The sequence below is a fragment of the Vipera berus genome (assembly GCF_964194415.1).
Source record: "Vipera berus genome assembly, chromosome: 4".
NCBI classification, from domain to species: Eukaryota; Metazoa; Chordata; class Lepidosauria; order Squamata; family Viperidae; genus Vipera; species Vipera berus.
In genome coordinates, this window is record NC_138206.1 from 4,798,261 (window position 1) to 4,869,863 (window position 71,603).

Consider the following 71,603-nt stretch of genomic DNA (forward strand, 5'->3'; position numbering starts at 1 on the left):
TTGGAGGTCTTCTAGTCCGACCCCTCACTCACTCAAGACAGGAGAGAGACCCTGTACCACTTCAGACAAATGGCTGTCCAATCTCTTCTGAAAAACTTCCAGTGATAAGCAGTTGTTAATTTAATTGGGTTTTAGATTTACTTTTGGGGCTTGAATTTAATTTAATTGTTTTAATTGATTTTGATTTTAATTTTTTGTATTTCATGGTTCCAACTGCCCTGTAAACCGCCCTGAGTCCTACGAGAATAGGGAGGGATACAAATTCAATAAATAAATAAATAAAAGCACACACAACTTCGGGAGCCAAGTGGTTCCACTGATCAATTGACAGAAAATTCTTCCTCAGTTCTAGGTTGCTCCTCTCCTTGATCAGTTTACAATCCATTGCTTCTTGTTCTACCTTCAGATGCTTTGAAAGATACACTGACACACACACACACACACTTTTATTGCGGCCGCTTAGATACTGGAACACTGCTATGTCACCCCTAGTCCTTCTTTTCACTTAACTAGACATACCCAATTTTGTATACTGTGCTATTTTAACAGTAACAAGAACAGTATACAGCCACCAGAAGGCTGTACACTCTTGGAGTAGTACAGTACTTTACATTTAAGTGTCCAAATAGAGCCCCTGTCTGCAAGACTTGTTAAAAAAAAAACCCGATCTTCAGACATGGCTGCTTTAAAAAGCTAGAGGCAGGCTCTGAAATATTTCTCAATCCTAACGTGCATATTCGTTTAGAGGGGTTGAGTTTTAAATAATCCAAAATGTAATTCCACAGAAGCTTGGATCTTAAATGTCATGGCTGTGTGGAAAAAAAAAATACTCAGCCCACAACTGAACAAATGCAAGAAAATAAAGAGGCTATTATGAAACTCTTCCCTTACCATTTCCTATTATTGTTGTGTGTGTTTTTTTGCACACGAAACCTCTTCTTTTCTTGTACCAGTGTACTGGGCCAGAGCAGGGCACCAACAGGCTCACGTAAGAGTGTCAGTCAACAATTGCAGCAAGCCACGTTGTGACACATCTTCCCAAACGTTTACAAAAACCAACTGGACTACTGCGGCAAGATCTACCTGGGGCCGTCCTTGAAGAGCATTTTTCAGAGGCTACAGCTGCTCTAGGAGCTCCGGTAGTTAACGAGCCATCCACAATGCACAGAATTAACACCGTGCTTTGAGAACTGCACTAGCTACCTGTTGGGTGCGATTCAAAGTTCTGGTTATCCAGTTGACAGCTCTTCATGGATCAGGGCCCGGAGATCTGCAGGACTGACTTTTTGCAGTAACATCAAATAAGGTGGGTTCCATTGGTGTCCCCGTATTCAGGGACTATATCTTCAGGGGCCAAAGACAGATGCCTTTTCAATCGCTGCTTCCTTCTTGGGCGTAATCTGGAAGTTGAGTCACGGCAACTGGACTTTGCATTTTTTGGCTTCAAATGCTTCGATGCTTATCCAAGTACCTTCTCCAGCCCTTTCGGAGTAGTGGTTTCCTGAACATCTTTCTCCTCTCTCTTAGAAAGGCAAGAGTTGGTTGTTCCAAAAGATCCTAGGTCCACGGTGGCGAACCTATGGCACGCGTGCCACCCGTCGCCCCAGTCCTAGGGCTTCAGCTGGGTTTTATAAAAACCTTTTCGCTTTAGGCCTCCGCCGCCGTGCGCAAAAAACAACAAAAATCAACAACAAAAATCAATCAATTTCAACTTCTCGTGGGGAAAAAAAAGATCTCGCAAAGTTGGAACTGATTGAACTTTTTAGTCCCACCCAGTCTGCTGTTACCACCGCAGCCATGACCACCCAATGGGCCACGCTCACCCAATGGGCCACACCCATCCGGCACCCGACGATACGTAAGTGGGTTTTGGGTTGAAGTTTGGGCACTCAGTCTCTAAAAGGCTCACCATCACTGTCCTAGGTGCTGGAATAGATGGCTGTGTGTTCCTAGTCCTATATATGCGATTTTATAAAGTGTATGAATTGTTACTTTTGAGCAGGGGTCTTCAAACCCGGCCCTTTTGTGACTCATGGACTTCAACTCCCAGAATTCCTCGGCAAGTGTGCCTGGCTGAGGAATTCTGGGAGCTGAAGCCCGTGGGTCATAAAAGGGCCGAGTTTGAAGACTCCTGCTTTTGAGGTTACAGAAGTGGAGAATATATGACAGTCGGAGCCTATTCTGATTTGAGTGGTTTATAAGCCCTGTAAACGCTTGAATAAATACATTTATATTCAGGACACCTCCAAATGCCCAAAGCACCTGAAAACCCTTCCCTAGGCTTCATACATCACTAGATTTGGTTAAGGTTCTTTTAATTTTTATATATATATGGTTTTATATACTTTTAAAGTACATTTTAATATTTTTGTATTTCTTTTCACTGTTGTAAGCCATCCAGAGTCATGCGCACATATGTCTCAAATGCACGAATCTGGGTAGTTATATAAATCAAAACGAGTATTTTTTTTAAAAAAATAAAAAAATTAAATTGTAAGCTAACGTATTATAAAGTTATATTATCACCCTCAAATATAGGATTTAGTTTCAAGAGTGTTTTCAGGCCCCTACAGGAATCTCTGTAGCCCTGTAAGAATGTAGCCTCCAGCTTTTGGGGAAATCTTTTATTTGTTCAAAACATAAGCTGCAGTTATAGAAAATTTCTGAGAGGCTCTGGCAGTTGCAGATAATTATGTGAATCAAATCTAGAGAAATGTCTATTCTGTACCTAAAACACAGGATGGCAGTTGAATTGAAATAACATCCCCGTGGGAAAAGTGTTCTTTTATTTCTAAATAGCAATGCATCTGCTGACAGAATACCAACCATTTGCCAAGGAACTTCAATCAGATCAACTGATGGCAGTGTGACTATTCTCAATGTTAAGCTTATAATATTATTGCTCAAATGCTAGTGGCTGGAATGTACTAACTAAGAATATCGGCTGGCTTTGTTCTACTAAATAGCCTATTCACCGCCAAACAGGGAAAAAAGTTCCACTGAGTATTAAGCTCAATAAGAACCTTATGAGTTTAAAAAGTTGCTACGTGTAAATTTTGAGAGGCAAGACTTGCACAGAACCGAGGTGTGAGATAAACGTTCGCTCTCAACACTTCACTGCTTTCAAACATTTTAACAGTTTGTACAATTGTTCTGGAGGGACGCGGTGGCTCAGTGGGTTAGGACGCTGAGCTTGTCGATCAGAAGGTCGGCAGTTTGACGGGTCGAATCTCGAGTGCCGCGTAGCAGAGTGAGCGCCTGTTACTCGTCCCAGCTTCTGCCAACCTAGCAGTTCGAAAGCACGTAAAAATGCAAGTAGAAAAATAGGGACCACTACGGTGGGAAGGTAACAGCGTTCCGTGAGCCTTTGGCGTGTAGTCATGCCGGCCACATGACCACGGAGATGTCCTCGGACAAGCGCTGGCTCTTTGGCTTTGAAACGGAGATGAGCCCCTAGAGTTGGAAACGACTAGCACGCATGTGCGGGGGAACCTTTGTTCTACAGGGAAGGGGGGTGGAAAAGAAAATTGGAAATATAGCACGAGACAGCAAGGCTTGAGCCACAAGAAAAAGCCTTCTTCTAGCTTGCAAATTAAATTCCTCCTGTTTATAGAGACATCTTCTGAAACAATGCTGCAATTTAGGATAGTTCAATCACCCACGTGCCCAACGAGTTTGTGTAAAGTTGCAGGCCAGGGTTGGTGGGAATGTATTCTCCTTGGTAGTTCCTTGTGTGGGAAGTCAGCCCCCCAGAGAAGGAAATGTTAAAAGGGCAGAAAAATATATTTCCTCAAAGGATCTTAAAGAGGCAGAAAAGCATCCCCAGTTTTCTTAATAGCCCCAAGTCTCCTTCCCCCGAAGCAGAAACCAGCTCTGTAGAAATGCAAATGTGATAATCCATTCAGGAAGGTTGGAGGCCTCCAGCTAGAAGCTTAGGAAGACAAAAACACCTAAAATCTACATAGCCCACCCAAACTCTAAGACAGGACATAATAGGATTAACACAAGATGCCAAAATACATGACACAGGAAATACAAAGCCTCAAACAGGAACAGGAAACAACCTCAAGAGCCCCAGAGGGTATAAAAACCCATTCCCTACATGTGCTCGCTCTCTTTTTCTTCCAAAGCCATCTTTCTGTCTGGCTCTCCTCTTCAATAAACTGCAGCCTTCTTTCTAAAGCAATCGCCATGTTGTTTATTCCCGGCTCGGACTGAACCCTGACGAAGACTTTTCCTTCAACACTTGTTTATTAAAACCATACCCACCACCCACCCTGGCAAGGCAAGCTACCGTATATGAACAGGGACTCACCAACACTGATGATGTTACCTAATCGGGTGATAAAATGCTTGCAGGCATGCACCCAAGCTCAGAGTCTACATCAGGGGTGTCAAACTCAATTTCATTGAGGGCCGCATCAGCATTGCGGTTGCCCTCAAGGGGCCGGGTGGGTATGGCCAGGGTGGGCGTGGCCTACTGGGTGGGCGTGGCTAGAGTGCGTATGGCCTACTGGGTGGGCATGGCCAGCTCTACATCGTTCGCATCAAGGGTGCCTATGGGGGCCTGGGCAGGAGTGGGACAGATCTGAGGGTCTCTGGCAGAAGGAGGGTCTCTGGGCCAGGGCCAAGGCAGTGCAGGCTGTTCCCTCACTGTTTCCAGGATGGCTTCGCGGGCCGCATGAAACCACTTCGCGGGCTGGATCTGGCCCCCGGGCCTTGTGTTTGACATGTCTGGTCTACATGGCTGCCACAGTTCAACCGTGAGCTACAGAGATTCCCTTCTATTGCTACCAGTACAAATCAGTGGGTAATTACCCAGCTAGGTTATGTGAGGCTTGTCTCCACTTCAGTAAACCTTACCCAGAAAAGATCATTTAGGCCTCCTCCACCGTGGAGCTGCAGCAGCTACACCTGAAGTATCTCACCTCTGCAAGCCTAATGCCAAATTAATAACTTATGGGCCAAAGCAGAAGCCCACCTAGGCAAACTTTACACTTTCCTGTCCTCTTGCTTATGCAGCTGTATCTGGTCAATCATCTCGATTTCGGGGCCAGAGCAAATTTATTCAGCTATTTCAACCAGTATTATCTGCCCTGGGATTAGGTAAGAGAATAAAATCTAAAAACAAGTTTACCCTTCGTGGCCCTGATTTGATTCAGAGTGCCAAGAGGTTAGGAAAGAATTGTCTGGGCACTTCAAATGTTAATGAAGAATCAGCTTCGTGTTCCATCCAAGAACTTTTATTCTGAAAAAACCCTTGCTAGAAATTAAGAAACTTAACGACTTTTCCAGGACTTCTTGAAACACTTAGAAGACTGAGTATCATCACAAGCTGTTTGGGCGCTTGATAGCCTCTTATCCAATCACTCAGTCCTTTTCACTCATTTATCTTCTACTAGAAAAAGTGTAAAGAGAATCACTTTAGAGCAGGGGCTCTTCAAACTTGGCCCTTTTATGTCTGGTGGACTTCAACTCCCAGAATTCCTCAGCCAGGCACGCTGGCTGAGGAATTCTGGGAGTTGAAGTCCACCAGTCATAAAAGGGCTAAGCTGGAAGACCCCTGGGTATTACAAGCACAAGAGGAACTACCTTAATTGGATCTAGAGCTCAAAACAAATTGCTCCCAATTCAGGCCCCCCCATTCCAAGCTGTGAGAACAGGCCTTGTCAAACAACTTAAGTCCGGTAAAGCCCAACTTCTTTTAGAAACACCGTTCTGTCTTAATTCTTCCTTTCTCTGGAACTTCTTGTACGTTTTACTTCTCTGCTAACGGCCAGCATGTAAAATAACTGCTTCTTCCCATTTGGGCCTCTACTCCAGGGGTCTTCAAACTAGGCCCTTTTATTACTCTGGGACTTCAACTCCCAGAATTCCTCAGCCAGGCACGCTGGCTGAGGAATTCTGGGAGTTGAAGTCCACGAGTCATAAAAGGGCCGAGTTTGAAGACCCCTGATCTACTCCCTTTGAAGGAAGAAACACCTTTTTCATTCGACTGCTTTATTTTTCTGGTGGCTGCCCAGCTCCCAAAACACACACGTGTCTCCTTCCCTTCCCTTGTCCACACCTGTTTCAAGAATGCAGCTTTATTAGCAACTCTGCCATGCTGATGCCGGGGAGAAGAAGGCTCAGAGGGAGGAGAGGAAGACAGCAAGCTAAGCAGCCTGCTCTTCCGTGCTTTTATACTGCCCGTCTAGAAAATGCCCAATCTAGATTTTTCTGTTAACAGACAAATCGTCCACTTCAGTATAAACTGGACAACTCTGTGACCCGGTTGGCTCATCCTTTGGGAGAAAGGTGGTGCAGTCTGATGTTGCCAGAATGGACATTAAATATTAGGCTGACCAATATTTAAACATTAAAAAAACATTTAATATTTTTACACCAATGCTGGATGGTCATGTGATGGTCTAAAATGAGTGTGTGTGTGTGTGTGTATCACAAATAGAAAAAAAAATATGGTGGCAAACGAACCTCAATCAGTTAATGTTTACTTGTGTAAACAGATAAACAGAATGAATAGAATAGAATAGAGCTGGAAGGGACCTTGGAGGTCTTCTAGTCCAGCCCCTTGCTCAAGCAGGAGAACCTACACCGTCTCAAAAAAGCAGTGAGAGTGGGAGCAATTTCCAACTTCCCGCTGGCTTTCCCAGTGACTCTGTTTGTGGGAAGCTGGCAGAATATTGGAAATCACAACCAGGTGACTGCAGGGACACAGTAATTGGCCACTATTTCCAGTTTCAATTCCATAGGAGTAAAGGATCCCGGATATTTTACACGTTCTTTACGCTAGCAAATTTAGGTATCTTGATTCAAAAACTGTTATGGTACAAATGCCCTGTATGGGTTAACTTGAAAGTACAAGCAGACAAACACAATGAGTGTTTTAGTAGCGACAGATAAGCAAGCATTGTACTGGTAGGTGAACAGACAGGTTTCTGAACTGGACACTCTGTTTTTCTGACCATACTCTTATATTGCAACTTCTGACAGAACACATTTTTTCAAGCCAAGTCTGGCATTCTAAAGTGCATTTACCGATTTCAGATCTGCATTCAAGCTCCTCGCCAGAACAAAGCTGTAATGTAACAGACGTAAGGCAAATACCAGCCGGATTAAAATGAGCTCTCTCAGCCTCTTGTTCTGAAGGAAACCCTTGAAACTATAATTATGCTAAAAGCAAGATCCTAATTTTTACTTACCTCAGCTTAATAAAATGTCTGGTGATTAAATGGTCAGACCTTGGGCAAGTTAAAATCTTTAAATACTTGGAATAGTTTTTCATAGCTCTGCCAAATGATGAAAATTATATAGATTACATGCACAAAGTTAGCAGCAGGAATGTAATCCCTCCCACTTGACATACAGCATACAAAAGCAATGAAGTTATAGCTGGCCAACATGGGTATTGAAAAACAGTGATATTCCAGAATGTCAAAAGATGTGTAGTACAAATACCAACAGCAGACAAAGCTTCAGTGTAGCTCATCTCATTATTTTGAACTTTCATTATCTGACAAAACAAGTAGTGGGGTGGCGTAAGCGGAAGCAGCATATATTTCAAAGGGGTCTGTAAACTTTTCTCTGGGGCTCAGTTAAGACCATATCAGTCCTTGCTCTTTTGCAAAGAGTTCAGTTCTTAAGGACTATACCTAAAAAGACTCCTCATGTACTTAAAATGGTACTTAGGAGGCATAAAGTGTAAACTGATTCTTACTGTTCTCAGTGCTTGGATATTTTCCTGTAAATTTTGTTACCAGGCTAGGGAACATCATCCGTTCACGAGTGGATAATGAAACTTCTGTAGGAAAACAACCAAGCTCAGAGAACACCAAGAATCCAAAAGTGTAGGTAAGCACATTAAGTTGTATTCCCCACTGGCTAAAATTACTGTTGTTGTTTTACCAATGAGCTAGGTTCTTTCTGTCAGGTAATTACAAATCAACACGGAAAAGATCGTCCTTACAAAAACTGCAACACCCTGTTTCTTCAAAGAGATAATCTTGATGATGGGTTATGTGATTATTGTGCTCAAACAATGCACTAGATTGAAGCCTGGAAAGCCATTTGGACCAATCTGGCCTACCTAGGATCCTTCTGAGTTCTCAAGCTCCTTTGTCACATATAGATCAAGTAATCAGCAAGTTTTAATCCCTCCCAATAATCATCCTTGAGGGGAAATATAAAAAAGATTTCATCTAAAATAAGACTGTGCACTTTAAGAGAAAGCCGACAGAATCAATCACATTTTATAAGAATGGGCTCATTCATTTCATAAAGACAGAATTAGGGGAATTCCACTGGTTCACAGGTGTTATACAGTGGCAAAATGTCCCAAAAATAACAACAGTGCCACTTTGATATACAACAGTAGTTAAGGTGCTGGCCTAAGGAACCTGAAGATTGTGAGTTCTAGTCCCACCTTAGGCATGAAAGCCAACTGGATGTCTTTGGTCCAATAACCAAAAGACGGTGAATTAGCCATGAAAGCCAGCTGGCTGACTTTGGGCCAATCACCAGGAGACGGTGAGTTCTAGTTCCGCCTTAGCCATGAAAGCCAGCTGGCTGACTTTGGGCCAATCACCAGGAGACGGTGAGTTCTAGTTCCGCCTAAGGCATGAAAGCCAGATGACTGACTTTGGGCCAATCACCAGGAGACGGTGAGTTCTAGTTCCGCCTTAGCCATGAAAGCCAGCTGGCTGACTTTGGGCCAATCAACAGGAGACGGTGAGTTCTAGTTCCACCTTAGCCATGAAAGCCAGACGACTGACTTTGGGCCAATCACCAGGAGACGGTGAGTTCTAGTTCCGCCTTAGCCATGAAAGCCAGCTGGCTGACTTTGGGCCAATCACCAGGAGACGGTGAGTTCCAGTTCCGCCTTAGCCATGAAAGCCAGACGACTGACTTTGGGCCAATCACCAGGAGATGGTGAGTTCTAGTCCCACCTTAAGCATGAAAGCCAGCTGGCTGACTTTGGGCCAATCACCAGGAGACGGTGAGTTCTAGTTCCGCCTTAGCCATGAAAGCCAGACGACTGACTTTGGGCCAATCACTAGGAGACGGTGAGTTCTAGTTCCGCCTTAGCCATGAAAGCCAGACGACTGACTTTGGGCCAATCACCAGGAGACGGTGAGTTCTAGTTCCGCCTTAGCCATGAAAGCCAGACGACTGACTTTGGGCCAATCACCAGGAGACGGTGAGTTCTAGTTCCGCCTTAGCCATGAAAGCCAGCCGGCTGACTTTGGGCCAATCACCAGGAGACGGTGAGTTCTAGTTCCGCCTTAGCCATGAAAGCCAGACGACTGACTTTGGGCCAATCACCAGGAGACGGTGAGTTCTAGTTCCGCCTTAGCCATGAAAGCCAGACGACTGACTTTGGGCCAATCACCAGGAGACGGTGAGTTCTAGTTCCGCCTTAGCCATGAAAGCCAGCCGGCTGACTTTGGGCCAATCACCAGGAGACGGTGAGTTCTAGTTCCGTCTTAGCCATGAAAGCCAGACGACTGACTTTGGGCCAATCACCAGGAGATGGTGAGTTCTAGTTCCGTCTTAGCCATGAAAGCCAGACGACTGACTTTGGGCCAATCACCAGGAGACGGTGAGTTCTAGTTCCGTCTTAGCCATGAAAGCCAGCCGGCTGACTTTGGGCCAATCACCAGGAGACGGTGAGTTCTAGTTCCGCCTTAGCCATGAAAGCCAGCCGGCTGACTTTGGGCCAATCACTAGGAGACGGTGAGTTCTAGTTCCGTCTTAGCCATGAAAGCCAGACGACTGACTTTGGGCCAATCACCGGGCCAATCACCAGGAGACGGTGAGTTCTAGTTCCGCCTTAGGCATGAAAACCGGCTGAGTGACTTTGGGTCAGTCTCTCTCTCTCTCTCTCAGCCCAACGCACCTCACAGGCTTGTTGTAAGGAAAATAGCAGGAGGGAGTATTGGCTACGTTCGCCGCCATAGTAAATTAATAACAGCAATAGTAATCGTAATAATAGCAATAACAATAAGAAGGCGGGACAAAAAGATCTAATAAATGTATAAAAGCTTGAGGGGCGCGCGACCCCCCCCCACACCCGGAGGACGCCAAACGGGACGGCAGCTGGAAAAGGAGCGCGCACGCATGCGCGTGAATCCAGCGAGCGAGCCCTCTTCCGCAGGCCCCGCCCCCTCTCACGTGCGCGCTTCCCGCGGCTCGTTAACCCTTTCCCTCCCCGCTGTCTCTTTTCAAGGGCCGCAGCCACAGCAGCAGCAGCAGAACCGACCTGCTGAGACGGCAGCTCCACATGCAATGAGCGGGAGGTCGGACCCGGCGGGGGCAAGACGGCAGCGGCTTGGCTCATGCTGACAGCGACCCGGCGGCGGCCCGGCGGGCTCGGAAGCAGGAGAGGCCTTGGCGCGTGCGCATTGAGACCCCTGCCGCCGCCGGCGGATTCGGAAAAGTTAAGGGTGACGACGAGGGCCCCGAAAGGTCCCGGCGGCCGCTTCAGGGGCTTCTTTTAAAGTCTCCAGCTCGCTTTTTCCGGGACCTCCGAAACGACTCCAGGCCTCCCGCGCTTCCTCGCCAAGAAGCCCTGTTATTTCCAATACGGCTGAGGCGACCAGAAGACGGAGCGACGGAGACACGCCGCCCGCTGATTGGCCCGACTGGGAGGAAGGCGGGCTGCCCCATTGCGGTCGCGCGAACCCATTGGTCCTTCCGCACGTCGCTCCAACCGAACGTCCCGTCTTCTGAGGTGCTTTCGTACGTGTGCGTGTGTATTTGGAAACACCGCCTCTATGGACAGCAAACTCGTATCTCGCCCCTCATTGGTCGGCGTGCTCCTTACAAGGGCGGGCCTAAGATTAGATAAGACGCCCTTCGCGATTGGACAGGACTTTATAGTGATAGACAGGCGGATGAAACTAGGTGAAGGGTGGGAAGCCGAGGGCAGGTGTCACGTGGTTGTGTTTTGTCACGTGACGAAAGCAACTCGGAGGGAGGGGGAGCGCATCTCCATAGCAACAGATGAAGGAGGTCGGGCCCAGCCTGACTAGAGGGATGCTATCACCCATCATGCATTTCGTTGCCTATAGGGAATTGAAATGTTTGTGGCTTTCTGCATACACCACAAAGAACTTTTGTTAATGGCATAATGCACAATGAATAAAGATGGGCTCTGTTGGCTTCTGTTTATTTTCAAAGCGGATTCATCTCATAACTCTTGGTGGTTTGGTGCAAGAAAAAAATACCCTGAAATTAAAATACAGCTTAAATCAGGGATGATGATATCACAAGAATAAATCTCAGGAAAAGAAATACTGAAGCAATCTCACTCATGAAATCCCTGGCTATTGTAAAAAGCAGAAACATTGGATCAGGCCTGTTGATTCACAAAGAGAGCTCAATGGAGGTAATAGACAGACTAAAGGGGGTAAAATTAATTACATTTGTTAAAATGTAACAAATTAAAACCCGAGGAAGTCAGTATTTCAGCCCCATTGCTAACCTTTGTGAAACAAGCTAAACAAATTTAATAACAAAAGTACACAAAGCAAGCCTCCAATTTACAAAATGCTGTAAATCTGTATAAAAATCCTTGTACTCATCAAGTCAGGTGGTCAGCTGCTCCAGAGCCACGTGCTGTGGCGAGATAGGTTTTAACGTGAGGCAAAAGTCACTTAACTGTCTTGTTTACAAACAGAAATTTGGGGGTCAATTGTGGTCTTACATCAGGGGCTATATGGCCTAATAAATAAAACAAATATTAGATATGGTCTTATTGGGGCATTAGGTTGACCAAACCACCTGAAGGCAGCATCTGCTTATATATTATATTATTAGGGAGATTTTCAATGAGTACTTCTCACAGTTCAATCCTTGCTATTCAGTCTTATGTACGTATACACATTTCTAGCTCCATCTTCTCAATTTTTAAATCACAATTCTTTCTTAAGGTGGCTGGATTAATGACCAATGCAGAAACTTGTGGTAAAAAAAAAATTAAAAGGCTGGGCTAGGAGGAAACCAAGGAGGCTGTAGCTGGATAGAACTGATAAAAGCCCCCGTAAAATTGAAATGCTTGAAGAACAATGTTTGAAGTGATATATATTGCTGAAACTGAAAACAGAGATGGATGGAAAACTCTGGTGAGATATAATAAATTCTGTTGGTGTAAACTCAATTTATAGGGATGCGGTGGCTCAATGGGTTAGGACACTGAGCTTGTCGATCAGATGGTCGGCAGTTTGGCGGGTCCAATCCCGAGTGCCGCATAACAGAGTGAGCGCCTGTTACTCGTCCCAGCTTCTGCCAACCTAGCAGTTTGAAAGCACGTAAAAATGCAAGTAGAAAAATAGGGACCACTGCGGTGGGAAGGTAACAGCGTTCCGTGCGCCTTTGGCGTCTAGTCATGCCGGCCACGTGACCACAGAGACGTCCTCGGACAAGCGCTGGCTCTTCGGCTTTGAAACGGAGATGAGCACCGGCCCCTAGAATTGGAAACGACTAGCACGCTTGTGCGGGGGAACCTTTACCTTTTTAAACTCAATTTAGGAATCTTCATTTTTCCGTTCCTTTGGTTTATGGTTTCTCACTTTTCTGCACGCTGCAGAATGTCGTTTACAGGCCAAACTTCTCAAGAATAAATCCAGGAAAAGAACAAGCAGTAAACCAGTGTATTTTTGTTTCATGTTTATTTCTATAAATTTATACAAAATCTTCCTGCCCAACCCCCATGTTCAGTCTACTCCATGAAATGTCTACAGACTGCAGGAGTCTTATTTTTATAAATGAATATATGTGTAGCATGATCAGGATCGGAGAACAGTAGAAATTAATTAAGCTCCTGGCTTTTTGCATTACACCAATGTCTTTCAAACTTGACTTTTAAGATGACTAGATTTAAACTTTCTGAATTCTCCAGCCACCATGCTGGCTGGGGAATTCTGTGAGTTGAAGTTCAGACACCTTGAAGTGGCCAAATTTGAAAAAAACCTGAATTACACAAAGGCACATCTATAGCTTCAGTCATTATTGGCAATTAAAATACTTGAAGGCTAAGGGTTAACCATATAATAGTGCAAAACATTTAAACATATGTTAACATGTCAGCGTGATTGGCTCTGAATATATTCCTCTACAAAGCTTCAGTCAACATGTAAACATTTAGAAATAGGAAATACATTATGCCAGATAACTAGCGTATATACATCTATCATAGAATAGAGAATAGAGTAGAGTAGAGTAGAGTAGAGTAGAGTAGAGTAGAGTAGAGTAGAATAGAATAGAATAGAATAGAATAGAATAGAATAGAATAGAATAGAATAGAATAGAATAGAATAGGGCTGGAAGGGAACTTGGAGGTCTTCAGGTCCAACCCCTTGCCCAGAGCAGAAAATCTTATATCAGCATTTCTGCATTCTTTTGAAAAATTACCAAAGTTACTGGTAAGCCCCAAAGTTTTCTCCCAAAGCTTCATCTGAGTTGATTGGATTAAAATTCTCTTTCTTAGATGGCCGACAAACATTGCAAGGGACGTTTCTACAATACCTGCTTTTAAATAAAGGGGTGGGCAATATTTTGTAAGGCCCTATGGAACTGTTCAAAGAAAGCAACTTCATTGCCTTATATACCATCCCGGTCAAATGGTTGTCCAGTCTGTTTTGGGAAAGCTCCAGTGATGGAGCACCCACAACTCTTGAAGGGAAGCTGTTCCACCGATGAGATCGTTCTGTCAGGAAATTTATCCTGTATTTCTAGGTTGCATCCCTGCTTAACAAGCTTCCACCCACTGCTTCTTGTCCTGCCTTCTGGTGCTTTGAAGATCAAGTCCATTGAGGGACTTGCTCTGTAATTTAGGAGAACGTTTAGGGTTTAATAAGTACCCCTCGTCAATAAAGCATGGCTTAAACCATCTACTGTTTTAGCATGCGTTAACCTCATCACATTGGGGCCTGGAGCTCAGAGGTAGAAGGGGATAACCAAACGGAGTAAAATGGGAGAGAGATGCCAAGAAGGAATTGTAGGCACCAGAAGTTTTAAGAGCAAAGGTGCAAAAAGCAGGTAAAAAAAATTTGAGATTTGTAGGATGGGCAAAGCTTTGCAGGAGGTCCAAAAAAAAACACCCAGTAAAAGCAAGGATAAATACAGAAATTTCAGGCAAAAACTCAACCTATCAAAAATCTCCAACATGTCTGTGTATCCAAAACAGAAGCATTTCCCACACACATACACAAAAAAATAGGTTTGGCACCCACACCCTTCACCCACCCACTGTCCCCTCTACAAAACTTTTCTCCCGGGCATTTATATACAGTAGAGTTTGCCCAATACTGCAAATCATCAGCGAACTCAACAAGCTGGGTTCGCACAACCCAGAAAACCTCTGTTTGTTTGTTTGTTTGTTTTTAAAAAGCTTAGCATCTTGTGTGAAGGCAACCAAGTGGTCTGGAACCGATTTGATCCAGCAGGTCTAGAACATAGCTGAGATTCAGGCCACCCTCGGAGGGATGAAGCACTGTGGTACCTTAGCTGGGTTGGACCAGCTTCCATCGTACCTATTCTGAACCCTGGAAATTCCAGATTCGCAGAGATCCCTAAGATACAAAGAGTACAGGTAGTCCTCAGCTTAACAACCATTCATTTAGTGATCGTTCCAAGTTACAATGGCACTGGAGAAAAAGCGACTTAGGACCGTTTTTCATACTTGACAACCGTTGCAGCCTCCCCAGGGTCACGTGATCAAAATTCAAAAGCTTGGCAACTGGCATGGCCTTAGGACAGTTGCAGTGTCCTTCAGACAAGCAAAGTCAGTGGGGAAGTCAGAGTCACTTTACAACCGTGGCAGGAGAGGCTGTAGTACGGGGCAAAACGCACTTTCCCACTGTCTCGCTTAGCAACAGAAATTTGGGGCTCAATCGCGGTCGTAAGTCGAGGACTCCCTGTATTAGAAAGGTCAACACAAGAGAACGTGCGATTCCAAACTAAATGTAGAAGGACCCGGGCTGTTAGTGACAATCAATGCTTCTCCTTTTCCCCCCATTTCTTATCAATTTCCCTGTTTTTTCACGCTTAGAAGAAGCTACGGCATGTCACAAGTGAAAGGTGGAGTTCCTGTTTTGTGTAGAGAGGGTCTCCATTCACCACTCTTGCAGAGATAGAATACAGAATAGAATAGAGCTCGAAGGGACCTTGGAGGTCTTCTAGTCCAGCCCCCTGCGCAGGCAGGAAATCTATACCATTTAGAATGGGATGGGATGGGATGGGATGGGATGGGATGGGATGGGATGGAATAGAATAGAATAGAATAGAATAGAATAGAATAGAATAGAATAGAATAGAATAGAATAGAATAGAATAGAATAGAATAGAATAGAATAGAATAGAATAGAATAGAATAGAATAGAATAGAATAGAATAGAAAATTAGAATAGAATAGAATAGAATAGAATAGAATAGAATAGAATAGAAAATTAGAATAGAATAGAATAGAATAGAATAGAATAGAATAGAATAGAAAATTAGAATAGAATAGAATAGAATAGAATAGAAAATTAGAATAGAATAGAATAGAATAGAATAGAATAGAATAGAATAGAATAGAAAATTAGAATAGAATAGAATAGAATAGAATAGAATAGAATAGAATAGAATAGAATAGAATAGAATAGAATAGAATAGAATAGAACAGAACAGAATAGAATAGAATAGAATAGAATAGAATAGAATAGAATAGAATTCTAGAAGGGACCTTGGAAATCTTCTAGTCCAGCCCCCCGCTCAATCAGGAGAACCTATACCATCTCAGACAAGTGACTGTCCAGCCTCTTCTTAAAAACCTCCAGTGATGGAGCACCCACCATTTCTGGTGGCAAGCTGTTCCCCTGGTTAATTGTCCTCACTGTACGGAGGTTTCTCCTTAATTCCAGGTTGCTTCTCTCTTTGATTAGTTTCCATCCGTTGTTTCTTGTCCTGCCCTCTGGTGCCTTGGAGAATAATCTGACCCCCTCTTCTTTGTGGCAGCCCCTCAAATACTGGAATACCGTTATCGTATCACCCTTATTTCTCTTCTTCTTTAGACTAGCCAAACCCAAATCCTGCAGCCGTTCTTCCTGTGTTTTAGTCTCCAGGCCTTGGATCATCTTAGTTGCTCTTCTCTGAACTTTTTCCAAAGTCCCAACATCTTTTCTCTAGTAGGGTGGCCAAAAGTGGCTGCAGTATTCCAGGTGTGGCCTCACTAGGGTTTTGTAAAGCGGCACTAATACACCGCGTGCTCTTGATTTCTATGCCTCTGTTTATACAACCCAGGATTGTGTTAGCTTTTTTTGGTGGCCTCGAGCCGGCCTAAAGATGGCTGGCTTTATTCTCACTGCTCTTAACCAGAGAAATCTGGGTATCCCTGAAGAGCAGCAGAGGGAAAAGCAAATGGCGGACCGTAGACACTGAGATGGGGTGAGGGGATTCATTTACCTCTTTTTTTACTGGGGCAACACAGCTCTGGCACCAGCCGACCCATACACTGGCTCTAGAGAGATCTAATATTTGATTTTTTTTAGACAATATTCCTTTATCTTCTCTACAGATCCATGCTCCTTTCACCCCAATTCCATAGAGCAGAACACAAAACAATAGGACTGGCTGAAAGAGTCTCTTTTGGCACCAGTTTCCAAGCCCACCAGCAAATTAAGACCCGTCGCGTGGTGGCTGTTCAGTTGATCTCCAACGTCTCCATCTCCGTCAGGCCAAATTTCCCCTTGTACTTGTCAAAGAGTTTAACCAGAGACTGTACGTACAGGTTGTGATAAAAGTCTATTTCTTTCTGGCTCGGATTGTCGGTTTTCGGAACCGTGATGGGCTCACCAACTGGAATACAAAGGAGAGAAAGGGAGGTGACAGGTGACGGAAAGATAAGTTAGCCCAGGGGTCTTCAAACTTGGCCCTTTTATGACTGGTGGACCAACTCTCCAGAATTCCTCAGTCTGTATGGGGGAACTATGGCCCCTTCATGACTTGTGGACTTCAACTCCCAGAATTCCTGAGCCAGCATGGGGGAACTATGGCCCCTTCATGACTCGTGGACTTCAACTCCCAGAATTCCAGAGCTAGCATGGGGGAACCATGGCCCCTTCGTGACTTGCAGACTTCAACTCCCAGAATTCCTCAGCCAGCATGGGGGAGCTATGGCCCCTTCATGACTTGTGGACTTCAATTCCCAGAATTCCAGAGCTAGCATGGGGGAACTATAGCCCCTTCATGACTTGCAGACTTCAACTCCCAGAATTCCTCAGCCAGCATGCACGTTGGCTGAGGAAATTTGGGAGCTGAAGTCCACAAGTCATAAAAGGGCCAGGTTTGAAGACCCCTGGGTTAGCCCCTAAAGTGGGTTGCTCTCTGTTTATAATCCAGACGCTGCTAGAATTCCACTAGAATATCAGCAAATTCCCATGTCCTACTAGCACTTATGAGGTTCCCTAGTTTGGTAATGAAACATCTGCAAGAAAACAACCCAGCTCAGAGACCACCAAGGACCCCACAGTCCTCCTCCTCCTCCTCCTCCTCCTCCTCCTCCTCCTCCTCCTTTCTGCAAACCCCACTTCTTTCTAGCGCTGATGATGTTACCTAGTTTGGTAATGAAACGTCTGCAAGAAAATAGCCAAGCTCAGAGAGCACCAAGAACCCCACAGTCATCATTCTACCTCTTCCTCTTCTTCTCCTCCTCCTCCTCCTCCACAACCCCCCCTCCCTTCTAGTACTGATGATGTTACCTAGTTTGGTAATGAAAGGTCCCCAAGAAAACCCCCAAGCTCAGACAGAGCACCAAGGACCCCACAGTTCAACCCTGAGCTACAAATATTCTCCTCCACCGGCACCAGGAGTGTCCCTTTTCCAACTTACCGACGGTAGTGATGGGCCTGGCGTAAGGCACCAACCCCCAGCTTTTGGAGGAGAAGACCCCTCGTCCGTGGAAGATGCAGGGAGCCACGCCGCTATACTTCTGCAATTTTTTCTGCACCCATCTGCACCAAGATCCCTCTTCCAAAATGATCTGCTTGAAGACTTCGTTCTCCCCAAATGAGTAAATGGGGACCAGATCTGCCCTGAAGGAGAAAATTCAAGCCAACATCAGAATTGCAAAAAAAAAACAAAAAAAACGGCAGCTGCAACACCACTGAGGTCTTCCGCCACCAGGAAGATTTTTTTTAAAAAAAATTGTAGCCCACTGTTCTTATTTTTACAAATTACTCTAGGAAGCGCACATATACGGCAGACTTTCCTCCTCCTGTTTTCCCCACAACAACAACCCTGTGAGGTGGGCTGGCCTGAAAGAGAATGATTGGCCCAAAGTAACACAGCTGGCTTTCATGCCTAAGGCAGGACTAGAACTCTGAGTCTCCTGGTAATTGGCCCAAAGTCACCCAGGCAGCTTTCATGCTTAAGGCAGAACTAGAACTCAGTCTCCTGGTGATTGGCCCAAAATCACCCAGCCGGCTTTTACGCCTAAGGCAGGACTAGAACTCATAGTCTCCTGGTAATTGGCCCAAAGTCACCCAGCCGGGCTTTATGCCTAACACAGAACTAGAACTCTGAGTCTCCTGGTAATTGGCCCAAAGTCACCAGCCGGGCTTTATGCCTAACACAGAACTAGAACTCTGAGTCTCCTGGTAATTGGCCCAGCCGGCTTTCATGCCTAAGGCAGAACTAGAACTCTCAGTCTCCTGGTAATTGGTCCAAAGTCACCCAGCCGGCTTTCATGCCTAAGGCAGAACTAGAACTCTGAGTCTCCTGGTAATTGGCCCAAAGTCACCCAGCCGGGCTTTATGCCTAACACAGAACTAGAACTCTGATTTTTTTTCTATTTTTGTTTTCTATATATATTTAATATTACTAAGGTTTGTTTTATCCTATATAAGCTAGAGAGTGATGGATTTTAGAGTTTATGGTTGTTAGTATATGGTTGTTTATGATTGTTTTTTTTATATATACCTTGTATTTAGCTCTGGGAAGTCGGGGGGGAGGGGGGAGGGGGGAGAGGTAGGGGGGGAGGGAGAAGGGAGGGGGGATTTTTTTAAAGAAAAAATTGTATGTTAAAACTTTTCAATAAAAAAAAAAGAACTAGAACTCTGAGTCTCCTAGTAACTGGCCCAAAGTCACCCAGCCGGCTTTCATGCCTACGAGAACAGCTGAGCCACCATTGCTGGCTAGGGAGGCAAATGTTCCTTACCCATGTCTTAATGCCAGCTTCACAAACCCCTTGCGGTGCTTCAGAGTCACACAGTTTTTTCCCGGGGCACAGTTCAAGGACTCCGCAGCGCCCCCCACCACAATGACGATCGCGTTGCCGATGCCGTTTTGGGACAGGATGTAGTCTATTGTGTTGCGGTTCACGGGGCAGAGACCTGGACATTGAGAGAGACAAAGAACCTTTAGGGGCAAGAAAACGGAAATAAAGATAGTCCTCAATTTACAACCGTTCATTTAGTGATCCCCTGTCCCTTTTTCACACTTACAGCCATTGCAACGTACAAAGGTCACATGATCAAAATTCAGACGTTTTGCAATCGGCTCATATTTATGACGGTCGCCGTGTCCCGGGGTCATTGGATCATTTTTTGCAACCTTCTGACAAGCAAAAGTCAAAGGGGGTGGGTGGGTGTTAACCAGATTCACTTAACAACGGTGTTACTGACTTAACAACTGCAGCGATTCGCTCAACGACTGTAGCAAGGGAGGTTGTAAAATGGGGCAAAACTCACATGAGTTTTTGATCGTGTGACCACGGGAGAGGTGCAAGTGGCTGTGAGTGTGAAAAATGGTCCTAAGTCCATTTTCCCCCCCGGTGCTGTCACTTTGAACGGCCACTAAATGAATGGCTGTATGTCGAGGGACTGCCTGTATTAATCCGTCCCCCCCCCCCGCGCTTTCTGAGGATTAGCCAAGGAGAGCAAGTGCTGCCACCTACTGCAGCGTTAAGGACATTACATGGCATTTCCTAAGTTTATTAAGAAAAACAAGATCTCTCTCTCTCAATTGGTGCTCAACTGAAGATGCTACCTAGTTGGGGAATGAAACTTCTGCAAGAAAACAGTCAAGCTCAGAGAGCACCAAGGACCATACAGTCAGTGTCCTCCTCCTCCTCCTCCTCCTCCTCCTCCTCCTCCTCCTCCTCCTCCTCCTCCTCCTCCTCCAATCTCACTCCCTTCTAGCACTGAGGATGTTACCTAGTTGGGTCATGAAGTGTTTACAAGAAATCAACCCAGTTCAGAGAGCACCGAGGACCCCACAGTCCTCTTCCTCCTCCTCCTCCTCCACTCCCTTCTAGCACTGATGACGTTACCTAGTTGGATCATGAAGCGTCTTCAAGAAATCAACCCAGTTCAGAGAGCATGTAGTAACCAAATGGTTGTGCCACTGTTTTTTCTGGAAATTGATTTTTCTTTTTTCTTTTTTTGGCTTTTAAGTCTTTCTACCCTCTCACCATTCCAAAACTCTTTTGCTTTGGTGTCTTCCCAAGAACAACCAAGATCAGCTAGTTACTGGTGTACTTTTTTTTAATTCTCCCCCCCCTCCCAACCCCTATTACAGAGATTAAACATTACACTGCTTTTCAGAAAGTTACAAGTTCCACACTTTAAATCAGGGGTTCCCCAAACCTTGGCAACTTTAAGACCTGTGGGGACTTCCACTCTGGCTGAAGGAATTCTGGGAATTGGAAGTCCACAGGTCTTAAAGTTGCCAAGGTTGGGGACCCCTGCCTTAGGAGATCCAAGATGTCAACGCTGCTAACATCGGATGCTTTTGCACTGGCAACAGATGGAGATGCAACCATTTTGTTCTTTTGCTTTCAGAGTCAGATGATGCTGGGCATGGGGGAAATGTGCACGAGAGTCCAGCTAGACATAACAATGCTGAACGTAGCGTGAGAACCAAGGTTACTGAAATAAAAGATGATAAAAATTGGTGGCTAGAGAGCAGGAGTTGAAGCCTGCCTTTCAAAATAATTGGGGAATGTGATTTATGACTGTTAATTGGAGGAGGGAAACCCAGCTTTTGGCTTTGACTATGTGAGTGCCGATGCTATGCTACTCCAATAAAGATTCTTTAAGGTAAACAATGCCTCGAAGTTCTTTTGAAGGGTTTCGTCTGTCGGAACCAGGACACCAAGGTTTTTCTTCCCAAGACAAAACCGAACCCAACACGAGGCGCGTTTCCTTCCTTACCGCCAGTCATCAGGTAGTCCCTCAGAATGGGCCACTTGAAATTTCCCGAGAGCGTGGTGACATACGGACGTATCCCGGGGAAGATCTGGCTCACTCCTGTGGCCTCAGTGCTAAAATTGCAGAAGGCACCCAAGGCCATGATGCCATGTGGGTGGTAGCCAAGGATGTAATTCCTGTTGGGGGCCAAGTTGTGAGTTTTGATCATCTGGGGAAGGAGAGAAGGAAAGGGGAAAAACCAGGGTTAAATGGAAAACACACACACACACACATACAGAAACACACAGACACAGACGGTGTTTTCCCCAATAATAAGACCCAACCGGAAAATGAGCCCTAGGATGGTTTTTCAGGACGCTTGTAATAAAGTAGCTAGTGTAAACTCTATCTAGAGTTTGGCTGTTCACGGCTGACATGCTCCGAATAAAAGCAACTTATATTCCGTGTAATCTTTTCACAGCGTCACTGTTGAACAAAATGTTCATTTGTTTAGATCGCCATCAGCTGCCCACTTGTACTTAAGAACCAGCTGGCTCATGCTTAAGTAGTAACAACACCCAGATCCCTCTCGTAGTTACTAATATTGAGCCACCTGTTCTCTACCTGTGCATTTGGTTTTTCTTGCCATTGTGTAGGACCTTACCTTTCTCACCTCTGAATTGCATATTTTATGTTCATTTTACATTCATTTCTTGGTCTCTAACGGAAAGCTACTTCTAATCCAACAAAATGAAGGAGTTAGGGCAGGGGTAGGCAACCTTGGCTCTTTTATGACTCATGGACTTCAACTCCCAGAATTCCTCAGCCAGCATGGGGGAACTTTGGCCCCTTCATGACTCGTGGACTTCAACTCCCAGAATTCCTGAGCCAGCATGGGGGAACTATGGCCCCTTCATGACTTGCGGACTTCAATTCCCAGAATTCCTGAGACAGCATGGGGGAACTATGGCCCCTTCATGACTCATGGACTTCAACTCCCAGAATTCCTGAGCCAGCATGGGGGAACTTGGGCCACTTCACGACTCGTGGACTTCAACTCCCAGAACTCCTCAGCCAACATGGCTCAGCTTGGAAACCTCTCCCTTTCCCCTCAGCATGGCTGGCTCAGGAATTCTGGGAGTTGAAGTCCACGAGTCATAAAAGAGCCAAGGTTGCCTATTCCTGAATTAGGCTAACACGCCAGCATCTGAGCTAGGTTTTCAAGCAAGTAGGATCTCCCTAGAAGGAAAGGAAGAAAGGAAGGGATCTAAACAACAGCACAGCAAGGTGATCTTGTTCAGATCAGTCAATTTACAAAGCTTAAGAATTCACAAGGATCTCTCATTTCACCTCTCGGCTACTGGAGCTTAAATGCCAGTAAAAGGAAGACTCCCAAACCACACCAAACCAAACCAAACTGGATGAACTGGGCGGCTTTTCCACCTTCTGTTACACCAGAGAAAAAGCTCCCCTGCTCTACCGATTTATTCTTTACAATTTTCTCTACCAGATCTCCGTGATTATTCCTATTTAAATATCCATGTTGTCCCACCAAAAAGCCTTCAAAGCATGGAGGCATTTGGAGACATCTTAATTTGTATTATATCCCTGGAAAGAGAGGCCTTTACCAGCAAAGCTAGAGAACAACTGGATTCACCAGGAGAGGGTGAATTCTAGTCCTGCCTTAGGCATAAAAGGTAGCTGGGTGACTTTGAGCCAATCACCAGGAGACGGTGAGTTCTAGTCCTGCCTTAGCCATGCAAGCCAACTGGGTGACTTTGAGCCAATCACCAGGAGACGGTGAGTTCTAGTCCCGCCTTAGGCATGAAAGAGCTGGGTGACTTTGAGCCAATCACCAGGAGACGGTGAGTTCTAGTCCCACCTTAGACATGCAAGCCAATGGGGGGTCTTTGAGCCAATCACCAGGAGACGGTGAGTTCTAGTCCCGCCTTAGCCATGCAAGCCAACTGGGTGACTTTGAGCCAATCACCAGGTGACGGTGAGTTCTAGTCCCACAGTAGGCACACAAAAGCCAGCTGGGTGTCTTTGGGCCAATCCCCAGGAGATGGTGAATTCTAGCCCTGCTATATTATATTCATTGTATTGTATTGTATTGTATTGTATTGTATTGTATTGTATTGTATTGTATTGTATACTATACTATACTATACTATACTATACTATACTATACTATACTATACTATACTATACTATACTATACTATATATATTATAACTAGCTTGGTGATTTTGGGCCAGTCCCTCTCTCTCGGCCTGGCCCACCTCGCAGGGTTGTTGTTGCGGGGAAAATAGAAGGCGGAAGCAATATTAAGTATGCTTGCTGCCCCAAGTTGTTGCTCAAGACCATAATCAAAGTGGGATATAAATAAATAAGCAAAAACGAAATTCCGTTTTGGGAGGATGGCCACTCCCAGGGTTTAAACACTCCGCACGGCGGCAACCCCAGGCTTTCCCCGCCGAATCTCGTGTTCACACACAGCCTGTTTGCTGGAATAGCTTTCCTCTGGCAGCCCAGATCTCCTCTGGAGACCCCCAAGTCCACCAGGTCAGAAGCCCCTTGTCTCCTTCTCAGCTCTTCCTTCCAAGGCTGCCAAACTGGGGTAGATCCCTCTGGATCACTTCCCTCCCTGTGCCCTGCAAAACCTATTTACATTCGGGCTGGAAAGAGCCAATTGCTTCACTACCCTGAGATATTTTATCTCCAAAAGTGAGCAAACAGGCACGAAGGGTAACCTTTGATCCTTGGCACAGGCTTGACCAGCTGTTCCCCACGTGCAACCGGCAGGAGCAACAGGGGAAAAAGGACACGCTCTCAGTGTCCGTCTCACATGTGCCTCGCCGGCCTGAAGCCACGGAGAGGTCTCGGCGCCACGCATGATGTTGGGAGTAAACACACAATCCGCCCGCTGCGCCGTAGGGCACGTCCTGTGTTCTCAAAACCCTAGCAAACTCTGCCTCCGGGACAGATAAGACCACAGAATTTCTGTCGCTAAGCGAGAAGTTGGTCGAGTGACTTTTGCACCCTTTTACGACCTTCCTCGTCACAGTCGTTAAGCGGATCGCTCGCAGCGGTCCAGTCAGGAACAGGGTCGTTAAGCGAATCCGGCTTCCCCGTTGACTTTGCCCGTTAGAAGGTCCCCAAAGGGGAGGAAGTGACTCTGAGACGATTGCAACCGTCATAAATACGAGTCAGTTGCCAAGCTTCTGAATTTTGATCACGTGACCAATGGGGATGCTGCGACGGTCGTTAAGGGTGGGGAAAAAACCGGTCATAAGTCACTTTTTTTCAGTGTCTTAAGAAGGTCTCTAAATGAACTGTTGTAAGTCGAGGACTTACAGGGACGCGGTGGCTCAGTGGGTTAGGACGCTGAGCTTGTCGATCAGAAGGTCGGCAGTTTGGCAGGTCGAATCCCAAGTGCTGCGTAGCAGAGTGAGCGTCCGTTACGCGTCCCAGCTTCTGCCAACCTAGCAGTTCGAAAGCACGTAAAAATGCAAATAGAAAAATAGGGACCGCTCCGGTGGGAAGGTAACAGCGTTCCGTGCGCCTTTGGCGTCTAAGTCATGCCAGCCACATGACCACGGAGACGTCCTTGGACAAGCGCCGGCTCTTCGGCTTTGAAACGGAGATGAGCACCGGCCCCTAGAGTTGGAAACGACTAACACGCATGTGCGGGGGATCCTTTACCTTTAAGTCGAGGACTACCTGTACTGATGGAACAGCCCAGGGTTGGCTTCCTTGGTGCCCTCTGAGCTTGGTGGTTTCCTTGCAGATGTTTCACTACCAAACTAGGGAATGTCATCAGTGCTGGAAGGAGAAGGGATTTGCTTTTGTTTTTTTATACGCAGGCAGTCCCTTGACTTACAACAGTTCATTTAGTGACTGTTTGAAGTTCCATCGGCACTGGGAAAAAGTGACTTATGACAGTTTTTCACACTTAGGGCCTTTGCAGCATCTCCACAGTTATATGATCAAAATTCAGCCACCTGGTAACTGACTCACATTTATGACGGTTGCCATGTCAGGTGATTCCTTTTGCGACTTTCTGACAAGCAAAGTCAAACAGGGAAGCCAGATTCGTTTAACAACTTATTTTATCTCTATATCTGTATCTATCTATCTATCTATCTATCTATCTATCTATCTATCTATCTATCTATCTCTATCTATCTATCTATCTATCTATCTATCTATCTATCTATCTATCTATCTCTATCTAATTATCTATCTCTATCTAACTCTCTCTCTCTCTCTATCTATCTATCTATCTATCTATATATATATATATATGAAATTGTTTTATCAATGTATAAAATACAAACTAAAATAAAAACAGGAAATTAGGGGAAGAAAAAGAAAAGGGGAAAGAAAATGTGAGGTACAAGGGAAGAAAGAAAAAGGCGTTGACTTCCAACGTTTTTTAGCACAGTATAAGAGAATAACATTACAACCTCAACTTTTTATTTTTACACATTAGTGTATATAACTAGCCATTTCTATAAAAGCAAACCTATCTAACAAGAGCCTTGGTGGAGCAGTGGGCTAATGCCTCCTTAAGTAACACCAGCTGCCTGCAATTAGTGCAGGTTCGAGTCCCACCAGGCTCAAGGTTGACTCAGCCTTCCATCCTTCCCAGGTAGGTAAAATGAGGACCCAGATTGTTGGGGGCAATTAAGCTGACTTTGTAATAATGCCGCTTGGGGGGCGGAAAGCCCTAATAAGCCGGCATATACATAGAATGAAGGCTATTGCTAAGCACATTGGTTTGTGCTTAAATTGTAAGCCGCCCTGAGTCTTCGGAGAAGGGCGGGATATAAATGGGATTAAAATAAAATAAAATTTAAAAAAATAATCGGCAAAACCAAAGTTAAAGTTTTGATATTTTTTTTCATCACAAGGACAAAATCCAGAAGTGATATCCAAATGAAAAAACATACCGTCTCCTCTTTGAATAGAACAACCGATTAAACCATTACTGCTTTCCCTTCCTTGTTGTTGAAATAGTATGTGTATCTATTAGCGCTTAATAATCTTTATAAGCTATCACCATTTATCTTAACAAAATTCAAGGGGTTCTTTCAGATTCCCTTAATGCTTAACAACCGTCATTAACAACTGCAGTCAATCACTTAACAAGAAAGTGGCAAGAAAGGTCGTAAAATGGGGCAAAACTCACTTAACAATTGTCTTGCTTAGCAACAGAAATGTCAGGCTTAATTATGGTCGTTAACTCGAGGACTACCTGAACCCCCAATTCAAAATTTCCTGCCAGGGAAGGAAGGCCCCTTTTAAGGATCACTTTAGGGCAGGGGTAGGCAAACTTGGCTCCTTTATGACTCAGGGACTTCAACTCCCAGAATTCCTCAGCCAGCATGGGGGAACTATGGCCCCTTCATGACTCGTGGACTTCAACTCCCAGAATTCCTGAGCCAGCATGGGGGTACTATGGCCCCTTCATGACTCATGGACTTCAATTCCCAGAATTCCTGAGCCAGTCTGAGAGAAATTTTGGCCCCTTCATGACTTGTGGACTCCAACTCCCAGAATTTCTCAGCCAGCATGGGGAAACTATGGCCCCTTCATGACTTGGGGACTTCAACTCCCAGAATTCCTGAGCCAACATGGCTCAGCTTGGAAACTCTCCCTTTCCCCTCAGCATGGCTGGCTCAGGAATTCTGGGAGTTGAAGTCCACGAGTCATGAAGGGGCCAAGGTTGCCTACCTCTGCTTTAGGGCTTCACCAGAAACACTGATGCTCAGTGGAACTTGTCCACCACCTGAGGAAGGTCAGGATTACAGAGCACAGCTGTCCTTGCAAAGAAATTATTTCAGAGACTTTGAGACTTAAATTGAGCTGTTGTCACCACGAGATAAGCCACGTCTGGGCTTAGGTCACTGTATTTTACAACTGGGACAGGACAAACCTGACTGTAGCAAATGATCAAAGGATGCCCTTTGATAGGTGCCAAAACACAACTCACAACTCAGCATTTTTATAAGGATGACAACAGGTCCCAGGGCAGAAGTTCAAAATAATAATAAAAATAATAAAGTTGGAACGGACCTTGGAGATCATCTAGTCCAACCCCCTGCTCAGGCAGGAAACCCTATACCATTTCAGAGAAATGGCTGTCCAGTCTCTTCTTAAAAACTCGGAGCATTCACAGCTTCTGGAGGCAGGTTGTTCCACTGATTAATTGTTCTCACTGTCAGGAAATTCCACCTTAGTTCTAGGTTGCTTCTCTCCTTGGTTAGTTTCCATCTGTTAATTCTTGTCCTGCCTTCAGGGGCTTTGGAGAATAGCTTGACTCCCTCTTCTTTGGGGCAGCCCCTGAGATATTAGAACACTGCTATCGTGTCCCTCCTCATCCTTCTCTTCGTTAAACTTCATTAAAGTTAGGTGACTCCTTTAAACCAACGTATAGGTTTCGCCAGTGGTAGGATTCAGCCAATTGGCACCACTTCGCCAGAACCGGTAGCTAATTTTTTGTTGCCCAGGCCCAGAATGGACTTCAGGAAGCGGCACCCACACAGAGAACCGGTTGGTGATATATTTGAATCCCACCACTGGGTTTCGCCATAGAGCAAAGTATAGGATTTGGTTGGTTCTGACCCAGCCCATGAAATACTACTTTTATGTTACTACCACTTTACAAAGCCTTTGGTAAGGCCACACTTGGAATGCTGCATCCAGTTTTGGTCACCACAATGTAAAAAAAGATGTTCAGACTCTGGAAAGAGTGCAGAGAAGAGCAACAAAGATGATCAGGGGACTGTAGGCTAAAACATATCAGGAATGTTTGCTGGAATTGGGCATTTCTAGTTTAATGAAGAGAAGGGCGAGGGGGGACAGGATAGCCAATGTTCCAATATCTCAGGGGCTGCCCCAAAGAAGAGGGAGTCAAGCTGTTCTCCAAAGCATCAGAAGGCAGGACAAGAAGCAAGTTGCTGGAATTGGATATGCCTAGTCCAGGGGTAGGCAACCTTGGCTCTTTTATGACTCATGGACTTCAACTCCCAGAATTCCTGAGCCAGCTCAGGAATTCTGGGAGTTGAAGTGCATGAGTCATAAAAGAGCCAAGGTTGCCTACCCCTGGCCTAGTCTAATGAAGAGAAGGACTAGCAGCTGCGGTAGTAGCATAAGTGAGGGGATGTGCGCACACACGTGCACACACTGGCCAGCTTGTCTTGCAGCCCTGTGGCCAGCAGGCCATGGCCCACAGGTTGGGGACCCCTGATATAAGGAATGGGCTGTAAAGAGCTTCCCAGATTTGGAATGAAAAGTGAAAAAAGTTGTAGCAGCTCTCATCCTGCAAACTTATTTTTCCAGATCACCACAAGAGCCGGACAATATTTTGCACAACCTCAATCAAAAAAAAACCCCGAACAAATTCCGGCTTAACCAGTTTGGAAATAAAAGGCAGAGTTCGGAGGAGCAGACAAAGAGAGAAACTCGAACCAGCAATCAGACACAATTTGAGCAAGATGTTTGTAGATAAAGCAGTGTTTGTTTTTCAACCTTGGCAAGCATGAAGAGGTGTGGACGTCAACACCCAGAATTCCCCAGCCAGCAATGCCTGGCTGAGGAATTCTGGGAGTTGAAGTCCACCAGTCATAAAAGGGCCAGGTTTGAAGACCCCATGCAACAGCACCTATGTTTGGAGGATCTCCTCCATGTTGGGAAGTGTAATAAGTAGATCTGCCATCTCCTTCACGACTGTGCAAGCTTTCTTGGCATATATGTGGCACAGGAGCATGACACACACTTCAGGCAGTCCTCAACTTACGACCATTTCTTTAACCCAGACATGTCAAACACAAGGCCCGGGGGCCGGATCCGGCCCGCGAAGTGGTTTCATGTGGCCCGCGAAGCCATCCTGGAAGCAGTGAGGGAACGGCCCCCATTGCCTTGGCCCTGGCCCAGAGACCCTCCTTCTGCCAGAGACCCTCAGATCTGTCCCACTCCTGCCCAGGCCCCCATAGGCACCCTTGGTGCGAACGATGTAGAGCTGGCCACGCCCACCCAGTAGGCCATATGCACTCTAGCCACGCCCACCCAGTAGGCCACGCCCACCCAGGCCACACCCACCCGGCCCCCTGAGGGCAACCGCAATGCTGATGCGGCCCTCAATGAAATTGAGTTTGACACCCCTGCTTTAACCCAACCGTTCAAAGTTACGACAGCGCTGAAAACAGCGGCATATGACCAATCCTCACAATTATCAAAGCATCTCCATCATGGCCACATGATCGAAATTCAGGTGCTTGGCAACTGGCAATATATTTATGACGGTTGTGCCGCATCCCAAGGACGCACGATTGCCATTTATGACCTTCCCAGGGGCTTTTTCAATAAAGTCAGTGGCAAAAGCTAGATTCGCTTAACAACCGTGGCCAAAAAATCAGCCATGAATGCCTTAATGACCTCCTTGCTTAGCAGCCAAAGTTTCATGCTCAATTCTAGTCGTAAGTTGAGGATCTCCTCTAAAAGCATAGTGTTTTATCTTTTTTTAAGATTGTAAGCGGCCCAGAAATGTTGCAAATAAATAAAAAAATAAATACAGGTAGTCAGTCCTCAACTGACCACTGCTCATTTAGTGACCGTTCAAAGTTACAACGGCACTGAAATAAGTGACTCGTGACCATTTTTTCAGAGTTACGACCTCTGCAGCAAAGTTAAGGCAGAAACCAGATCCACTCAACCGCCGGGTTAGTAAATTATCAACTGCCGTGCATTCACTTAAGAACTGTGGCAAGATAGGTCCCAAAATGGGACAAAACTCAATTAACAAATGTTTCACTTAATGACAGATGCTTTGGGCTCAATCGTGGTCGTAAGCCGAGGGCTACCTGTAAGAACCCCAAAGCATTTTAACACTTCAATTGAAATAAACTCTTGGCTTTCTTTCATCCCAGCAACTCACTCGGATCGGAAAGTAATCCCGGAAGTATCTCCATATGGCCCAGTTCCGAATCCACTGTGATCTCCTTCCAGCTTTGAAAAAAATAAAAAGAGAAAACAATGAAACAAGGGTGGTACAGGCAGCTATCCTATCGGTGAAGCTTGATTTACATTTAGTTAACCCCATCGCTAAAATCAAGGGAGGGAAATGTAGGAACAAACACCAAAGCAAAACCAGTTGTCTTCCAGATTTGGGCCTTGGATCATCCTGGTTTAGGATTACAGTTATGGGGGGAAAAATCAGTACTTCCCATAAATTTCTACCCTGCCTCTGAAGATACAGAATAATTTGGAGTCCAAAGTCTACAGTCTTAAAGGTGCTAAGACTGAAAAACACTTATCCGTGGCTTGGGATGTTGGGGAAAGCTGAAATCCTCCAGACCAGGGGTAGGAAACCTTGGCGCTTTTATGACTCGTGGACTTCAACTCCCAGAATTCCCGAGCCAGCCATTTGAGGGGCTGCCCCAAAGAAGAGGGGGTCAACTTATTTTTCCAAAGTACCAGAGGGCAGGACAAAAAGCAATGGATGGAAACTAACCAAGGAGAGAAGCAACCTGGAATTAAGGAGAAACTTCCTGGCAGTGAAGACAATTAACCAGTGGAACTGCCTGCCTTCAGAAATTGTGGGCGCTCCATCACTGGAGGTTTTTAAGAAGAAACTGAACAGCCACTTGTCTAGAATCATATAGGGTCTCCTGCTTAAGCAGGTGGTTGGACTAGAAGACTTTTAGTAGCGCAATATTGGAAGAAGGAGGAACTGCCTACTATAGAAGAGTGGACTTTGAAAGTTTCTAACTTGGCGGAAATGGAAAAGATTTCAGCATATTTGAAAGAACAATCGCAACAGAGATATATTGTGGAATGGAGAAGATGGATCGAGTATATTCAGAATAAATATGGGACTAAAAAGTTTCACTTAGCATTTGAATAAGTAGTGGTTTTATACGATGTATTATTAGTTATTTGTTATTTGTTAGTATTATAGTTATGTTTACGGAGAGTTAAAGTGCGATAGAATTTAATGTTTTATTTTTGTTGTTAGCATATTTTAGCTTAAGTTTGTAAGTTTATACCCTGTATTCAGCTCTGGGAAGTCCGGGAGGGGAGGGGAGGGTTGGGGGGAAGGGGGGGGGAAATTTAAAAAATGTACTGTAAAACTTTTCAATAAATAATAATAATAATAATAATAATAATAATAATAATAATAATAATAATAATAATAATAAAAAGGTTGGACTAGAAGACCTCCAAGGTCCCTTCCAGCTCTATTCTGATTGATTGATTGATTGATTGATTGATTGATTGATTGATTGATTGAAAGGGTCTTGGCGAGCTCCAGCTGGCTGAAAACAGACAGGTCATGGAGACAGGGATGAGCTGTAGGCAAACCTATACCTTAGTTTTGTATCTAGCAAGCACGGAAAATTTCATAGCTGGCTGGACTTTACTGCAACCAACATCCTTAGTAAAAAACAAAAAATCCTTTGCTTTAACCAAACGGAGTCAAGGGTTTTTCTTTCCTAAGAGATCAGATTGGGGCAGATCTGGCACTTACCCTTACTAGGAGTGTTCCAGTCGAAGGCGTACCACACTAAGTACAGAACGGCTATAATCCAACAGTCTGTGCAGAGCATATATATGAGGATAATAGTGCAAATAATTCCTGGAAGAAAAGAGAAGAGAGAATTAATCCAGGTCAGAAATTTCATATTTCAAGGATTGAAATAGCCTTGGTGGAGCCACAGCCTTGGTGGAGCAGTGGGCTAATGCCTCCTTAAGTAACACCTCCTTAAGTAACACCAGCTGCAGGTTCGAGTCCCACCAGGCTCAGCCTTCCATCCTTCCGAGGTAGGTAAAATGAGGACCCAGATTGTTGGGGGCAATAAGCTGACTTTGTAAAAATGCCGCTGGGGGGGGGAAAAGCCCTAATAAGCAGGCATATACATAGAATGAAGGCTACTGCTAAGCTTGTAAGCCGCCCTGAGTCTTCGGAGAAGAAGGGCGGGATATAAATGGAATTTTAAAAAAAATTCCTCAAAGCAATACAGGATGTCCTTCTTTCAGGTGGCAGCAGCTGCAAGTCCTCAGCAGAGCTTCTGTCTTCCTGCTTGGGTGGGGGGGGGGGTTGGACTAGAAGACCTCCAAGGTCCCTTCCAAATCTGGGTTTTGCCCCATTTTATGACCTTTTCTTGCCACAGCTGCTAAGTGAATCACTGAAGTTGTTAGGTTAGTACCACGATCGTTAAGCGAACCTGGCTTCCCCATTGACTTTGCTTGTCAGAAGGTCGCCAAAAGGGGTTTCACGTGACCCCGGGACACTGCGACCGTCATAAATATGAGCCAGCTGCCAAGCCTCTGAAGATTGATGACGTGACCCTGGAGATGCTGCAATGGTCGTTAGTGTGAAAAATGGCCGTAAGTCACTTTTTTCAGTACTGATGTAATTTTGAACAGTCACTAAACTAACTAGGACAGGGGTAAGCAACCTTGGCTCTTTTATGACTCGTGGACTTCAACTCCCAGAATTCCTGAGCCAGCATGGAAACCTCTCCATTTCTCCTCAGCATGGCTGGCTCAGGAATTCTGGGAGTTGAAGTCCACGGGTCATAAAAGAGCCAAGGTTGCCTACCCCTGATCTAGGACTATGCTTAGTTTTCTTTGAGCTGAAAAAGGCTATCAAAATTCTTGCTCTTTAGACCAGGAATCCCCAACCTGTGGGCCGCAGCCCGGTATTAGGCCATGTCCTGCTGGCCACCAGACCACAGGACATGCTGTCCAATGTATGTACATTTGTGCGCACACATACCCACTTGCACTAGCACAGCGGCCGTGGGGTTTTAAAACAGGATGCCGCACCATGGGGTGCAAAAATGGTTCACCACCGCACTTTCGGGCGTGAAAACAGGATGCCACTGCATCATGGGGCACGAAAACGGGCCACAACCACGCTGTGGGGTGCAAAAATGGGACACTGCTGCACTACAGGGAGAAAAAATGGGCCACCACCGCTCCTCGGGCTGCGAAAACGGGCTGCCATCACGCCTCAGGCAGTGAAAACCAGGTGCTGCTCCGCCTCAGGCTGCAAAAACGGGCTACCAGCACACCTCAGGCCACAAAAACAGGCAGCTAGCGTGGCTCAGGCCGGAAATATGGGCTGCCAGCATGTCTCAGATCGCAAAATCGGGCTGCCAGCGTCGTTCAGGCCACAAAAACGGGCTACCAGCACACCTCAGGCCACAAAAACGGGCCGCTACCGCACCTCAGGGAGCAAAAATGGGCTGCCAGCACGCCTCAGGCCGCAAAAACAGGATATTGCTGGGCCGCAAAAACGGGACGATGGCACCGCACTGCGGGGTGCAAAAATGGGCACTGCCACGCTGCGGGGTGGGGAGATAGGAAGCTGTGCCACATGAGAATGGGGCAAGGCTAGCGGGTATCACACAAGCGCTAGCCCCACCCTGTTTGCATCACGCGTGTTCACAGCTCCGTGTCACGCGTGCATGTGCGCTCATGTGTAAAATTCTTCCCCTCCCTCTCCTTCCGGTCCGTCAACTGAGAAAGGTTGGTGACCTCTGCTTTAGGCATTCCTAGAGCAAGGAAATGGATTAAGTCTCATCTGAATGCAGATCAAGTGTTGGTGAGTATCCTGGGTGCATAACTCTGTAACTGAACCTGGACTTGGTATGACCCACTCACCCCGCCCCTATGTGGTTTGCAATTATTACCTGGTGGTCCCCTCTCCAGAATTAAACAGACCCACTCATTATTTCTTTTTTGAAAAAGGTTCCAAGTTGCTCCCCCCTTATAAAAACTTGGAGGAACCTCGAAGGACTATCCTGGTATCTAATACAGGTAGTCCTCAATTTAGAACCACCCATTTAGTGGCCGTTCAAAGTTACGACGGCACTGGGGGGAAAAAGTGACTTACGAAGACCGTTTCTCACGCCTAACGACCGTTGCAGCATCCCCACGGTCACATGATCAAAATTCGGACACTTTGTATTTATGACGGGTTGCGGTGTCCCGGGGGTGTGTGTGTCACATGATCCCCCTTCTGCGACCTTCCAACAAGTCAAAAGGGAAGCCAGATTCGTTTAACAACCGTGTGACCGGCTTCACCAACGGCCGGGGTTCCCTTAACAACGGTGGCCAGGAAGGTCGTAAAACAGGGCAAACGGAATGGCTGGAAATTGCCGCAAATTGAAAGGCTGTAAAATGGGGGCAAACTGGAAGGTTGTAAAATGGGGCAACTTGTAAAACTGGGCTCAGCTGTGGTCGTAAGTTGAGGACTACCGGTAATTAATTAATACCCTGATGAACCTTGTCCTAAAGGGATAATAAAAGTGCCACGCGCAGCGGAGGATAAGGAGAAATGATTACAAACTCCCATTGGCAAGCCAGGAGACTCCCATCTGGGGAAAAGTTAAGATGTTTAAAGCCTGTTAATTCGAAAGCTACCTGAGCTGCAAAGGGGAGGAATTCCCTTAAAATTCTTCTGCAATTTAATTGTACTTTGTCCCTGGAGGGGGTGTGAGAAAACACCACCCTTGTAGCAATAAACATGTTTACTTGCCCAGAGATTCTGAGGCTGGCGCTGGATGAAAAAGACTGGCAGAGCCAGGAATACCAGCTTAGTCCTTGAATAACAGCCATTTGCTTAGTGACTGTTTGAAATTGCAACGGCAGTGAAAAAAAGGGACTTAGGACCTTTTTTCACACTTAACGACCATTACAGCAAACCCACAAACCACGTGATCAAAATTCAGACGCTTGGCAACTGGCACGTAGAGACTGGACAACCATTTGTCTGAAATGATATAGGGTTTCCTGCCTGAGTAGGGGGTTGAACTAGATGACCTCTGAGGTCCCTTCCAACTTTGTCTATTCTAGTCTAGTCTACTCTAGCCTAGCCTAGTCTGTAATTCTATTCTATTCTATTCTATTCTATTCTATTCTATTCTATTCTATTCTATTCTACTCGATTCTACTCGATTCTGTAATTCTATTCTATTCTGTAATTCTATTCTATTCTATTCTATTCTATTCTATTCTATTCTACTCGATTCTGTAATTCTATTCTATTCTGTAATTCTATTCTATTCTGTAATTATATTCTATTCTATTCTATTCTATTCTATTCTATTCTATTCTATTCTATTCTATTCTATTCTATTCTATTCTATTCTATTCTATTCTATTAAGAGCCTTGGTGGAGCAGTGGGCTAATGCCTCCTTAAGTAACACCAGCTGCCTGCAATTAGTGCAGGTTCGCATCCCACCAGGCTCAAGGTTGACTCAGCCTTCCATCCTTCCGAGGTAGGTAAAATGAGGACCCAGATTGTTGGGGGCAATTAAGCTGACTTTGTAATAATGCCGCTTGGGGTGTGTTGTGGAAAGCCCTAATAAGCAGGCATATACATAGAATGAAGGCTACTGCTAAGCTTGTAAGCCGCCCTGAGTCTTCGGAGAAGGGCGGGATATAAATGGAATTAAAATAAAATAAAAATAAATATTCCATTGCATTTCAATCCATTCCATTCGATATTTTCTATTCTATTCTATTCTATTCTATTCTATTCTATTCTATTCTATTCTATTCTATTCTATTCTATTCTATTCTATTCTATTCTTTCCTAAATTCCCCATTAACATGCCATCAGCAAGTTATCTCAAACTTGCAAATCAGAACAGAATTTTTATTTTTTTGAACAATTTAAATGGGCATCTTCTCTATCTTGGGGAAGAGATCCAATTTAGAAATAAGGGAGAAATTTCCTGACAGTGAGAACACCTGGCCTCCAGAAGTTACAGATGCTCCATCCCTGGAGGTTCTTAAAAAGAAGAGATTGGACAACCATTTGTCTGAAATGGTATGGGCGTTTCCTGCCTGAGCGGGGGGGGGGGGCTGGACTAGATGACCTCCAAGGTCCTTTCCAACCCTGTTATTCTGTTATCCTGATTCTTTCAGCCGTGCCACGTTCTAATGACATGCCACGCAAGCAAAATATCCAGGGGCCACGACTGATTTAACCATCCTCTCTGCCAAGGGTTTGGTTGCCCAAGTAAACAGTAGAGAAGCAAAGAGAAGCATATACTGGGTCATTTACCAAGGACAGGGCAATTTAAGCTTGCCAAAGGAATGGGTGGAACTAACAAAGACCCCAACCCTCCCCCAAGTAGCCATTAACACCCACAATTCTCCAGGCAAAGAACGCACCAGCTGGGAATTATAGCGCAGGACCACTGGAAGGCACCTCGTTAAAAAAAAATACAAGGGAAGGTTGACTATTAGAATAGAATAGAGCTGGAAGGGACCTTGAAGGTCTTCTAGTCCAGCCCCCTGCTCAAGCAGGAGAACCTATACCATCTCAGACAGGTGACTGTCCAGCCTCTTCTTAAAAATCTCCAGGGATGGAGCAACCCATGATTTCTGGAGGCAAACTGTTCCACTGGTTGATTGTCCTCACTGTCAGGAAGTTTCTCCTTAGTTCCACGTTGCTTCTCTCTTTGATCAGTTTCCAACCGTTGTTTCTCGTCCTTCCCTCTGGTGCTTTGGAGAATAACCTGACCCCCCTCTTCCTAGTGGCAGCCCCCCAAATACTGGAACGCTGCTATCATGTCTCCCCTTTTTCTTCTTTTCTTTAGACTAGCCCAGGGGTGGGCAACCTTGGCTCTTTTATGACTCGTGGACTTCAACTCCCAGAATTCCTCAGCCAGCTATGCTGAGGGGAAAGGGAGGTTTCCAAGCTGAGCCATGCTGCCTCAGGAATTCTGGGAGTTGAAGTCCACGAGTCATAAAAGAGCCAAGGTTGCCCACCCCTGGACTAGCCAAACCCAAGTTCTGCAGCCGTTCTTCGTATGTTTTAGCCTCCAGGCCTTGGATCATCTTAGTTGCTCTTCTCTGATTTTTTTTTCCAAACTCTCAACATCCTTTTGACCAAAATAAGCAATCTTTTCGGAGGTGAGCCAGGAATAAGGAGAGTAGGCAATTCTTGGCGCAGCAATCTAGACCAGTGTTTTTCAACCACTGTTCCGCGGCACACTAGTGTGCCGCGAGATGTTGCCTGGTGTGCCGTGGGAAAAATTGAAAAGTAATTATAAAATACTTTCTTTGTGTTTATTTGATTCCTATTCAAGAGAATTACTTTATATATAGTCAATATAGGCACAGAGTTAAATTTTTTAACATTTTCTAATGGTGGAGTGCCTCGTGATTTTTTTCATGAAACAAGTGTGCCTTTGCCCAAAAAAGGTTGAAAAACACTGATCTAGACGCTCCCCTTACTCACAAGTCCGTGCGCCTACAGGTGCAATTCACCAAGCGGACCAGGTTAACAGACCACAACTGGCTTACCTACTATGGGTTGGACTAGAAGACCTGCAAGGTCCCTTCCAACTCTGTTATTCTATTCCAGGGGTGTCAAACTCAATTTCATTGAGGGCCGCATCAGCATTGCGGTTGCCCTCGGGGGGCCGGGTGGGTATGGCCAGGGTAGGCGTGGCCTACTGGGTGGGCGTGGCTAGTGTGTGTATGGCCTACTGGGTGGGCATGGCCAGCTCTACATCGTTCGCATCAAGGGTGCCTATGGGGGCCCGGGCAGGAGTGGGACAGATCTGAGGGTCTCTGGCAGGAGGAGGGTCTCTGGGCCAGGGCCAAGGCAGCGGGGGCCGTTCCCTCACTGTTTCCAGGATGGCTTCGCGGGCCACATGAAACCACTTCGCGGGCCGAATCCGCCCCCCCGGGCCTTGTGTTTGACATGTCTGTATCTATTCCATATCTCCAAGCAAAGAAATCCTATAATGCACAGGGTATTCAAACTTGTATCCTTTCAAATAGGAAAAGCGGCAGCAACGGAGATTTTGTGAGATCCATGGAGTGAAAAGTCTATATGGAGATTCTCGGTCCTCCAGGTCCTGGTTGTCCCAAAGGTGGGGTTTTTTTCGCGAGACAACTGGACTTCCTTTGTTTTTCTTTGAAGACGTTTCCCTTCTCATCCGAGAAGCTTCTTCAGCTTCTTCTTCAACTCTGAAGAAGCTTCTCGGGACGAGAAGCGAAACGTCTTCAAAGAAAACAAGAAAGCCTCGTGGAAAAAAAGCACCTTTGGGACATGGAATGAAAAACACCAAACAGGGCATTAAGCCAGATTTTCGCAAACAAGTTGGACGGGCGCAGCAAATCCATTTGTTCCAACTAGGGGTGGAACCCTAACCCCCTCCATCCCACACACAATGGCCTTGACAAGTCACGGTCACACTCATATTTTGGATCACAGGGCAAATAAAACTTGGGACTGGTGTCCAGGTCCTTTGACAGGCGTCCCATTCCTTTTTCGCCCTGGAAAGACTGAATCATTATTTAGGTTTGGGTAAAGCTGAATAAGAAAAAGGAATCTGAATTTAGGGAAGAAAGAATCAAAAAAGAGCTGGAAGGGACCTTAGAGGTCTTCTAGTCCAGCCCCCTGCTCAAGTAGGAGACCCTGTAGTATTTCAGACAGGTGCCTGCCCAATCTCTTCTTAAAAACTTCCAGTGTTGGAGCATTCACAACTTCTGGAGGCAAGTAGTTCCACTGGTTAATTGTTCTCACTGTCAGGAAGTTTCTCCTTAGTTCCAGCTTGCTTCTCTCCTTGATGAGTTTCCATCCGTTGCTTCTTCTCCTGCCTTCAGGCACTTTGGAGAATAGCTTGACTCCCTCTTCTTTGGGGCAGCCCCTGAGATACTGGAACACTGCTATCCTGTCACCCCTATTCCTTCTTTTCTTTAGACGAGCCAAGCCCAAATCCTGCAACCGTTCTTCTTATGTTTTAGTCTACAGGCCTTTAATCATCTTAGTTGCTCTACTTTGCACTTCCCCCCCCCCCCATAGTCTCAGCATCTTTTTTGTAATGTGGTGACCAAAACTAAATTAGAACTCTGTGTCTTCCATTTTTATCACTAAACGGTGTACATCAAATGGTATAGAAGTGGTATAAGTCAGGGGTAGGCAACCTTGGCTCTTTTATGACTCGTGGACTTCAACTCCCAGAATTCCTGAGCCAGCATGGGGAAAACTTTGGCCCCTTCATGACTTGTGGACTTCAACTCCCAGAATTCCTGAGCCAGCATGGGGGAAACTTTGGCCCCTTCATGACTTGTGGACTTCAACTCCCAGAATTCCTGAGCCAGCATGGGGGAAACTTTGGCCCCTTCATGGCTTGTGGACTTCAACTCCCAGAATTCCTCAGCCAGCATGGGGGAAACTTTGGCCCCTTCATGCCTTGTGGACTTCAACTCCCAGAATTCCTGAGCCAGCATGGGGAAAACTTTGGCCCCTTCATGGCTTGTGGACTTCAACTCCCAGAATTCCTGAGCCAGCATGGGGGAAACTTTGGCCCCTTCAGGACTTGTGGACTTCAACTCCCAGAATTCCTCAGCCAGCATGGGGGAACTATGGCCCCTTCATGACTTGTGGACTTCTACTCCCAGAATTCCCCAGCCACCATGGCTCAGCTTGGAAACCTCTCCCTTTCCCCTCAGCATGGCTGGCTCAGGAATTCTGGGAGTTGAAGTCCATGAGTCATTAAAGAGCCGAGGTTGCCTACCCCTGACCTACGCAACCAAGATCAAAGTAGATAAACTCTCTCTTGAAGGCAGCTTTTAGTGATGTATGCATCCCTCTCTCCCAACAGCAGCACCCCAAAAGTCTCAAGTGTTTGAGACAGGAAGACCCCCTTACCCATCATAAGGAATGAGATCACCCATTGTAGCACTGAAATGATCTGCAGCTGCTTCTCCACTTTGGACTTCGACAGCCAAGAGAGATCCTGAAGGGCTGATAAGATACTGGAACCGGTCCCTGAAAGGAGAAAAGGAAGAGAATTTGGTCTATTGAGCGATTTCCAAAGGCTTCCCCAACCGATTCCTTCCAGTTGCTTTGAATGCAGCCCTCTGCATTCCCTGTTAATTAATTCCCTACCAGCCATTAACTATTAATTCCCTGCTAACCATTAAATATTCATTCTCTACTAACCATTAAGTATTCATTCCCTACTAACCATTAGGTATTCATTTCCTACTAACCATTAGGTATTCATTCCCTACTAACCATTAGGTATTCATTCTCTACTAACCATTAAGTATTCATTCCCTACTAACCATTAGGTATTCATTCTCTACTAACCATTAAGTATTCGTTCCCTACTAACCATTAAGTATTCATTCCCTACTAACCATTAAGTATTCATTCCCTAACCATTAAGAATTCATCCTCTACTAGCAATTAAGTATTCATTGCCTACTAACCATTAGGTATTCATTCCCTACTAACCATTAAGTATTCATTCCCTACTAACCATTAAGAATTCATCCTCTACTAGCAATTAAGTATTCATTGCCTACTAACCATTAAGTATTCATTCCCTACTAACCATATTCATTCCCTACTAACCATTAAGAATTCATCCTCTACTAGCAATTAAGTATTCATTGCCTACTAACCATTAAGTATTCATTCCCTACTAACCATTAAGTATTCATTCTCGACTAACCATTAAGTATTCATTCCCTACTAACCATTAAGAATTAATTCTCTACTAGCCATTAAGTATTCATTCCCTACTAACCATTAAGTATTCATTCTCTACTAACCATTAGGTATTCATTCTCTACTAACCATTAACTATTCATTCCCTCCTAAACAATAACTATTCATTCCCTCCTGACCATCACCAGCATGCACCACCATGAGAATTGGACCATAAGGAAGGCTGAGCGCTGAAGAATTGATGCTTTCGAATTGTCCCTTTCAGCTCTGTTATTCTATTCTAAATAACGAACGAGTTCACCTCCAATCTGTGTGGTTCAAGTTAAGAGCAGATGGTCCAAAACAATGTTTACTCTGGAGCCTGGTACAGCGTTCCCGGACTCACAACCACAATTGGGCCAGAATTCCCACCGTAAGTCATTATGATTGTGTCAAGTTGGACATAATTTTACGACAATTTTTACAGCGATCGTGAAGTGAATCCGGCTTGGGTGGGTGTTGGGTCTTTTTTTTGCCAGAAATTGAAGTTCACCTATTTGGATTCCCTGACTGACGGATGCTTCAACTGGTCATAAATATGACCTGGTTGTCAAGTGCCGCAGGGATGGATGGCATGATGGTTGTAAACACGAGCTCAAGTCACTTTTCCTGAGGCCATTGTAACTTTGAATGGTCATTAAACAGTCGTAAGTCAAGCACCAACCCCAATTATGACCACAATTGAGCTCAACATTTCCATGGATAAACAAGGCAGCTGTTAAGTAAGTTGCGCTCCATTTTATGACATTTGGGCCACTTTTGTTAAGCGAATCACCTCCGCTGTTAAGTCAATCATGCTGTCATTAAGCAACTCTGGCTTCGCCCGTAGATGACAACATTCTTTTGAGATGAAGATAACACCCCAAGATATGGCAGAATGGATGTCTCCAGACACCTGGTTAAATTTCTCCTAAGTTCTAGGGTCAGGGGTTTTTAAACTTGGCCCTTTCGTGACTTGTGGATTTCAACTCCCAGAATTCCTCAGCCAGGCACGCTGGCTGAGGAATTCTGGGAGTTGAAGTCCACAAGTCATAAAAGGGCCAAGTTTGAAGACCCCTCTTCTAGGTTGCTTCTTTCCTTGATGGAAACTAACCAAGGAAAAAAACCAACCTAGAATTAAGGAGAAATTTCCTGACTGTGAAAACAATTCATCAGTGGAACAGAAGTTGCCTCCAGAAGTTGTGGATGCTCCATCTGTGGAAGTTTTTAAGAAGAGATTGGACAGGCATAGTGTTTCCTGCCTGAGGAGGGGGTTGGACTATAGAAGACCTTCAAGGTCCCTTCCAACCCTATTATTCTGTTATTCTGCTACTCTAATCAAGAAGAGAACAAACTTAGAACTAAGAAGAAATTTCCTGACAGTGAGAACCAGAGGAACTCCTTGCCTCCAGAAGTTGTGGGTGCTCCGTCCCTGAAGGTTTTTAAGAAGAGACTGGACAACCGTTTGTCTGAAAACGTATAGGCAGGTTTCTTGCCTGAGCAGGGGGGTTAGACTAGAAGACCTCCCAGGTCCCTTCCAACTCTGTGATTCCGTAAATAGTAGTGTTAAAAGCAGCTAAAATGGACACCCTTTTCAGCCATACTCAGGTGTAAATGGGAAAAGGCTTCAGGTGAGGTTAATTTAACAGCCCAGAAGCAGGTAAACAATAGAGGAAGTAGATTAAAATGATCCAGCCAAGGGTTGAATACTACTTCCTTAGAGGAAGAGAAGGCCATCCTGTCCTCCTTCAAAGTCAGGGGTCTTCAAACTTGGCCCTTTTATGACTTGTGGGCTTTAACTCCCAGAATTCCTCAGCCAGCATGGAGAAACTATGGCCCCCTTCATGACTTGTGGACTTCAACTCCCAGAATTCCTCAGCCAACATGGGGGAACTATGGCCCTTGATGACTTGTGGACTTCAACTCCCAGAATTCCTCAGCCAGCATGGGGGAACTATGGCCCCTTCATGACTTGTGGACTTCAACTCCCAGAATTCCTCAGCCAGCATGGGGGACCTATGGCCCCTCATGACTTGTGGACTTCAACTCCCAGAATTCCTCAGCCAGCATGGGAGAACTATGGCCCTTCATGACTTGTGGACTTCAACTCCCACAATTCCTCAGCCAGCATGGGGGAACTATGGCCCCTTCATGACTTGCGGACTTCAACTCCCAGAATTCTTCAGCCAGCGTTCCTGGCTGAGGAATTCTGGGAGTTGAAGTCCACAAGTCATAAAAGGACCAAGTTTGAAGAGCCCTGTTCTAAACAGACTGTGAACAGGAAAGGCCTGTTTGCAAGTAGATTTTTTTTTCTCCTCCGCAAATCTCCAAAAGTTATCCATTGACAAATTCCCTCAAATTACCGGAAATGTCAAACAAACTGAAGGCCCCATCTTGTTTTTGACTCAGCCCGTAAGCATATCCTAATGCTTGAGGCTTGGGAGGTTAGGGAAGTGTGAATCTGTGGGATGCCAAAATTAAAAGCCTGAAACGTGTGTGTTTGCAACAAACAAAGATTTCTTCTTGGCAAGGCATCGTTGAACAAGCCACACAACATCCCTTTTCTTTTCTTTTGGAAACTAATCAAGGAGCGAAGCAACCTAGGAGCAATTTTCTGACAGAACAGTTAACCAGCGGAACAACCTGCCTCCAGAAGCTGTGAATGCTCCAACGCTGGAAGTTTTTAAGAAGAGATTGGACAAACATTTGTCTGAAATGGTATAGGGTTTTCTGCCTGAGCTGGGGGTTGGACTAGAAGACCTCCAGGGTCCCTTCCAACACTGCTATTCTATTCTGTTCTGTTCTAGATTTCAAGATCTCAGATTCCAATTTGCAGCTCTAGGCAACACAACTCTTCCAATATGCAGGGGAAGGAGAAAGAGAGACTGCTATTGGCCACCCAGAAGGCTCAGAAAAGTCACCTCATGGCCTCTCAAGAGATGCTCAGTTAGAGCAACCAAGACATATCAAGGAATTATCACACTTGATCAATCAGAATACAGCTGGAAGGGACCTTGGAGGTCTTCTAGTCCAACCCCCTGCTCAAGCAGGAGAGCCTCAACCACTCCAGACAAATTGTCATCCAGCCTCTTTTTAAAAACCTCCAGTGTTGAAGCACCCACAACATCTGAAGGCAACCTGTCCCACTGGTTAATTCTCCTCACTGTTAGGAAGTTTCTCCTTAATTCCAGGTTGCTTCTCTCCTTGATTAGATTCCATCTGTTGCTTCTTGTCCTGCCTTCGGGCGCTTTGGGGAATAATTTGACTCCCTCTTCTTTGTGGCAGCCCCTCAAATACTGGAAGACTGCTATCATGTCCCCTCCCCCCCCCATTGCTCCTTTTTTGTAAACCAGGGGTCTTCAAACGTGGCCCTTTTATGATTTGTGGACTTCAACTCCCAGAATTCCTCAGCCAGGCAAACTGGCTGAGGAATTCTGGGAGTTGAGGTCCATGAGTCATAAAAGGGCCAAGTTTGAAGACCCCTGGTTTAGATATAACCACTACTCTATGGTTAAAAGGTCACAACCTTCATAGCCACAAAGCACAACTTGAGCCTTGGTGGAGCAGTGGGCTAATGCCTCCTTAAGTAACACCAGCTGCCTGCAATTAGTGCAGGTTCGCATCCCACCAGGCTCAAGGTTGACTCAGCCTTCCATCCTTCCCAGGTAGGTAAAATGAGGACCCAGATTGTTGGGGGCAATTAAGCTGACTTTGTAATAATGCCGCTTGGGGTGGTGGTGAAAAAGCCCTAATAAGCAGGCATATACATAGAATGAAGGCTACTGCTAAGTTTGTAAGCCGCCCTGAGTCTTCGGAGAAGGGCGGGATATAAATGGAATTAAAATAAATAAATAAAATAAACTTCAAATCCTGACTTTAAACTGTCTTAGAGGCAGTATGGTCTAGTGCAGGGGTAGGCAACCTTGGCCCTTTTATGACTTGTGGACTTCAATACCCAGAATTCCTGAACCCGCCATGCTGACTCAGGAATTCTGGGAGTTGAAGTCCACAAGTCATAAAAGTGTGAAGGTTGCCTACCCCTGGTCTAAGTGGCTAAGGCACCAGCCTAGAAAGCCGGAGACAATGAATTCTAGTCCCACCTCAGCCATGAAAGTCAGATGGGTGACTTTGGGCCAATCACCAGGAGACGGTGAGTTCTAGTTCCACCTCAGCCATGAAAGTCAAATGGGTGACTTGAGCCAATCACCAGGAGACAGTGAGTTCTAGTCCCACTTCAGCCATGAAAGTCAGATGGGTGACTTTGGGCCAATCACCAGGAGATGGTGAGTTCTAGTCCCACCTCAGCCATGAAAGTCAGATGGATGACTTTGGGCCAATCATCAGGAGACGGTGAGTTCTAGTCCCACCTCAGCCATGAAAGCCAGCCGGATGAGTATGGGGCAATCACCAGGAGGCAGTGAGTTCTAGTTCTGCCTTGGAACATGAAAACCGGCTGGGTGACCTTGAAACAGTCACCCTCTCTCAGCCCAGCCCATCACACAGAGTTGCTGCAGAGAAAATAGGAGGAGGAAGGAATATTAGGTGTGTTCGCCACCTTGAGTCATTTACAAACAATAATAAAGATGGGATAAAAATCAGCTAACTGAAGAACGTTGCCGTTTCCCTGGGGCCTGGGCCAATCTTCCTCGCCCTAAGAGTCCCAACTGGCTGGGGATCCTGGGAGTCGTTGTCCCTGCATCCCTGCAAGGCGCTCGATTCAGAAAGCTGGATGGTAGGTCTGCGGCAGCGTGGGAAGCAACTGTGTTGTGTAGGGATTCCTGTTTTTGCTTCTCTTCCTCCTTGTATTTCTGTGGGGAGACAGCCGTGCAATTCTCCTTCATCCTTTTTTTTCCATCGGCAGGGTTGTGTTTAATCATCCGAGCACTCTTGATCTGCGTGAATCATCCACCGAGGCAGGTTGGCTTGGAAACCGGCAAGGTTAAAAATAATCTTTGGAAAACCTGGTATGTGTGTGTGTATGTTTTTTTACTTTATGGGGCTGAGATACAAGCAGCAAAGCAGGCCGGTGGTGAACGATGGTGGCCAATTGTGCTGCCCTGGCAATGACTAAAATCAGAGATTGCAGCACAGCCACAGTTTCTCTTCTTCTAGATTCAGAAGGCAGAGTAACAAGAGTTGAAAGGGACCTTGGAGGTCTACTAGTCCAACCCCCTGCTCAAGCAGGAGGCCGTCTACCATTTGAGACAAGTGGCTGTCCAGTCTCTTCCTGAAAACCTCCAGGGATGGAGCACCCCCAACTTCAGGAGGCAAGCAGTTCCACTGGTTAATTGTTGTTGCTGTCAGGAAATTTCTCCTTGGTTCCAGGTTGGTCTTCTACCTGTTACTTCTTGTCCGGCCTTCAGGTACTCTGGAGAATAGCTTGACTCCCTCTTCTCTGTGGCAGCCCCTCAGATATTACAATAAAATAGAGCTGGAAGGGACCTTGGGGGTCTTCTAGTCCAGCCCCCTGCTCAAACAGGATACCCAACACCATTTCAGACATGTGACTGTCTAGTCTCTTCTTAAAAATCTCCAGTGATGGAGCGCCCACAATGTCTGGAGGCAAGCGGTTCCCCTGGTTAATTGTCCTCACTGTGAGGAAGTTTCTCCTTAATTCCAGGTTGCTTCTCTCTTTAATCGGTTTCCAACCATTGTTTCTTGTCCTGCCCTCTGGTGCTTTGGAGAATAATTTCACCCCCTCTTCTTTGTGGCAGCCCCTCAAAAACTGGAAGACTGCTATCATGTCACCCCTTGTCCTTCTTTTCATTAAACTAGACATACCCAGTTCTGCAACCCTTTGTCATGTGTTTTAGCCTTTAATCCCCAAATCTTCTTTGTTGCTCTTCTCTGCACTCTTTCTAGAGCCTCAGCATCTTTTTGATATTGTGGTGATGCTATTTCAACCACATCACATCACAATCTCCAACACACCAGCTGTGGACTCCATGGTTATCCGCAGATTCCTCCTTGGTCACCCCAGTTTTTAGTTTGGCACAACGGGTTTTAACTTTTAAACACAATTACAAATGATTTTTTCAGGCCAGGAAGTCAAACACCGGCCTCCAAGTTAAGTATGTCCTTGCTGAAGTTGGTAGGTGAAAAATATGAAGGGGAGAGTTGCTTATTTTTTCAGGGGCAAAAAGCAAGGAATTGTTGATCAACATCCTGTAAGGAGTTTCATCAAGGTGATGCTGTAGTTCAGGGGTCTTCAAACTTGGCCCTTTTATGACTTGTGGACTTCAACTCCCAGAATTCCTCAGCCAGCATGGGGGAAACTTTGGCCCCTTCATGACTTGTGGACTTCAACTCCCAGAATTCCTCAGCCAGCATGGGGGAACTATGGCTCCTTCATGACTTGTGGACTTCAACTCCCAGAATTCCTCAGACAGCACGCCTGGCTGAGGAATTCTGGGAGTTGAAGTCCAGAAGTCATAAAAGGGCCAAGTTTGAAGACCCCTGGTGTAGTTTGACGGGTTGTGAGTGAGCAAACTTTTCTTCTTTCGTTTTTTAGTTATTTACTTAATCTGTATCCCATATTGAGGAATTCTGGGAATTGAAGTCCACATGTCTTAAAGGTGTTAAAGCCAAGAAACACTGACTTAAGGACTGAATCAAACCAAGAGTTTGAACTGGGCCCAGAAGCTGACTGAGGCCTAATTCAACACCTTTAATACAGGTGTTCAGGTAGTCCTCATCTTACAGCTGAGCATTTGAAGTTACAACAGCACTGAAAGAAGTGACTTATGACCGTTCTCAATACTTATGACCGTTGCAGCATCCCCATGATCACATGATCAAAATTCAGCCGCTTGGCACCTGGCTCCTATTTATGACCATCGCAGTGTTCCCGGGATCATGTGATCCCCTTTTGCAACCTTCTGACAAGCAAAGTCAACTGGGGAGCCAAATTCACTTAACAACCGTGTTACTAACTTAACAACTGCGGTGATTCGCTTAACAGCGGTGGCAAAGAAGGTTGTAACATGGGGCAAAACTCACTTAACAGCTGTCTCGCTTAGCAACGGAAATGTGGGGCTCAGCTGGGATTGAGGAGTTCCTGTAATTCCACACTGATGGGGTTTTGCCACTGCGATTCCTGCCAATTGCAACTAATCTATCAGAATAGAGCTGGAAGGGACCTCGGAGGTCTTCTAGTCCAACCCCCTGCTCAAGCCATTTCAGACAAATGGTTGTCCAGTCTTTTCTTAAAAAGGTCCAGTGACGAAGCACCTACAACAGGGGTCTTCAAACTTGGCCTTTTTATGATTTGTGGACTTCAACTCCCAGAATTCCTCAGCCAGGCACGCTGGGTAAGGAATTCTGGGAGTTGAAGTCCACAAGTCATAAAAGGGCCAAGTTTGAAGACCCCTGACCTACAACTTCCGGAGGCAAGGTGTTCCACCGGCTAATTGTTAGGAAGTTTCTCCTTAATTCCAGGTTGCTTCTCTCCTTGATTAGTCTCCATCCACTGTTTCTTGTCTTGCCTTCTGGTGCTTTGGAAAATAAGTTGATTTCCCCCCCCCCCTCTTTTTTGTGGCACAACCGCTCAAATACTGTCAGTTTATTTATGTAATCTCCATTTCCTTATTGTTAGTCAGGAGGTGTGTTTTGCTCTCCTCTTGACACCTATGGCCCATATAAACTCGGATACCTGCAAAGCTCCCTTTATTTTATTTTCCACCTGATTCTTGGGCAAACATCCAAGGAGCTGGTGAAATCTCGTTCTCAGATGGGGTTGCTGAGTATTTATTTATCATGAAAAACACTCCGCTGGGGCAAAGCCAGGTGTTTGGACTCTCTGCGCAACCTTGGCTGAAGAGAAGAAAAATGAAGCAATCCCAAATAAAGTACAATTTATTCTGATGGGTTATCGGTTGCTTCCCACCAAACGCTGTCCCGCAACTGAAGTTAGCAGTGTTTGTTATCGGAACTCTTCAGACATATTTTTCGCTCACACTGAACCCTTGGAATGTAACTAACCCTTTCTCTGGATTCATACAACATCCTGAACCACAAACAAAGAAAGTGACCTGCATTTGCACAGCACGTTAAACCAGGGCCACAAAGAAATGAACGTTTCAAAATAAACTTATGAAGAACAGTTGCAGGAATTGGGCATGCCTAGTTTAATGAAAAGAAGGACAAGGGGTGACATGATAGCAGTCTTCCAATATCTCAGGGGCTGCCCCAAAGAAGAGGGAGTCAAGCTATTCTCCAAAGCGCCTGAAGGCAGGACAAGAAGCAACAGATGGAAACTCATCAAGGAGAGAAGCAACCTGGATTTAAGGAGAAACTTCCTGACAGTGAGAACAATTAACCAGTGGAACAGCCTGCCACCAGAAGTTCTGAATGCTCCAACACTGGAAGTTTTTAAGAAGAGATTGGGCAGGCACCTGTCTGAAATACTACAGGGTTTCCTGCTTGAGCAGGGGGCTGGACTAGAAGACCTCCAGGGTCCCTGCCAATTCTTTTAGGACCAACTCTGAAGAAGCTTCTTTGGATGAGAAGCGAAACGGCTCCACAGAAAACCAAGAAAGTCTCCAGTCGGCTCGTGAAAAAGCATCTTTGGCTCCACCTTTAAATCTTAATTTTCAAAATATTCCAGCCCGCGGGAAAAAGGTTTCAATTGCTATGAGTCATGTCTCCTGGAGCTCCAGGGAATAAAAATCGTATTTACAGTGAGCTTGCCCTGCAAGGTTGTTGTTTTTTTTCCAAGGAATGAGCCACTGACAACATGCCACCGTCTCGATGTATATTCCGGAGAAATGGATCAGGCCCCTCCCTTTCCAACAGGTAGCTCAAGAAACTTTCTGTCCCTACTTACGTAAGAGAGCCCGTGGCTTAAACGGCTTTTAAAGTTATAATGCTTTGGAGAATTGCTATCCTTCACTCACACAGGTTATGCCAATTTATGAATTTATCCCTTCGGTACATATCCTATCATTTCCTCACTCAAGGTGATGTGTATAACGTGAGTTTAATAATGCTTGGCGCAAACATATGGCTGTCTTCCGACAAAAAATTTAAAAAAGAAAGAAAAAAAGAAAGAAAGAAAGAAGGAAGGAAGGAAGGAAGGAAGGAAGGAAGGAAGGAAGGAAGGAAGGAAGGAAGGAAGAAAAAGAAAGAAAGAAAGAAAGAAAGAAAGAAAGAAAGAAAGAAAGAAAGAAAGAAAGAAAGAAGGAAGGAAGGAAGGAAGGAAGGAAGGAAGGAAGGAGGGAGGGAGGAAGAAAAAGAAAGAAAGAAAGAAAGAAAGAAAGAAAGAAAGAAAGAAAGAAAGAAAGAAAGAAAGAAAGAAAGAAAGAAAGAAGGGAGGGAGGGAGGGAGGGAGGGAGGGAGGGAGGGAGGGAGAGAGAGAGAGAGAGAGAGAAAGAAAGAAAGAAAGAAAGAAAGAAAGAAAGAAAGAAAGAAAGAAAGAAAGAAAGAAAGAAAGAAAGAAAGAAAGAAAGAAAGAAAGAAAGAAAGAAAGAAAGAAAGAAAGAAAGAAAGAAAGAAAGAAAGAAAGAAAGAAAGAAAGAAAGAGAGGGAGGGAGGGAAGGAAGGAAAAAACAAACTCAAATGCTAGATTCAATGGGCACCAGGTAACTCTTTTTCTGCCGACAGTTTCCTCTGTTTCTAACAGTCCTTCTTGTTATTTTTCTCCCTCAGCACAACAACCCTTGGAGGTAGGACAGATTGAAGGGACAGAGAAGTGATCTAAAGTCAGAAGGGAGTTGTTCCCAACGGCAGCCCAACACCTTAACCCGGTGTTTTCTAACCTTGGCCATTTTAAGATAGGTGGACTTCAACTCCCAGAATTCCCTAGCCAGCTGGGGAATTCTGGGAATTGAAGTCCTCGTGTCTTAAAGTTGCCCAAATTAAGAAACACTGATCTAGGCTACAACAGAATCCTGAAAACTGACTTTGCTTCCTTCTCACTTATTCCAGAGCAAGTCAATCTTGAGCTTCTTCCTCACCTTTTCCCGTTTTCCGGGGCCAAGCTCAAGTTTCACTAAAAATCGCCAACGGTCTTCCCCAAGCCTACGTCCACATTCCTTCCTACCTAGTCAGAGAGATGTTTTCCCCAGATCTTGCAGAGCAATTAAGCCTCCTAAATACAGGCAGTCCTCAACTTACGACCACAATTGAGCCCAAAATCTGCACGGCTGAATTTAGTTCAGTGAATCTGGCTTCCCCCATTGACTTGGCTGGTCAGAAGGTCACAAAAGGGGGATCACATGACCCCGGGGGACACTGCAACTGTCCTAGGTACGTGCCAGTTGCCAAGCCTCTGAATTTTGATCATGTGACCGTAGGGGGGGTGTTCTGCAATGGTCAAAAGTGTGAAAAACTTTGTAAGTCACGTTTTTCCGCACTGTTGTAAATCTGAACGGTCACTAAACAAATGGTTATAACTTGAGGACTTCTCCCCCCCCCTCCCAAAAAACTCATCTGATGTCTGCTCTTTGAAAGAAATCAGACCAGGATTCCAAAACCTAGGATACTCAGCCTACCATTGTCTGGCTGCCGTTCTTCCTTCTGCCTCCCAAGGTTATTCTCACAGTCCATTAAACCTGATCTCACCTGCCTGTTTTACCTAACCATTCATCAACTTGTGAAGCCGTGGCAAATACCAGAATGGACTGGAGAATTGCAGAAAAGCAAAACAGCAGAAAAAACAGACAGGCAACAGAGAGGGCTTAAAACAAGGACACCAATGCAATTAGGCAAGACCGCTAGACCTAATTAAAATATATATATGTATATCCCTAGGGGTTAATGGAGCCAGGCTGTAACATATGGAGAATTCTGCCGGCAACTTTTAAGAAGCCAGGTTAGCTTTCCTGTACAGTATTGAACATCTGGAATCTGGTAGGAACTTTGCAAGACTATCAGATGTTATTATTTATTTAGTTACTAAATTTGTTTACTGTCCGTCTTGCTGCAAGGCAACTCTGAACAGCTTGCAACATTAAAATAAAACCATATGTCTATATACATATCTATAAATAGATGATAAACAGAGAGACAGACAGACAAAACTAGAGAGAGAGAGAGATGATAAATGGATGGATGGGTAGAAAGAGAGATGAGATAGAAATGATATAGATAGAGAAAAAGAGAGAGATGATGATAGATAGATAGATAGATAGATAGATAGATAGATAGATAGATAGATAGATAGATAGATAGATAGATAATAAATGGATAGATGAGTAGAGAGATGAGATAGAAATGCTATATAGAGAAAGAGAGAGATTAGATAGATAGATAGATAGATAGATAGATAGATAGATAGATAGATAGATAGATAGATAGATAGATTATAAATGGATAGATGGGTAGAAAGAGAAATGAGATAGAAATGATATATAGAGAAAGAGAGAGATAAGATAGATAGATAGATAGATAGATAGATAGATAGATAGATAGATAGATAGATAGATAGATAGATAGATAGATGATAAATAGATGGATGGATGGATAGAAAGAGAGATGAGATAGAGATGATATCTATATAGAGAAAAGATATATAGACAGATAGAAAGAGATAAGATCGAGTTGATACAGATATAGATAGATAAGATAGATTAGATAGATAGATAGATAGATATAGAGATAGATAGATAGATAGAGATAGATAGATAGATAGATAGATATAGATAGATAGATAGATAGATAGATAGATAGATAGATAGATAGATAGATAGATAGATAGATAGATAGATAAATGGATGGAGAGAGAGATAAGAGAGAAATGATATAGATAGATATAGATGATAAAGATATAGACATACAGACATACGGGTGTGTCTGTCTGTTTTTCCCTTATGTTTGAAGCCGTGTTATAACAGGAGTCACTTTTTTTTAAAGAAAAAGTCTGTTTTCTTAGACTTCTGTCTGTCGATCTATCATCTCTATTATCTCTCTCTCTCCCTCCCCCCTCCCTCCCCCCTCCCTCCCCCCCCTCTCAAGAACAACCTTTAACTTCAAGTAGATTCGCATTCAAAGCACATGGATGAATTAGGCTAGTAAAGTAATATTTTATTTTTCTAAAACCTTATTTTGTTTTTCATCCCAACCCTAGTCTCGAGAAGAGTCCAACCCATCAGTTGCCGCCAGAATCAGTCTGACAGGAGGGACAACCCCATTGAGCAGCAGAATGTCACTCTTATTATTTATTTATTCGATTTTTATCCCACCTTGATTACTTTAACTCAAGGAGACAAACATATCTAAAGGCTCCTTCCTCCTCTTTCCCCCATCCCGCAACAACCGCCTTGCGAGGTGGGTTGGGCTGGCCCAAAGTCACCCAACTAGGTGTCCTGCCTAAGGCGGGACTAGAACTCACAGTCTCCTTGTGATTGGCCCAAAGTTACCCAACTGTTTTTCATACCTAAGGCAGGACTAGAAGTCACAGTCTCCTGGCGATTGGCCCAAAGTCACCCAACTAGGTTTCCTGCCAAAGGCGTGACTAGAACTCACAGTCTACCCGACGGGCTTTCATTGCTAAAGTGGGACTAGAACTCACAGTCTCCTGGGGATTGCCCCAAAGTCACCCAGCTAGCTTTCATGCCTAAGGCAAGACTAGAACTCACCGTCTCCTGCTTTCTAGCCTGGTGCCTTAACCACCGCACCAAACTGGCTCAAACACTAAACTGTCTAAATGAGGAGACAATGTCCCCGGGTTAGTTCAACTAACAATGAATCAGTGTTTGAATGGAGGGCATTGCAAAGAAATGCAAAGAAAGATTCACACACCACACTACAGCTAGTCCCCGAGTTACAACAGTTCATTTAGTGACTGTTCAAAGTTACAACGGCACTGAGAAAAGTGACCCGTCCCCATATTCCCGTGATCAAAATTCGGTGCTTGGAAACCGACTCGTATTTATGACGGTCGCAGTGTCCCGTGTGTGTGTGTGTGTGATGTGATCCCCTTTTGCGACCTTCCTGCAAAGAACACCAATGGGGAAGCCAGATTCACTTAACAACCCTGTCACTAACGTCATAGCAGCAGCGATCCACTTCACAAGTGTGTGTGGGCCACGCAAGGTCATCAAACGGGGCGAAATTCACTGAGCGTTTCACTTAGCAATAAAAATCTGGGGCTCCGTTACGGTCGTAAGTCGAGGACTATCTGCGTTTTGGCAGTTGGACACTCAAAAGGTCCTGCCAGACCTGACCCTTCTCATGTGCTTGAGCAGCTAAAATGTTCCAGCTTGTGGATTTTGGCAGGCGGGTCTTCGCTTTGACCTTGCTGGCAATGCCCAGACTCACTGCCCAAACAGCCGAGGGATTACAGGTTGACTCCGACGGCGTTTGGAGAATCTAAAGTTCACCCTTCTCTCCAATAACAATCAACCGGGTTTAAAAAGATCACGAAGATCAGACCGGTGAGAGCAGAAACCCTTCTTCAAGGTTCCTAGCAGAAACAGCTTCAGAGGTAGACTGCCTTAACACGTGGAAGCTCCACTACGCCAGTCTGCGAAAGAGGACGAGGTCCGGAATTGGCCCCCAGCAGCACCTGATCTATTTGTCAAACTTTGTTACAATCCAAAAGAAGCGGAGCTCCTAAAAAAAAACGTTTTTTTGATGACCAGATAGGACAGGGGTGTTCAAGCATGGCCCTTTTGTGACTGGTGGACTTCAACTCCCAGAATTCCTCAGCTGAGGAATTCTGGGAGTTGAAGTCCACCAGTCACAAAAGGGCTATGTTTGAAGACACCTCCCCCCCCCCCGAGATGGGATGATAGTTACGCCTCCCTGTAGGCTTAACTTAAGGCCAAAAATAAACCCCATTTCTAAGTTCCAAAATGTACGAAGCCTCGAAAAATTAACCAGCATTCAAAACTCCCCAAGGTTAGTATTTAGTGTGGGCATGCTGGAGTCCTGTGCAAGCATGACACCAAAATCCAGCGCTTGCATGAGCTTAGATCCTAAATTCGATATTTCTCAACCTTGGCAACTTTAAGACGGGTGGACCTCAATTCCCAGAATTCCCCAGCCACCCATGAATTGAAGTCTACCCATCTTAAAAGTTGCCAAAGTAGAGAAACACTGCCCTAAAGCAATGAATGCCAACTGACCACAGATAGAGCATTACCCAACCCCAGATAGACAGTGCAGCAACCCAACCTCAAACCAGGATAAGAAGTGGACAAACATCCTCAAGGATTCCACTAAACCAAAAATTACCTTTAAAAAAAGCAAATAAGTTCCCCAAAGCAGCATTTTACTCTAGTGTATTTAATCAACCGTAGTTTTCTAATTACTGGTATACATTTTTAAAAAAATCATTGCTAAAGAAATTGTTACCACGGTTCTCCATTCCTACATTTTCTCTCCGAGGTTTTAACCTTTTGCCCTCTTCCCAATTGGAAAAGTGTGCAAGGCAAATACTGGGAACGGGGTGGGGGTTTCCCTCAAAGCATAGAAATAAAGTAGCCCAGCGGATGTTTAGGCTGGATTTGGCATTATTAGGCGCCTCTCAAGTCCTTCCCAAGGACTTGGGAGAGGCAGATGGAACATAGAATACATAGGGCTGGATGGGACCTTGGAGGTCCTCCAATCCAACCCCCTGCCCATAGCAGGAGATCCTATACAATCCTATATTATATTATGTGATATTACATTAATGTAATACATGGTATAGGCTTTCCTGCCTGAGCAGGAAACTACATTATAATATTTATTATTATTATTATTATTATTATTATTATTATTATTATTATTATTATTATTATTTACATTGACATATATTATATTGTAGGGACGCGGTGGCTCAGTGGGTTAGGACGCTGAGCTTGTCGATCAGAAGGTCGGCAGTTTGGCGGGTCGAATCCCGAGTGCCGCATAGCAGAGTGAGCGCCTGTTACTCGTCCCAGCTTCTGCCAACCTAGCAGTTCAAAAGCACGTAAAAATGCAAGTAGAAAAATAGGGACCACTATGGTGGGAAGGTAACAGCGTTCCGTGCGCCTTTGGCGTCTAGTCATGCTGGCCACATGACCACGGAGACGTCCTCGGACAAGCGGTGGCTCTTCGGCTTTGAAACGGAGATGAGCACCGGCCCTTAGAGTCGGAAACGACTAGCAGGAGTGTGCGGGGGAACCTTTACCTTTACCTATATTATATTGTATTAATATATATTATATTTTAATATACATTGTATTATATATTTTATACCTTTATCTTAATCTTATATCCATCTTATAGATCGTACTGTATACCATATTGTACATTTATATTTCATCATATTATACCTTATCTTATACCTTTATCTTATATCTTCCTCTTATATCTATACCTTATACTGCATATCTTATATTGTATATCATTATATCATATTAGCTTACATCTTATATACCTTTACCTCATATCTATATCTTACACTGTGTATCTTATATTGTATATCACATTACATCATATTAGCTTCTTATACCTTTATCTGATACCTTCCTCTTATATCTATCTCTTATATAACTTATACTGTGCATCTTGTAGATATCATATTAAATCCGATGAGATCCTATATGTGTTGTTATCACGATCATCCTAATATTATTATTATTATTATTATTATTATTATTATTATTATTATTATTATTATTATTATTATTATTATTATTATTATTATTATTATTATTATTATTATTATTATTATTATTATTATCGCTCAGGATCTCCATAAAGAGGAAAGTCGGGGGAAATAATAGCCTGATCCTAGGAATCTGGGGGGGTTTCAGAGGTCCGGATCCTCCGCCTCCCGATCTCCCCTTCCCCCCTTCCACCGGCGCCGGTCCCGCCCCGGGAAGCCCCCCGCCCTACCTCGCAGGACCCCCGCGTAGGCGGCGAGCAGCGTCTTCATGGCTTCGGCGCCCATCCGAGCCGCGGCGGGCAGCGGAGGAGGAGGAGGCGAGGCAGCCCGAGGGGGAATCTCCGCCGCCCGGCTCGGCTCGGCCAGCCCAGCGCAGCGCCCGCCGCGCCGCCCTTTAGAGCAGCTGCCCGGGGCGGAGCTGGGCGGGCGGGCGGGCGGGAGGAGCCGGGGCCGGGGCGCGCCGCCCGGGCATTGTGAGGCTGCCGGTGGGGAGGGGGCGCGCAGGGAGGGGAGGGGGCGCCCGGGCCAGGAATGCCCCGGGGGAGGGGAGCCCAGAAGAGGGGGGGGACCCAAGACCAGGGGCAGGCAGAAAGAGGGGCATTCACAGGACAAGGGTCACTTAAAAGAGGGGGGGAACCCAGGACCAGACAAAGACAGAATGAGGGGTACACAGGACCAGGGGCAGGCAGAAAGAGGGGGGTACACACGGGAGGGGGTCACTTAAAAGAGGGGGAGACCCCAGACCAGATACAGGGAGAATGAGGGGGTACACAGGGGAGGGGGCGCCCTGGCCAGAATGCCCCGGGGGAGCCCAGAAGAGGGGGGGGACCCAGTACGAGGGACAGACAGAAAGAGGGGGTACACAGGGGAGGGGGTCACTTAAAAGAGGGGGGGACCCAGGACCAGAGAAAGACAGAATGAGGGGGTACACAGGGGAGGGGTCACCCAGAAGAGGGGGGGACCCAGGACCAGACAAAGACAGAATGAGGGGGTACACAGGGACAGGCAGAAAGAGGGGGTACACAGGGGAGGGGGTCACTTAAAAGAGGGGGGACCCAGGACCAGACAAAGACAGAATGAGGGGGTACACAGGACCAGGGACAGGCAGAAAGAGGGGGGTACACACGGGAGGGGGTCACTTAAAAGAGGGGGGGGACCCAGGGGCAGGCAGGCAGTGGCCCCCTGCCTTCCTCCTCCTCCTCCTCCTCTCCACAATTCTTCTTTCTGTGTCTTATTTTTCCTTTAGATATCATTTTCCCCCCTTTAACACTTTTTTTTTAAAAAAAGATACTCCCTAATTACAGGTATTCCTCGACTTACACCAAGGGCCATTTGGTCACTGTTCGAAGTTACAAGGGCAATGAAAAATGTGACTTAACGACCGTTTTCCACCCTTACAAACTTCGCAGCGTCCCCCTGGTCGGGTGATCAAAATTCGGACATTTGGCAACTTGAGTCACATCTGTGACGGTCGCAGCCTGGCCGGGGGGGGGGGGGGGGGTTGTGTGTGTGTGTCGCATGATCCCCTTTTGCGAGACCTTCTGACAGGCCAAGGGAATGGGCAAGCCGGATTCGCTTAACAACCGTGGCGAGAAAGGTCGTAACATGGGGCAAAACTCACTTAACAAATATCTGCATAACAGCAGAAACTTTCCGCTGAACTGAGGTCATAAGTCGAGGACAACCGCTAATGGGAAATGCCTTCAAAATACAGATTAGCTGATTATTGAATACCTGGCAAGTGACTTACTTTTGCCCTGGAGGGAGGCAGCAATACAATATAGAATAACTAGAGTTGGCAGGGATCTTGGAGGTCATCTAGTCCAACCCCCTGCTCAGGCAGGAAACCCTATACCATTTCGGACAAATGGCTGTCCAGTCTCTTCTTGAAAACCTCCAGTGTTACAGCACCCATAATTTCTGGAGGCAGGTTGTTCCACTGGTTAATTGTTCTCACTGTCAGGAAGTTTCTCCTTAGTTCCAGGTTGCTTCTCTCCTTGATGAATTTCCATCCGTTGCTTCTTCTCCTGTCTTCAGGCGCTTTTTGGAGAATAGCTTGACTCCCTCTTCTTTGGGGCAGCCCCTGAGATATTGAATTTACACCCCTCAAAAAGTCATTTGATTTGATGCCACCAAGGAAAGACCCCCCCAGACATGGCGCTGCAAACTATAATTTGGAGGGGATCAGAAATTAAGTGCTGGCTATTTCTTTTTTATTTTTTTTAGAAAAATCAGTGCAAGTTGTCCTTTGCCCTCCTTCATCTGGAAACATGACAGTAGTTTATTTTATTATTTTTTTAAAGAAAAGTTGGGAGGGGGGAGCAAAAGAGCTGGCACAAAGCACAATGATGTAAAAATGATGAAATATAGAATATTGCAATCTCAGGTCACGAATCCAAGATTTGCAACAGGGGATCTAAAACGGCGTGAATGACAGGATGCACGTTGGTTATCATGAGGCCTGGAAAGGACCCCTGACCCACACACACACATACACACACACACAGAGAGATGAAGTTGGTGGCTCCTGGTTGACTCAGCCTTCCATCCTTCCCAGGTAGGTAAAATGAGGACCCAGATTGTTGGGGGCAATAAGCTGACTTTGTAATAATGCTGCTTGGCGGGGGCCGAAAGCCCTAATAAGCAGGCATATACATAGAATGAAGGCTATTGCTAAGCACATTGGTTTGTGCTTAAATTGTAAGCCGCCCTGAGTCTTCGGAGAAGGGCGGGATATAAATGGAATTAAAATAAAAATAAAATAAAAATAATGCAAAACGCGTTGGGGGAAAAAGAAGGGAAATTTGAGAATGGAAAGAGAAAAAAAAGCAGGAGGGAAAGAAAAAAAAAGGGGGGGGGGGAATAATTGGCCAAGATTGAAAGCCAGTTTGGTGTAGTAGTTAAGGTACCGTCAGGCGCAAGATCCGTTTTTCTCACCATGCACGTGTATACATAATCCGAACTAGACTGTGTTTTTTCTCTGTGTCATATAATATATGTGGGTAGACGTAGAACATCTGAAAACTTTTCTGATGGTTAACAGCATCCCAGCATTGGAAGCAACGACCCAGAGAGAGATGACAGCTTTGCTTCGGTTGATGCCTTCCTATGATAGCTTGACAGCCATGCTTTATCCCGGATGCCCGCACCGAGAAGGGGGTTTGGCTGGATGGCCTCAGGGGCGCCTTCCGTCTCCGAGAAGTGGGTTTGTCTGGATGGCCTCAGGGGTGACTTCCATCTCTGAAAAGGGGGTTTGGCTGGATGACCTCAGGGGTGACTTCCATCTCTGAAAAGGGGGGTTGGCTGGATGACCTCAGGGCACCTTCCATCTCCGAGAAGGGGGTTCGGCTGGATGACCTCCAGGGCGCCTTCCGTCTCCGAGATGGGGGTTTGTCTGGATGGCCTCAGGGGTGACTTCCATCTCTGAAAAGGGGGTTTGGCTGGATGACCTCAGGGGTGACTTCCATCTCTGAAAAGGGGGGTTGGCTGGATGACCTCAGGGCACCTTCCATCTCCGAGAAGGGGGTTCGGCTGGATGACCTCCGGGGCGCCTTCCGTCTCCGAGATGGGGGTTTGTCTGGATGGCCTCAGGGGTGACTTCCATCTCTGAAAAGGGGGTTTGGCTGGATGACCTCAGGGCACCTTCCATCTCCGAGAAGGGGGTTTGTCTGGATGACCTCCGGGGCACCTTCTGTCTCCAAGATGGGGGTTTGTCTGGATGGCCTCAGGGGTGACTTCCATCTCTGAAAAGGGGGTTTGGCTGGATGGCCTCAGGGGCGCCTTCCGTCTCCGAGAAGGGGGTTTGTCTGGATGACCTCCGGGGCACCTTCCGTCTCTGAGAAGGGGGTTTGGCTGGATGGCCTCAGAGCACCTTCTGTCTCCGAGATGGGGGTTTGGCTGGATGGCCTCAGGGGTGACTTCCATCTCTGAAAAGGGGGTTTGGCTGGATGACCTCCGGAGTGCCTTCTGTCTATGAGAAGGGGGTTTGGCTGGATGACCTCCGGGACGCCTTCCGTCTCGGAGAAGGGGGTTTGGCTGGATGGCCTCAGGGGTGCCTTCCGTCTCCAAGAAGGGGGTTTGGCTAGATGGCCTCCGGGGTCCCTTCCACCTCTGGAAAATTACCCTGCTGAGGCCAAGACATCAAGAGACTCGGGAGATAATAAAAGGCTTGGATCTGATCCAAACCAGGAGATAACGGGGGGCTGCCTCTGAAGCTTGGAAACAATTCTGAAGATTTTGCGAAACAGTTTGTTGGCTTGTCTGCCCATCTGGCAGAGAGACCTCAGGGCGAGATACCGTGTCTATTTTCTGCCTCTTTCATGGTGGAGCAACTCAGGAACGATGGCTACTTCCCAGTTGGCTTCTGGCTCACTGCAGGATCCATGCCATTGTGGCTTTGGGCAAAAGAGCGATGTGAAAACTGGTTATGTACATTGTGTCATCATGCTGGATGGATGCTGGGGCTGAAATCCGCCTGGGTGGGTGGGTGGGTGGAGAAAGGGAGGGAGGGACCCAAGATCTATGACCCTCTGCAGGGCCCAAAGACTGAAAGGTCAGCTCAGGATAGGAAGGATAGGATAGGTCTTTCCTGCAAGAACTTAACATTCACAGACCAGAAATTATTTGCATACAGGTAAATGTCCATGGAGGGGAATGCGGTGGCTCAGTGGGTTAGGACGCTGAGCTTGTCGATCAGAAGGTCGGCAGTTTGGCGGGTCGAATCCCGAGTGCCGCGTAGCAGAGTGAGCGCCTCTTACTCGTCCCAGCTTCTGCCAACCTAGCAGTTCGAAAGCACGTAAAAATGCAAGTAGAAAAATAGGGACCACTACGGTGGGAAGGTAACAGCATTCCGTGCGCCTTTGGCGTCTAGTCATGCCGGCCTCGTGACCACGGAGACGTCCTCGGACAAGCGCTGGCTCTTCGGCTTTGAAACGGAGATGAGCACCGGCCCCTAGAGTCGGAAACGACTAGCACGCATGTGCGGGGGAGCCTTTACCTTTACCTTTTAAATGTCCATGGAGATTCTCAAGTCCTCCAAGTCAGGGTTGTCCCAAAGGTGCTTTTTTCAAGAGGCAACTGGACTTTCTTGTTTTTCCTTTGAAGACGTTTCGCTTCAAAGGACCACTCGGAGGCTTCAACTGGTGCAGAATGCAGCCGCGCGAGTTGTGATGGGAGTTTCCCGATACTCCCATGTAACACCTCTTCTCCGCGAGCTGCATTGGCTTTCGGTTGCCCTCCAGGTGAGATTCAAGGTGCTGGTGATGACCTATAAAGCCCTAAATGGCTTGGGGCCGGATTATCTAAGGGAACACCTGCTGCCGTCATCAACCTCCCATCGTCCTGTGCGCTCCCACAGGGAGGGCCTTCTCAGGATACCGCCAGTTAAGGAATGCCGGCGGGTTATTCCCAGGGGAAGAGCGTTCTCTGTGGGCGCGCCGGCCCTATGGAACCAACTTCCCCCGGAACTTAGGACTGCCCCCGACCTTCGCCGGGACCTGGAAACTTGGCTCTTCGAGCTGTCTGGCCCAGGCTGAGGGGTTTTAATTTTTATTGGGTTTTAGTTTTAAATTTTGGGGACTTGAATTAATTAATTGTTTTAACTGATTTTAATTTTTGTATGTTATGCTTTTAATTTTCCCTGTAAACCGCCCTGAGTCCTACGGGAATAGGGTGGTATATAAATTTAATAAAATAAAATAAATATTCTATTCTATTCTATTCTATTCTATTCTATTCTATTCTATTCTATTCTATTCTATTCTATTCTAATTCCCCAGCCAGCCATACTGGCTGGGGAACTCTGGGAGTTGAAGTCCACCAGTCTTAAAGTTGCCAAGCCAGAGACCCCTGCTCTAAATGATTGCATGCACAACTGTCTACAATGAAAGCCACAGCAAAACTATGAACATAAGTCACCCAGAAATGAGCTTCTCTCAACTATGGCCTAATCCACTTTCTCTTCTTTCACAGGAGTCCCCAGGAGACGCCATTGCCAACGATTCCCTTCAGCCCAGGGCCCTGGAGATCTGCCGTCCTGCTTTTGAAAAATGCCTAAAATCTCAGCAGGAGGAAAATGGGAGGGGGAATCTTTTACAATCAGGAGGGTCCCGGCTGGGATTGGGTGGAGGCAGCCTCCGGTTTCACAAAAACGGTCAAGGGAGAGCCACCAGCCAGCCCTAATTTTCAGGTCCCCAGGGACTCAGAACCAAGCTGGACTTTCATCTGTGACCTAGCCATGAAATCTGTAGGCTATTTTTACCCTGGCGAATATCTCTACAATTGGAAGCACCAAGGGCACACACCCACACCCAGAATCTGGAACGCTAACCGATTGCTAAAGGCTTGCAAAAGTTTCACTAGAGCAGCTATTTCTGTCTTTTTTGGAAAGGGAGTGAATTTGAGACAAACCATGGCCAGGATTTCAGACCCTGATGAAATCATCATTGGGGCAAATGTAAGAACCTGAAATCCATCATTACATTTTAAAAATGTATACAGGTGGTCCTCAACTTACAAACCACACATAGGGGGACTGGAATTTCCGGTCCTGTTTTTACAATTTTTGCAGGGGAAGCGAATCCAGCTTTCTCCAGTGGTTTTTTTTTTGTCTTATTATTATTATTATTAAGGGACGCGGTGGCTCAGTGGGTTAGGACGCTGAGCTTGTCGATCAGAAGGTCGGCAGTTTGGCGGGTCGAACCCCGAGTGCCGCGTAGCAGAGTGAGCGCCTGTTACTCGTCCCAGCTTCTGCCAACCTAGCAGTTGGAAAGCACGTAAAAATGCAAGAAGAAAAATAGGGACCACTACGGTGGGAAGGTAACAGTGTTCCGTGTGCCTTTGGCGTCTAGTCATGCCGGCCACGTGACCACGGAGACGTCCTCGGACAAGCGCTGGCTCTTCGGCTTTGAAACGGAGATGAGCACCGGCCCCTAGAGTCGGAAACGACTAGCACGCATGTGCGGGGGAACCTTTAACGTTACCTTTTAAATGTCCATGGAGATTCTCAAGTCCTCCACGTCAGGGTTGTCCCAAAGGGTGCTTTTTTCAAGAGGCAACTGGACTTTCTTGTTTTTCCTTTGAAGACGTTTCGCTTCTCCTCCAAGAAGCTTCTTCAACTCTGACTGGATAGTGGGGAAGGGAAAGATTTATACTCCTTGCAGAAAAATCTGGTCATTTGCATCCTTTTTATAGAGGGCCGTTGAGGCCACCTGGAGCTTTACCTGTGTCCTCGGGGGGGGGGGTGTCACCTGAGTGGTGCAAATGGGTGTGGGGCCTTCTTGGCTGCAGGATGGTTTTTTTTGCCCTGCGTCCCTTGAAGACAGGCACAGGCTGTTGGGGAGGAGTCTGTGTTGACTGCATCTCAAACCGAAGTGCAGATGATTCCTGCAGTCTTTCAATGTTTTCTGGAAATCCGTTCCTCCTCCCGCACCATTCGGAGGGTGTTCATCCCAAAGTGGATCGCTAAACGTCTGTGGAGATTCTCCATCATGCAGGTCAGGGTTGTCCCAAAGGGGCTTTTTCAGGAGGCAAGTGGACTTCCTTTGATTTTCTTTGAAGACGTTTCGCTTCTCATCCCAAGAAGCTTCTTCGGCTCTGACTGGATGGTGGGGAATGGAAGGATTTATACTCCTTGCAGAAAAACTGGTCGTTTGCATCCTTTTAGAGAGTCGTTGAGGCCACCTGGAGATCTGTCTGTGTTTATCTATACAACACAGACCTTTCAGCAGTTCCAAAAAGGCGCCACACCCATTTGCACCACTCAGGTGACCCCCCCCCCCAAGGACACAGACAAACCTCCAGGTGGCCTCAACAACTCTAAAAGGATGCAAATGACCAGCTGTCTGCAAGGAGCATAAATCCTTCCATTCCCCACTATCCAGTCAGAGCCGAAGAAGCTTCTTGGATGAGAAGCGAAACGTCTTCAAAGGAAAAACAAGGAAGTCCAGTTGCCTCATTGAAAAAGCAGCTTTGGGACGATTACATACAGGTAGTCTTTGACTTGTGGACACAATGGAAGCCAAAATTTCTCTTGCTAAGTGAGACATTTGTTAAGTGAGTTTTGCCCCCATTTTACGACCTTTCCTGCCACAGTCGTTAAAGTGAATCCCCGCAGTTATTAAGTTAGTAACACGGTTGTTAAGCGAATCTGCCTTCCCCTATTGACGCTGCTTGTCAGAAGGTCATAAAAGGGGATCGCGTGAACCCGGGACACTGCAGCCGTCATAAACATGAGTCAGTTGCCAAGCGTCTGGATTTGGATCACGTGGCCACGTGGAAAAAACAGTCCTAAGTCCCTCTTTTCCAGCTGGATAATTTAATGCAACATTTTTAGATCTCAGGAACTTGAAGATGGGCGGACTTCAACTCCCAGAATTCCCCAGTCCCCACGCTGGTTGGAGAATTCTAGGAGTTGAATGTCTATAAAGATTCTCGGTCCTCCAGGTCAAAATTATCCCAAAGGTGCTTGTTTTTTTCAGGAGGCAACTGGACTTTCTTGGGGGTTTTTTTGAAGACATTTCGCTTCTCATCTGAGAAGCTTCTTCAGCTCCAGGAGTTCAAGTCCGGCCACCCGGGCTGGGGGAATTGTGGGAGTGAAAATCTGCGCATTTAATTTAACCTGCTGCCGGCATCAACTTCCCATCGTCCTGTGCGCTCCCACAGGGAGGGCCTTCTTAGGGTACCGCCGGTGAAGGATTGCCGGCGGGTGACCCCCAGAGAAAGGGCCTTCTCTGTGGGTGCGCCTGCCATTTGGAACCAACTTCCCACGGAACATAGGACTGCCTCCGACCTCCGCTCATTCCGCCGGGACCTGAAAACTTGGCTCTTTGAGCTGTCGGGCCTAGACTGAGGGGTTTTAATTGGGTTTTAATGTTTTAACTTTTTAAATTTTGGGCTTTAAATTTAATTAATTGTTTTTAAATTTTTTGATCTTTTGTATGGTATGATTTTAATTGCCCTGTAAACCGCCCTGAGTCCTACGGGAATAGGGCGGTATATAAGTCAAAATAATAAATAAATAAATAATGCACTGTGCCTCAGTCTTGCCAACGTGAAAATGGGTAGACTTCAGACACACGTTGGCTAGAGAATTCCGGGAATTGCAATCCCACACATTTTCAAGGGTTTTAAGGTTGAGTGAGAAAGACTGCCTTGGAACTTGGTCTGGCTCCTTTACCTTTTCCTACAAAACTGTGAAGACGATTCTGCTCAAAAGGGCATTTGGTAATGGGTTTTTGTTTTGTTTTTTTCATTTATCATTCATGGCCTTGTATTCTGACTGACCAGCTTGTTTTGTATTGTTTCTGTTGAGTTGCGTGTTCTATATATTTTAATCAGAGTGAAAACTCCACACTCAATTGCGGTCATAAGTTGAGAACTACCTGTAGTTTATGACTTAGTGCAGGGGTAGGCAACCTTGGCTCTTTTATGACTTGCGGACTTCAACTCCCAGAATTCCTGAGCCAGCATGGGGGAACTTTGGCCCCTTCGTGACTTGTGGACTTCAACTCCCAGAATTCCTGAGCCAGTATGGGGAAAACTTTAGCCCATTCATGACTCGTGGACTTCAACTCCCAGAATTCCTGAGCCAGCATGGGGGAACTTTGGCCCCTTCGTGACTCGTGGGCTTCAACTCCCAGAATTCCTCAGCCAGCATGGGGGAACTGTGGCCCCTTCATGGCTTGGGGACTTCAACTCCCAGAATTCCTGAGCCAGTATGGGGAAAACCTTAGCCCATTCATGACTCGTGGACTTCAACTCCCAGAATTCCTGAGCCAGCATGGGGGAACTTTGGCCCCTTCGTGACTCGTGGACTTCAACTCCCAGAATTCCTGAGCCAGCATGGGGGAACTTTGGCCCCTTCATGACTTGTGGACTTCAACTCCCAGAATTCCTCAGCCAGCATGGGGGAACTAGGGCCCCTTCATGACTCGTGGACTTCAACTCTCAGAATTCCTGAGCCAGCATGAGGGAAACTGGCCCATTCATGACTTGGGGACTTCAACTCTCAGAATTCCTGAGCCAGCATGGGGGAAACTTTGGCCCATTCATGACTCGTGGACTTCAACTCCCAAAATTCCTGAGCCAGCATGAGGGAAACTGGCCCATTCATGACTTGGGGACTTCAACTCCCAGAATTTCTGAGCCAACATGGGGGAAACTTTGGCCCCTTCTTGATTTGTGGACTTCAACTCCCAGAATTCCTGAGCCAGCATGAGGGAAACTGGCCCATTCATGACTTGGGGACTTCAACTCTCAGAATTCCTGAGCCAGCATGGGGGAAACTTTGGCCCATTCATGACTCGTGGACTTCAACTCCCAAAATTCCTGAGTCAGCATGAGGGAAACTGGCCCATTCATGACTTGGGGACTTCAACTCCCAGAATTTCTGAGCCAACATGGGGGAAACTTTGGCCCCTTCTTGATTTGTGGACTTCAACTCCCAGAATTCCTGAGCCAGCATGGCTCAGCTTGGAAACCTCCCTTTTCCCTCAGCATACCTGGCTTAGGAATTCTGGGAGTTGAAGTCCACGAGTCATAAAACAGCCAAGGTTGCCTATCCCTGGCTTAGTGTGTGCATTGGGATGATTTGGTAACTGACAGATGAGAATATCTATAGCTCAGGGTTAAATTGTGGGTTGCTTGGTGCTTTCAAAGCTTAGTGGTTTTCTTCCAAATGTTTCATTACCAAACTAGGTAATATCATCAGCCCCACCCTCTATTAGCACTGATGATGTTCCCTAGTTGGGTAATGAAACATCTGCAAGAAAACCACCAAGTTCAGAGAGCACCAAAGATCCTCATTTCAACCTGTGAGGTTTTATTTTTTCCATTGGCCGCACGCAAAAGGATTATATCTCTTGGTTTCCAATGGAAGATTCGCTTGTCTCTTGCGGCTTTGATGTTTTCAGATCCTTGTCGCCGGTGCCAAAGTTTGCGGTTTTTCGTGCCTCATGAAAGAGAGATGTGTGTCTTCTGAAACGTTGTACTTCAATTTATGCTCCTCAAAGAGCTTGCAAAGCTCCTCCAAGTATCTCTTATGCAGCTCATCAACTTCGTCTTGGCTGGGATTGTGCTTCTTCCCCACCTGGATGGGTTTTCCCACTGGAGGGACCAAACAGGAGAAATAATAGTTTAATGTAATGTAATGTAATTTATCCTATTCTATTCTATTCTGTTCTACTCTACTCTACTCTACTCTACTCTACTCTACTCTACTCTACTCTATTCTATTCCATATTTTCTATTCTATTCTATTCTATTCTATTCTATTCTATTCTATTCTATTCTATTCTATTCTATTCTATTCTATTCTATTCTATTCTATTCTATTCTATTCTATTCTATTCTATTCTATTCCATATTTTCTATTCTATTCTATTCTATTCTACTACTGCAACGCTCTCTACATGGGGCTTCCCTTGAGGATCACTCGGAGGCTTCAACTAGTGCAGAATGCAGCCGCGCGAGTTGTGATGGGAGTTTCCCGATACTCCCGTGTAACACCTCTTCTCCGCGAGCTGCATTGGCTTCCGGTTGCCCTCCGGGTGAGATTCAAGGTGCTGGTAATGAACTATAAAGCTCTAAATGGCTTGGGTCCGGATTATCTAAGGGAACACCTGCTGCCGGCATCAACGTCCCATCGTCCTGTGCGCTCCCACAGGGAGGGCCTTCTCAGGATACTGCCGGTTAAGGAATGCCGGCGGGTTATTCCCAGGGGAAGAGCGTTCTCTGTGGGCGCGCCGGCCCTATAGAACCAACTTCCCACAGAACTTAGGACTGCCCCCCGACCTTCGCCGGGACCTGAAAACCTGGCTCTTCGAGCTTTCTGGCCCAGGCTGAGGGGTTTTAATTTTTATTGGGTTTTAGTTTTAAATTTCGGGGACTTGAATTAATTAATTGTTTTAACTGATTTTAATTTTTGTATGTTATGCTTTTAATTTTCCCTGTAAACTGCCCAGAGTCCTACGGGAATAGGGCGGTATATAAATTTAATAAAATAAATATTCTATTCTATTCTATTCTATTCTATTCTATTCTATTCTATTCTATTCTATTCTATTCTATTCTATTCTATTCTATTCTATTCTATTCTATTCTATTCATTCCCCAGCCAGCCATACTGGCTGGGGAACTCTGGGAGTTGAAGTCCACCAGTCTTAAAGTTGCCAAGCCAGAGACCCCTGCTCTAAATGATTGCATGCACAACTGTCTACAATGAAAGCCACAGCAAAACTATGAACATAAGTCACCCAGAAATGAGCTTCTCTCAACTATGGCCTAATCCACTTTCTCTTCTTTCACAGGAGTCCCCAGGAGACGCCATTGCCAATGATTCCCTTCAGCCCAGGGCCCTGGAGATCTGCCGTCCTGCTTTTGAAAAATGCCTAAATCTCAGCAGGAGGAAAATGGGAGGGGGAATCTTTTACAATCAGGAGGGTCCCGGCTGGGATTGGGTGGAGGCAGCCTCCGGTTTCACAAAAACGGTCAAGGGAGAGCCACCAGTCAGCCCTAATTTTCAGGTCCCCAGGGACTCAGAACGACTAGCACGCATGTGCGGGGGAACCTTTACCTTTTTTATTATTATTATTATATTTTGATCACATGACCACAGGCATATTACAATGGTCATAAGTGTGAAAAATGGCCATTAAGTCACTTTTTTCAATACCATTGTAACTTCAGTCACTCAATGAATGGGGACTAAATGAGGGCCATCTGCATAGGCAAAATTGCTGTATTTGAGGGATACCACAACCAGCCTGCCACACACCTGTCAAGGATTAAGAGCCCCTTGGGAAGGAAAGCCACAGAAAATAGGCTGAAAATTCCAATATTTGCCTAATTTGGTGTTTCTCAGCCACGTGAATATGGGTGGACTTCAACTCCCAGCATGCATAGCCTGCATAAATCCTCTTTGGCGGGATGAAAGCTTGGCTGCAGGGTCCTCTTCCAAGCTCAATTTGGATAGGAATTCTGGGAGCTGAAATTCATGCATGCTGGCCAAGAGAATTCTGGGAGTTGAAGTCCACCCATCTTAAAATAGCCAAGGTTGAGAAACAGTGGCCAAAGTTAATAAATAATGAGCTCACCAATGAAAAAAACAGGAATTGGGGTTTAGCGTGTTGTCATTATGATTTTGGGGGAAAAGAAAAAAAGCTCAGGATTACAAGCCGTCCTCGATTTACAACAATTCATTTAATGACTATTCAAAGTTACAACGGCACTGAAAAAGGGGCTTACGACCGTTTTTCACCCTGACGACCTTTGTAGTATCCCCAGGATCACGTGATCAAACTCTGGATGCTCGGCAGCTGGTTCACATTTATGACCGTTGCTGCGTCCCAGGGGGATCCCCTTTTGTGACCATTCGACAAAGAAAGTCCAATGGGGGAAGCCGGATTCACTTAACAAACCAGGTTAATAACTTCCAAACTGCAGTGATTCGCTTAACAACTGTGGCAAGAAAGGTCGTAAAACAGGGCAAAACTCATTTAACAAATGTTGATTCTTAAACGACCGAAATTTTGGGGCCGAATAGCAGTCGTAAGTCGGGGATTCCCTGCATATTATTTAGCCCACCTGCAGAGATTTCTTGGGGTCAGGATTAGCTGGGAAAAATCTCTGAAGTGGGGCAAAAGTCCATCCCAGGTTGTTGTAAAAGGAAGCGATAAACTCAAGAGATAGAAAGGTGAAATTGGTACAAATCTGACATTGTAAACATACCCTATGGAACTCTGCAAAGCACAGGCTGTCTGTTCGTGCGGGGTTTTATCTGAATAAGTGGCGCATAAATTCCTCCCTTTATATACAGAAGGTTAAAGGCTTAAGTGTAAGCTGGTTAAATGGTTAGACCGGGAAGGAGGGCAGAGACCCAGATTCTAGCTAGCCGCTGCAACTGTTATAAAGTCACGTGTGCAATGGGAAACAAAGGTCTTGCCACGAACAGCGTCCCTGCAGACTGTCTGGGTTGCCAGGCTGTACGGTGAAGGCAGAAAGGGCAGGTTTTGTGTAAGGGCGGGACCCCCACCCAGCCCGTTGAACCGTGTCCTCTGATTCCCGTATTTGTTGCCTGCAAGAAAGCAGCTAAAAATAAGACGAGAAGAGAATTTCTGTAGCACAGGGTTGAGTTGTAGGGGTGGGTTCCACGGTGCTCTCTGAGCTGGGTGGTTTTCTTGCGGACATTTCATGACCCAACTAGGTAACATCTTCAGTGCTAGAAGGGAGGGGGGTTTGTGGGGGAGGAGGAGGAGGAGGAGGAGGAGGAGGAGGAGGAGGAGGACTGCAGGGTCCTTGGTCTCTGTGAACTGTATTGTTGCTTGCAGACGTTGCATTACCTTACTAAGTAACATCATCAGTGTGAACTGCAAATCCCACCTTCACTTGTCCTGATGATGTTTCCATAACCCTGCCAGAAACCTGGAGTGGATTTGATTCTGATGAACACTGAAAGTGTGTGTTGAACCTGGGTTCTAAACTGTGTAACAACAGCATATGAGAGCTAGTTCGGCCTACTGTAGTGTTTCTCAACCTTGGGGAACTTTAAAATGTGTGGACTTCAACTCCCAGCATTTCCTGGCCAGCACACGTAGACTTCAATTCCCAAAATTCTCTGGTTAACACGTGTGGACTTCCACAATTCTCTGGCCAGAATGCCTGGACTTCAACTCCCAGAATTCCATGGCTAGCACAGATAGACTTGAACTCCCAATAGTCTCTGGCCAGCAAGTCTGGACTTCAAATCCCACAATTCCCTGACCGGAATGTGTGGACTTCAACTCCCAGAATTCCTCAGCCAGAGAAACCCTGCTCTAGGCAACTGATAGAGAATGTGTTAGACTGAAGCTTCAAACGATAATACCAGACCATTTGGGCCTTTTTGGGTTCAATTCATGCAACATACAATAACATACAATGACATTGATTAAAATACCACCACTCCCCTTGGGCCTAGTTCAGGGGTAGGCAACCTTGGCTCTTTTATGGCTCATGGACTTCAACTCCCAGAATTCCTGAGCCAGCCATGCTGAGGGGAAAGGGAGAGTTTCCAAGCTCAGCCATGCTGGCTCAGGAATTGTGGGAGTTGAAGTCCACAAGTCATGAAGGGGCCATAGTTCCCCCATGCTGGCTCAGGAATTGTGGGAGTTGAAGTCCACAAGTCATGAAGGGGCCATAGTTCCCCCATGCTGGTTCAGGAATTCTGGGAGTTGAAGTCCACAAGTCATGAAGGGGCCATAGTTCCCCCATGCTGGCTCAGGAATTCAGGGAGTTGAAGTCCACGAGTCATAAAAGAGCCAAGGTTGCCTACCCCTGGCCTAGTTTGTTGTATGAACTCGGCGGATTTAA

The 71,603-nt window shown here is 45.8% G+C and overlaps 2 protein-coding genes across 5 annotated transcripts in view; both read right to left on the reverse strand.

The window, feature by feature from the left end:
• Positions 1–11,121, reverse strand: part of UVRAG (UV radiation resistance associated) — a gene marked incomplete at its 3' end in the record, with an annotated part of 110,784 nt that extends 99,663 nt beyond the window's left edge. For all 3 annotated transcript variants that reach the window (XM_081327821.1, XM_081327822.1, XM_081327820.1), the window contains exon 1: positions 10,259–11,121. In XM_081327821.1, the coding sequence (XP_081183947.1) occupies positions 10,259–10,336 (78 nt within the window). In that variant the 5' untranslated portion in view covers positions 10,337–11,121. The remainder of the gene's footprint in view (positions 1–10,258) is intronic.
• A 1,550-nt stretch (positions 11,122–12,671) lies between these two features.
• Positions 12,672–56,644, reverse strand: DGAT2 (diacylglycerol O-acyltransferase 2). Of its 2 annotated transcripts, XM_081327855.1 has the most exons (9): positions 56,489–56,644; positions 39,860–39,979; positions 31,702–31,809; positions 30,109–30,179; positions 21,192–21,396; positions 19,196–19,370; positions 17,869–18,071; positions 16,650–16,836; positions 12,672–13,822 (listed from the first exon to the last, which is right to left on the reverse strand). In XM_081327855.1, the coding sequence occupies exons 1-8, from the start codon at positions 56,541–56,543 to the stop codon at positions 16,682–16,684; spliced, it is 1,092 nt and encodes a 363-aa protein (XP_081183981.1). In that variant the 5' UTR covers positions 56,544–56,644; the 3' UTR covers positions 12,672–13,822; positions 16,650–16,681. The 2 variants fall into 2 exon arrangements, with proteins under 2 accessions (XP_081183981.1, XP_081183980.1); XM_081327854.1 differs by lacking the exon at positions 12,672–13,822 and having other exon boundaries at positions 15,535–16,836.
• Positions 56,645–71,603: the final 14,959 nt, after the last annotated feature.

Coding starts and splice junctions, on each gene's coding strand:
- DGAT2 (XM_081327855.1), bottom strand. CDS start 56,543: ATGGGCGCCGAAGCCATGAAGACGCTGCTCGCCGCCTACGCGGGGGTC. Junction 19,371..21,191: donor GGACTACCTGATGACTGGCG/GTAAGGAAGGAA, acceptor CTCAATGTCCAG/GTCTCTGCCCCGTGAACCGC. Junction 18,072..19,195: donor AAGCTGGCATTAAGACATGG/GTAAGGAACATT, acceptor TTTCTCCTTCAG/GGCAGATCTGGTCCCCATTT.